Raw genomic sequence first — 72,089 nt, forward strand, 5'->3', positions numbered from 1 at the left:
GGCCGTGGCCGCGGGCGGGCGACCGCCCCACACGCCCCGGCGACAGCGCGCCGCGAGCGCAGGAGGCCCCGGCCGGGCTGCCTGTCGCCATCTTGGCGAGCCACGCTCGCGACGGGGCCTGGAAGGGCGGGTCTCGCCGGAGGCGGCGACGCCCCCGCAAAGGTCACGTGCTGGTGGCCGGCGGCGGGTCCGCGGGGGACGCTCAGCTGCGCGCACAGCGGCCGCGGGTCCCGCGGCGCCCGGCGAGTGCGGGAAGCAGAGTCGGGCTGGCTCGCCGCTCGGCTCCCCTCCTCGCCGCGCCCTGGGGCCGCCCGCCGCCTCGAGGCTGCGCCGGGCCACTGCCCGCCTCGGCTTCGGCCGGCCTGGCGCGTTTCCGTCCCTGCCGCGGACTGTGCCCGCGAGGGGCGTTCTGGGCGGGCGTGTCGGAGGGGCCGGACCGCACCGTCAGGGGCCCGGAGGCCGCGGGGGCGGAGGCACGAGGGATGACGCAACCCTCCCACCAATGCAATGGCGCAGGGACGCCCGCCATTTGGCGAGCCCCGTCCCTCTGAGGGGGAGAGCCCGCGAGGTCTCAGCCACCCGCTCAGGGCGCTCTGACGCGGGTCTGGGCGGCCCTGGGCCCGAGAGCACGCGAGCCTTCCCACCCGCCAACTCGTGGTCGTGGACTCCCGCCTTCTTGGAGCCCCGGGTCCCTGAGATGTCGGGCTCGCGAGACTTCCCACCCCAGCGCTGCCAGGAACGTCCGACAGTGGGCGGTCACGTGGCACCCGCGCGGCACACGCGACCAGTCACGTGGGACCCTCGCCAGTACACGTGACTGTGGTGGTCCTTATCAAAATGTCCAGCCTCCCAAAAGCAATTTATAGATTCAATGCTATTCCACCAAAAATCTCAATGACAGTCTTCAAAGAACTAGAACAAATACTGATGAAATGCATATGTGAAATGTTCCGCAGGGTAAAGAAAGGGAGAGCCAGGCTAAATTTCTGAAAGGAGGGGAAAATAATTGTGCCCCGGGCGGACCTCACGGACCCAAGGTGGGGGTCTGTGAAGCCGAGTCTGTTGTGGGGAGAGATGTCCCTTTTATAGGGTGAGGAGAGGTCAGGCAGGAAAACTGGGTTGGCAGGGAGGAAACAGGTTTAGGCAGAACAAAGTTGTTTTGGGTGGGGCCAATTTGTTTTCTCCTGTTTATGGCTTCAGTTTAGGCTTGGTGGTATCAGTGGTCCTGGTGTCAGGGTCATCTTGTCCTCATTCCTGGCCCCTACATCGACCTTTCAATATGGAGCCACCAAAACCTGCCGTATGAATTTCACCAATATTTTGTTCCATTTCTTTGAAGAATGTCATTGAGATTTTTATGGAAACAGCGTTGAATCTGTAAACTGCTCTGGTAGGGTGGCCATTTTAATCATGTTAATTCTTCATGATCATGTTAATTCCATTTCTTTGTGTCTTCTTCTATTTCTTTTAACAGTGTTTTATAATTTTCTTTGTATAGATCCTTCCCCTCTTTTGCTAGGTTTGTTCCCAAGTATTTTATATATTTTTTGTTTCAATTATAAAAGGATTGTTTTCTTAATTTCTTCTGCAGAGTGATTGTTTGCATTCAGGAAGGCTAGTAATTTTTGTGTGTTGATTTAGTATCCAGCTTTTTACAAAACTGGTCTATAATTTTGATTACTTTTTATGTGCAGTTTTTAGGAGTCTCTATATTATCATATTGTCTGCAACTAGTGATAGTTTTACTTCACTCTTTGGATTCCTTTTATGTCTTTCTCTTGTCTTATTGCTCTGGCTAGGACCTCCAGTATTATATTGAAAAGCAGTAGTGAGAGACAACATCCTTGTCTAGTTCCAGATCTTAAACGGAAGGCCAGGGCCTCCTCGCTGGTGCAGTGGGTTGAGCACAGCGCTGTGAAGCTGTCTGCAGCCTTTGCAGTGCCGGTTTGATCCCCGGCCAGCCAGGGAGAAACCCACATGGCGCTGCACCCCTCAGCAGTGTCTTTGGTCTGTCTGCCTGTTCTGTTCCCTGTTCTGTCTCTGGTGAATTCTCTCACCCTCCCACCTCTCTGGCCTGTACCCCAGTTCTTGTATAAATAAATAAATCTTTAAAATAAAAAAAATTAAAGGAAAGGCCTTCAGCTTTTTGCCACTGAGGATAATATTGGCAGTGGGTTTGTCGTATATGCCTTTTATCATGTTAAGGTATGTTGCTTCTATCCCGAGAATTCCGAGGGCCTTCACCATAGATGGATTTGAACTTTATCAAATGCTTTCTCAGCATCTATTGATATGCTCTTATGGAGTTTTTTTGTTGTTGTTGATGTGTTAGATTACACTAATCGATTTTTGTATGCTGAACCATCCTTGTGCCCCTGGGATAAATCCCACCTAATTGTGGTGTGTTATTCCTTTGATGCATTGTTGGATTCTGTTGGCAAGGATTTTGTTGAGGATTTTTGCATCAATGTTCATTAGGGAGATTGGCCTGTGATTTTTTTATGTGGTTTTTGTTTGGTTTTGGTATTAGTGTAATGTTGGCTTGGTAGAACATATTTAGCAGCATTCCTTCGTTTTCAAATTTTTGAAAGAAATTGTGTAGGATAGGCATTTTTTAAATCCAGCCTGCTATTCTGTGCCTTTTAATTGATGAGTTTAGTCCATTTACATTTAGGGTTAATATTGATACATTAGTGTTTGTACTTGCTCTTTTGTTTGTCTTTTTGTGATTTTATTCTCTGCTTTATTCTGTTCTTCTTAGTCATTCCTCTTTTGGTTTTGGCTTTTGGACTTCTTGTAGAATTATTTGGAGTGGGGGTTTATTTGTAATGAATTTCTGGAGTTTCTGTTTGAGAAGGTCCTCATTTTTTTCTTCGTAGAGGAAGGAGTGCTTTGCAGGGTAAAGTTTATTCTTGGTTGGTATTTGCTGTCTTGAAGTTTGTTAAATATGTTTCTCCATTCTCTTCTCACCCACAGTATTTCTTCAGAGAGGTCTGATGTCAGCCTGATTGGTTTTCCTTTATAGGTTATCTGTTTCTTCGCCCCCCACCCCCCACCACCACACCGCCAGTTTCCTTATTTTTTCCTTGTCTTGGACTCTTGCAAGCTTTACTATTATGTGTCTTGCTGTAGTTTTCCTTTCAGTGTGGTCATTTGGTTTCTTCTTGCTTCTCGTATGTCTGTATTTTTCTCCTTCATGTTTGGGAAGTTCTCTTTGATTATCTCCTTGAATAATTTATTGTTTCCTTTGTCTCTCTCCTCCCCTTCTGGAGTTCCTATTATTCTTATATTTCCTTTCCTCATGGTAACAGCTAATTGTCGAAGAGTTTCCTCATTCTTTTTCCTTTGTACTTCTCTCTCGTTTTCTCTTTCCGGGTCTTTTTATTTCTGTATCTTCATCCATTCTTCCATTTCATTGATTCTGTATTCATTGCTTTCCCAGAGTTCTTTAGTTCCTCCATTGATCTTTTGATCTCCTGCATTTCTTTCATTTCCTTCTCTAGGGACTCAATTTTATTTTTCAGTTCATTATTTTCCTCATTTCATTCTTTTTCTTTTTGTCTTCTTTATGTTTTTAATCATGATCACTTAAATTCTCCATCAGGCAGAGTTCTTCCATGTCATTGTTGTTGAGTTCTGATGGATGAATTTCTTTTTGTGATGTGTCCATCCCCTGAAGGCTTGCTTGGTTATTTATATTTTTCCTTCTCCCTGCTGTTTGCTTTTTAATTAGTTCTATGAATTGGGACTTTGTGCTGCTGGTGCTGGCAAGCATCTCTTTGGGGTGCTCCTTCAGGGGTTAGAAAATGTTTACCAGACCAAGTCCAGTACTGTTAGGCCAGAACTCCACCAGGGTATTGATGCTGTGGCTATGTTGCTGGACTCTGTCCCTTAGAGTTTCCTCCCTCTGTATTTACTCAGTTCCAGAACAGTCTTGGAGTCCCTGTCTTCCAATTGTCAGGTAGTTGGTGATTTTGTTCTGATCACCAGGTGGCACCTGAGATGTCTCCTAGTAGACTTTCATACCTGTGCTTTTTCCCAGTAATTCTCTGGGAAACAAAGGGGGGGAGAGGAGCACCTCAACACAGGGGCTAGTGCTCACACTGGGTGCTGTCTGCCCTGTCCTCACCCGGTGCTGTGCCCGCAATGTGCAGATCCTGTGCCCTGAATTCTGTGCCCTAGCTCTCAGTTCCAGGGGCCTCAGATCCAAAATGCTGCCTGTGAAACTGTGTGATGCCCACTGTTATGGCAGTCCCCACACCCTGGATCCTGTGCCCAGCTCTCAGTTCCAAAATGTGGGCTGTTGTGTGTAGGGTCTTCAGTAGTCTTGCTCTGTGCCTGCTTTCCCTTCTCACCCCATTTGCATGGCTCACCTCCTCTCAGAGCCCGAGGGTGGTTTGAAGTCCCTGACTTCCAACTCTCATGTAGTTGGTGATTTTGTTCTTATCACTAGGTGGTGCAATAGAACTCTCCTAGTATCCTTCCATAGCTGTGCTTTCTCCCCCATAGGTCTCCAGGGAACAGAGGAGGGGTGGAATGGACTGCCTCAACAGTGCCGGGTGCTGTGTCTGCCCCATGCCCCACCATTGTGGGGCATGCACAATGCACCCCAAATTTTGTGCCCTGGTTCTCAGTTCCAAAGCTCTCAGATCTGGGACATGGGCAGTAGCCCAGTTTAGTGCCCACAGATATGGCACCTTCTGTGCCTCAATCCCATGCCTGGGCGCTGGATTTTCGATTACCAAGTGCAGGTCATTCACCTCAGTGGAAGCTCATGCACTTCTCCCCAGTCCTAGGTCTCGGGTGTGGGAACCTGAGCATCAGCGATCTGCACATGCTTTTCACATGTGCACTTAGCACAGAAGCTGACCAGCTGGCCTTTGGTTATTTGCAGGTCTTTCCCTTTCTCTGTTCCAGGTGTCGCCCGCCAGAGTCCCTAACTTCCTCTGATGGCACCAGGTTTGTGATTACCCTGTGCTGGTCGCTCACCTCGGTGTCATTTACCACATGGGTCCCTTCAATTACAGGTCGCAGGACATGGTTCCTGCAGTAGTTCCTTTCTGCATGCTATCCTGCTTGGTCGCTGTGTCAGAGGGCAGGAGCCACAACAAGCTCCCCCATGCTTGGGTCTGGGTCAGGCTGTGTGGCACAGTAGCAGGTCTGGGCTGGGTGGGCTGTCCTTATGTGTTTTAAACCAGTTACTTCAATGAAAAAAAAAAAAAGATTGGCCTCATTAGAGATAATTTAAATAGACTGATTTCCCCAAAAGAAATAGAGAAAATTATCTACAATGAGTAACTTACGCATTTTTTAAAAAATGCAACAAGTCTTTGTGTTTCACAGGGTTATTCTATCAAATCTTCAAAAGACTAGCTAGTCAAGTGCTTCAAAATTTTTTGTTTATATTCTTGGCTCCTTTGTGATACATAGATTAACTGCCCATAGAGGTGTGGGTTTATTTCTGGACTCTCAATTCCATCCCATTGTGTGTTCTGAGTTTGTCCAAGTACCATGCTGTTTAGACTATTATGACTTTATAGTATAGTTTGAATTCTGGAAGTGTGATACTACCATTCATTTTTTTTTTGTCAGGATTGTTTTGGCTATTCGATGTCTTACTTGGTTCCATATGAATTTCAGTAATGTTTGTTTCATTTCTTTGAGCTATTGAAATTTTTATTGGGATTGAATCTGTGTATTGCTTTAGGTAGGATATCCATTTTGACAATGTTGACTCATCCAATCCATGAACAGGAAATATCTTTCCATTTCTTTGTGTCTTCTATTTCTTTTAACAATGTCTTGTAGTTTTCTTTGTATGTGTCCCTCACTCCTTTGTTGGGTTTACTCCTACAGACTTCTTGTTTTGTTTTGTTTTGGTGTGACTGTAACTGGGATCATTTTTGTAGTCTCTTCCCTTCTAGTTCATTGTTTGCATATAGGAAGGCAACTGTTTTCTGTGTATTGCTTTTATAACTGGCTACTCTGCTGAACTGGCTTATTTTTCTATTAGTTTTTTAGTGGAGTCTTTAGGGTTGTCTACACAGATTGTCATGCCATCTGCAAATGATGATTACTTTACTTCTTTCCCAATCTGGATTCCTTTTATATCATATTCTTGCCTATTGCTCTAGCTAAGACTTCCAATACTAAGTTCAGTAGCAGTGGCTAGTGTGGACATCCTTGTCTCATACCAGATCTTAGTGCAAAAACTTTCAGTTTTTCACCATTGGGAATGATGTGAGTTGTGGGTTTGTCATATATGGCTTTTATTATATCAAGACATGTTCCATATATCTCTAATTTTGCTAATGGTTTTAATCATAAATGGATGTTGAATTTTATCAAATTTTTTCATCAACAGTCTTTCTTTTGCTAATATGTGAATTTCATTGATTTATTTTTGAATGTTGAACCAATCATGTGCTGTTGGTATAAATCCCACTTAGTCATGATGTATGATCTTTTTGATGCATTGTTGGATTCAGTTTCTTAAGATGTTGACTGAGGATTTTTGCATCTGTATCTATTAGGGAAATTGGTCTGAGTTTCATCTTTTTGTGTTGTCTTTGTTTGATTTTGGTATTAGCATAATGATGGTCTCATAAAATGGAATTGGTAGTATTCCTTCTCTCATTTTTGTAAAATTTTGAGCAAATTAGGTATGAATTCATCTTTAAAAGTTTGCTAGAACTTACTTGTGAAGCCATCTCTTCCTGGACTTAAGGTTTTTGGGAGAGTTTTCATTGCTATTTCAATTTCCTTGCTTGTGATTGGTCTGTTCAAGTTTTCTACTACTTCCCTATTCAGTCTTAGATGATTGTGTAGTTCTGAAAACTTGTCCATCTCACTTAGTTTGTTGAACTTGCTTGCATAAAATTGCTCATAGAAATCTCTTATCTCTGGATTCTGCAACCTATTATAACTCTTCCTCTTTCATTTTTTATTCTATTTTTCTCCTTTTTTGTACTGTGCCTAGCCAGAGGTTTGCCTATTTTGTCTTTTAAAAGATAAATTGATAAAGGTTTCACTGATTTTTTTGGGTGGCCATTTAAACTTGTTTCATTTATTTCTGCTATAATTTTTATTTCCCTTCTGTCTTTTGGCTTTTTTCTTTTTTTTTCTAGTTTCATGGGATGATAAATAGTGTTATTTATTGTAAGCTCTTCTTTCTTAATGTGAGACTGTATTATTATAAACTTCTCTCAGGACTGCTTTTGCTGTCTTCCGTAAGTTCTGGAAGGTTGTATCCTTGTCATTTGTCAGTATTTTTTAATTTCTTTTTTTTTTTGATGTCCTCATTAACCCAGTAGCCTTTCAGTAGAGTATTGTTCAGGCTCCACATATTAGATGATTTCTGTAGTTAATATCTAGTTTGATACCCCTATGGTCAGAGAATACACAAGGTATGATTTCAATCTTCTGTTGCATCAGCAACACCACACTGTCAAGGAAACAGGAGTTGTGGAGCAAGCTGTACAATGCAGGATGCTGCCCAAAACAAGATCTTCTCTTTTTTATTGATAGAATAATCATACAATGTCAATTACTTGGCAAAGGAAAAGAGTGGGTGAAACTGAAAATGTGCTTATGTCATTTAGGGATTCAGCAGGAAGGTGAAACTGCTGACCAGGTATTTTTTGTATCTTTTATGACCTAATATTGTAATGGAAACTATACCCCAGACTCCCACACATGGTTCCAATCTTATTGATCCCACTGATCAGTGTGTGGGAGGCAGAGTCACAATTCAGCCAATGGCCCTGTGGGCATTGCTGCTCATACCTTGTGATGTCCCAGGGTGATGAAGTGTCCTGCTCTTGTTTTAATTTGAAAGGAACCTTATGAGGTCTGATATATTACATTCTTTTAGATCAGATAACTGATTGACCGAGCTGTTCTGACCTTGTATTGGACTGCAGCACTTCAAATAAACAAAATGTTAAGTCTAGCAGACCCACAGTCTTCATTTTTTTTAAATTTTTTTATTATTTTTATATTCCCCATACAATTGCAACCCCCTGATTTTGACCCCTAACCCTCCTTTCCCCTCCTTTCTTTATTATAGTTATTCTTTTTCCTGGTCCTTATTTAGGTTTTCTAGATTCCTGTTATGAGTGAGACCATGCGGTATTTTTTTTTCTTTCTGGCTTATTTCACAGAGCATGATCCCTTCCAGCTCCATCCATGTTGCTGCAAATTGCATGTGTTTATCTTTTTTGAATGCTGAGTAATATTCCATTGTGTATAAGTACCACATCTTCTTGATCCAGTCATCTATTTTTGGGCATTTGGGTTGTTTCCAAAGCTTAGCTATTGTAAATTGTGCTGCTACAAACATAGGGGTGCAGGTGCTCTTTGGAATTAATGTTTCTGTGTCCTTTGGGTAAATACCTAGGAGTAGAATTGCTGGATCATATGAAGCTCTATGTTTAGTAGGTCAAGAAATCTCCACACAGCTCTCCATAATGTTTGGACCAGTTTGCACTCCCACCAGCAGTGCAGGAGAGTTCCTTTTTCTCCACATCCTCGCCAACATTTCTTGTTGCTGGTTTTTTTAATATGTGCCATCCTCACTGGTGTAAGTTGGTATCTCATTGTAGTTTTTATTTGCATTTCCCTGATTGCAAGTGACATTAACCATTTTTTCATATGCCTGTTGGCCATTTGCATTTCCTCTTTGGAGAAATTTCTTTTTAGCTCTTCTGCCCATTTTTTTGACTGGATTATTTTCTTTGTTTTTGTTGAGTCTCATCAGCTCTTTGCAGATTTTTGTGATCAGTCCTTTATCATTAGTGTTGGGCGGAAAAATGTTCTCTCAGTCGGTGGGGTTTCTCTTTGTTTTTGTTATTGTCTCTTTTGCTGTGCAGAAGCTCTTTAATTTGATGTAGTCCCAGCTGTTTATCTTTGCCTTCACTATCACTGCTTTGGGAGATGGGTCTGTAAAGATGTCTTTCAGGTGCATGTCATGTAGTGTTTCGCCTATATTTCCTTCTATATATTTTATGGTTTCAGGTCTTATGTCTAGTTCTTTAATCCATTTTGAGTTGGTTTTTATGCATGGTGTGAGGTAGTGATAAGCCTCATTATTTTGCATGTAGTGACCCAGTTTTCCCAGCACCATTTATTGAACAAGCTTTCTTTGCTCCAATGCATATTCTTTGTTCCTTTGTCAAAGACTAGTTGACCATGAATTTGTGGGTTTATTTCTGGATTTTCTGTTTGGTTCCACTGGTCTGTGTGTCTGTTCTTGTTCCAATACCATGCAGTTTTGATTATTATGGCTTTGTAGTATAGTTTGAAATCTGGGAGAGTGATGCCTCCATTCCCTTCTTTTTTTTTCAGGAGGGTTTTGGCTATTCGGGGTTTTTGGTGGCTCCATATGAATTTCATCAATTTTTTTTTCTATTTCTTTGAAGAATGACATTGAAATTTTGATTGGAATAGCATTGAATCTGTAAATTGCTTTTGGTAGGATGTCCATTTTGATAATGTTAATTCTTCCAATCCATGAGCAAGGGATGTCTTTCCATTTCTTTGTGTCATCTTCTATTTCATTTAACAGTGTTTTATAGTTTTCTTTGTATAGGTCCTTTACTTCTTTTGCTAGGTTTATTCCCAAGTATTTGATTTTGTTTCAATAATAAAAGGGAGTTTTTCTTGATTTATTCTTCTTCAGATTTATTGTTTGTGTATGGGAAGGCTACTGATTTTTGTACGTTGATTTTGTATCCTGCCACTTTACTGAACTGATTGATTTGTTTAATTAGTTTTTCTGGTGGAGTTTTTGGGGTTCTTTATGTATATTATCATATCGTCACAAATAGTGATAGTTTGACTTCTTCCTTGCCTATTTGGATTCCTTGTATATCTTTCTCTTGTCTTATTGCTCTGGCTAGGACTTCCATATTATGTTGAAAAGCAGTGGTGAGAGTGGACATCCTTGTCTTGTTCCAGATCTTAATGGAAATGCTTTCAGCTTTTCACCATTGAGAATGATACTGGCTGTTGGCTTGTCATAGATGGCCTTTATGATATTGAGGTATGTTCCTTGTATCCTGATAATTTCAAGGGCCTTTATCATAAATGGGTGTTGTACTTTGTCAAATGCTTTCTCAGCATCTATGGATGTTATCATTTGGTTTTTATATATTTTTTGTTGTTGATGTGTTGGATTACATTGATTTTCAGATGTTGAGCCATCCTTGTGTCCCTGAAATAAATCCTACTTGGTCGTGGTGAATTATCTTATGGATGTATTGTTGGATTCTGTTGGCAAGGATTTTGTCGAGGATTTTTGCATCAGTGTTTATTAGGGAGATTGGCCTGTAATTTTCTTTTTTTGTTCTGTCTTTGTTCGGTTTTGGTATTAGTGTAATATTGTCTTCATAGAATGTATTTGGTAGTATTCCTTCTTTTTCAATTTTTTGAAAGAGATTGCGTAGCATAGGCCTAATTCATTGCTGAACGTTTGGTAGAATTCATTTGTGAAGCTCTCTGGGTGTGGGCTTTTGTTTTTGGGGAGTGCTTTGATTACTGCTTCAATTTCGCTGCTTGTAATTGGTCTGTTTAGTTGTTCTATTTCTTCTTTGTCCGGCTTTGGATGATTATATCATTCTAGGAATTTGTCCATCTCTTCTAGGTTGTTAAATTTGTTTGCATATATGTGTTTACAGTAATCTCTTACTATTCTTTTGATTTCTACTGAGTCTGTTGTGATTTTTCTCTTTCGTTTATAATCCTATTTATATGTGTTTTCTCCCATTTTTTCTTTGTGAGCCTTGCTAGAGGTTTGTCTATTTTTTTTTATTTTTTTCAAAGAACCAGCTTTTCGTTTCATTGATCTTTTGGATTGCTTTTTTAATTTCTAATTCTTTTATTTCTCCTTTGATTTTTATTATTTCCTTTCTTTTACTGACTTGAGGGGTTTTTTGTTGTTCTTTTTCTAGTTCTTTGAGATGTGAGGTTAGGTTGTTTCTTTGAGTTCTTTCTTGCTTGTTGATGTGAGCCTGTATTGATATATATTTTCCTCTTATTACTGCTTTTGCTGCATCCCATACATTCTGGAAAGTGGTGTCCTCCTTGTCATTCAACTCAAAGAATTTTTTAATTTCTTCTTTGATCTCCTCATTGGTCCATTGGTCTTCCAGTAGTGTGGATTCCAATCTCAATAAAGAGGGACGGTTCCTTGTTTTCATGATTTATTTCTAGTTTGATACCTTTATGATTGGAGAAGATAGTTGGAATAATTTTGATTTTCATGTATCTGTTGATGTTTGTCTTGTGTCGATTCTGGAGAATGATCCATGCGCGCTTGAGAAAAATGTGTACTCAGATTTTTTTGGGTGCAGTGTCCTATAGATGTCTGTTAAGTCCATGAGTTCTATGTCTTTATTTAGGGCTCTAGTGTCTTCTTTTTGTCTCGTTGATCTGTCCATTGGTGAGAGTGGGGTGTTGAAGTCTCCCACTATATATGTATTTTCTTTAATATCTGTTTTCAGAGATGATAATAATTGTCTAATATATTTTGGTGCCCCTTCATTTGGTGAGTTTATGTTGATGAGTGTTATATCTGCCCGATGTATTGTCCCCTTGATCATAATGTAGTGTCCATCTATGTCTCTTTTTACTTTTTTTAATTTGAAGTCTATTTCATCTGATACAAAGTATGGCTGTTCCTGCCTTTTTTTTTTTTTTTTTTTTTTTTGGTCCATTTGCTTGTAGGATTGTTTTCCACCCTTTTACTTTCAGTCTGTTTATCTTTTGTGGTTAAATATGTTTCCTGGAGACAGCAGAAGGTTGGATTTTGTTTTTTAATCCAGCCTGCTAATCTGTCTTTTTACTGATGACTTTAATTCATTTATATTTAGAGTTAATATCGATATGTTGACATCTGTGATTGCCATTTTGTTTGTCTTTTTTGTGATTTTTATTCCTTGCTTTATTCTGTTCTTGTTCATTCCTCTGTTGGTTTTGGATTTAGGACTTCTCGTAGAATTTTTTTTGGAATGGGGGTTTAGTTGTAATGAATTTCTGGAGTTTCTGTTTGTCTGAGAAGGTCCTATTTTTTCTTTGTAGAGGAAGGAGAGCTTTGAGGGTAAAGTATTCTTGGTTGGCCTTTGCTGTCTTGAAATTTGCTGAATATGTTACTCCATTCTCTTCTTGCCCGTAATGTTTCTTCGCAGAAGTCAGAAGTTAACCTGATTGGTTTTCCTTATAAGTTATCTGTTTCTTCCCCCTTGCCAGTTTCATTATTTTTTCCTTGTCCTGGACTCTTGCAAGCTTTACTATTAGGTGTCTTGCCGTAGTTTTCTTTTCATTATGGTAATTGGGAGTTCTTCTCGCTTCCTGTATGTCTATATTCATCTCCTTTATCATGCTTGGGAAGTTTTCTTCAATTATCTCCTTAAATAATTTCTCAGTTCCTTTGTCTCTCTCCTCACCTTCTGGAATGCCTATAACACTTACATTTCCTCTCTTCATGGAGTCTGATAATTGTCTAAGAGTCTCTTCATACTGCTTCATTTGCGCTTCTCTCTCCTTTTCTCTTTCAGCTCTTTTTATTTCCCTATCTTCTATAGTACTGATCCGTTCTTCTATTTCATCGATACTGTTTTCATTGCTTTTCCCAGAGTTCTTTATCTCTTCTAGTAATCTTATCTCCTGCATTCTTTTCTTAAGGTCTCAATTTCATTCTTCAGTTCAGTGATTATTTGTCTCAAATCATTTTTTTCCTTTTCGTTTTCTTTCTGCTTTTTAATCAGGATTATTATTAATTCTCTGTCTGATAGGCCGAGAAGTTCTTCTATGTCATCGTTGAGCTCTGGTGACTGTGTTTCTTTTTGTGGTGTGTCCTCCTGCTAGCTTGCTTGGTTATATATATTTTTTCTTCCCCTGTTGTTTGCTTTCTAATAAGTTCTATGTGTTGGGACGTTGTGCCACTGGTGTTGGCGGGCATCTCTTTGGAGTGTCCTTTAGGGGTGTTCGAAACTGTTTACCAGACTGAGACCAGCACTGGTAGGCCAATACTCCACCAGGTTGTTGATGCTGGGTTACTGGGCTCTGTCCCTTACAGTTCCCTCCCTCTGTATATACTCAGTTCCAACAGGGAATCAGCTAGTTGGTGGTTTAGTTCTGGTCACGAGGTGGCACCAGAGACCCGTACTTGCTGACCTGTGCTTTTTTCCCAGTGGTTGTCTGAGTAGCGGAGGTGGGGCAGAGGGGAGCACCTCAACACAGGGGTTCTTATTCCAGCCAAGTGCTGTGTCTGCCCTGTGTTCACCAGGTGTTGTGCCTGCAGCTGTGTGGATCCCACGCCCTGAAATCTGTACTCTAGGTCTCAGTTCCAGGGCTATCAAGATCCAAAACGCTGGCTGTTACACTGTGCAGTGCCCGCTGCTAGGGCGGTTCCCACACCCCAGCTCCTGTGTCTAGCTCTCTTCCAGGATGGTGTCTTGCTCCATGCCTTATTTCCCTCCTTACCCCCCTTTGCGTGGCCCACCCTCTCTCAGAGCCTGAGAGTGTTTTTGTGATCCCTGGTTTCCAACTATAGGGTGTTGGTGAATTTTTTTCTGGTTGCTAGGTGACGCCAGAGATCTTTCCTAGTGTCCTTCAGGAACTGTATTAAGCTCGTGTGTCGGGGCAACAGAGTGGGAGTGGCATGGAGAGCCTCAATGGCATGGGGATGCTGTGTCTCTGCTTTGTGCCCCACCGTCGTGGGGATCCCACACCCTAAATTTCATGTCCCATGTCCCAGTTCCCAGAGCCCTCAGGTCCAGGACGCCCCAGTTCAGTGTCCACAGAAATGGCGCCTTTTGCACCCCGCTCCCATGTCCGGGCGCCTGGTTTCTGATTACTCAGTGAGGGACATTCACCTCAATGAGGGCCCCCGCATGTCTCCTCGCAAGCCTAGGTCACAGGTGAGGGGACCTGGGAAGCCCCGATCCGCGTTTGCTTTTCAAGTGAGCTGCTTTTCCCGCACAAGCTTACCAACTGGCCTTGGGTTATTTGTAGGTCTCTTGGGAGTCTTTATTTTTCTCCAATGGTGCCCGGAGCCATTCGCTCACCTCCATGGCGAATCCTGCAGGGTTCTCCACAGTTCCAGTTCACAGGGCGCGGTGGCGGAAATATTTCCTTTCCACTCACAGTCCCGCTTGATGTGTTGTTTGTTCTTGTTGGTTGTTTTAGTTTTTTTTTTTCCTCCTTTCTGTTGGTCAGAGAGTGCCGACTTTGTGGGTGGGGGAGGGTAGCAGGGTCCTGAGCTTTCCTCCCTTCTAGTCCTCTTTCACAGCAACTTTCTTTTTCCGGCAGTTTGCCAGAGTTGCCTGTTTATCTTCCCTGTCCCAGTTCTCTCAGGGACCTGCTGCTTTTCCTCCCTATTAGCTTTTTTTTTTATGGGAGGTCTTACTGGCAGCGTTTCCTCGCCGCCATGTTGATGACGTATCTGCTCTTCATTAATTTTTGATACTTGTCTTGTGACCCCCATGTGTGGTCAATCCTGGAGAATGTTCCATATGCACTTTAAAAAGTGTATTCTGCATCTGAGGGGGGGTAGTGCATTGCCCTACAGATTTATATTAGACCTATGTGGTCTACTTATGTTTTAGACTGTTGTGTTCCTATTCATCTTGTGTCATTGATCTGTTCATTGGTGAGAGTGAGGTACTTTGGTCCCCTACCACAGATGTGTTTCTGTCAATTTTGTTGATAGTAGTTGCCTAATATATTTTGGTATGCTTTGTTTGATGAGTACATATTGATGGTGTATTTTTTCCTTAATCATTACATAGTGTTTATTCCTGTCTCGTTAACCTTTTTTAGCTGGAAGTCTATTTTGTCTGATATAGGTGTCTGGGCCTGCCTTCCTTTGGGTCCTATTCCCTTATAGGTTTGCTTTCCAACCTTAACTTTTAGTGTATGTATCTTTATCTTTGGAGCTCAGGTGTCTCCTGGGGACAGAAGAAGTTGGATTCTGTTTCCTAATCCAACCAGATATACAGTATCTTTTAATTGCTGAGTTCAGTCCACTTACATTTAGAATGATTATTGGTATGTGAAAGTCTATTGTTGCCATTTTGACCTTAATTTTATGGTTATATTTATTTATGCATGTGCTTCTCTTCAGTTTAGAGATGAGACTCTTTTCAATATTTCTTGGGGTAGAGGGAGGATTCTAGATTTTGCAAACACCTTCAGTTTCTGTTTGAGAACAGCAATTTATTTCTCCCACATATCTAAGGAGAGCCTTACAGGTTTTGGCTGGCAGTTTGGTTTCTGTGGTTTTGTTTTTTTTTAACCTTTTCTCATGGAGTTGGATAATTCTGTCATTTTTTTTTTTTTTTTTGACTGCATCTCTCTTTTTCTTCTTCTATCTTGAGTCATTGTGCATTAGCGTCTTCAAGTTCACTGATTATTCTTCCATTTGGTCTATTCTATTTCCATAGATTTTCTCCGAACTTTCATCTTCTCTATTGATTTTATGTCCTGTTTCTTATTTAAGGCTTCAACTTTGCTCTTCTGTTCATTTTATTTCTCAGGACATTCACTTTTCAGAATTTTCTATCTTTCATACACTGTTTTCTTCCATTTATTTGAATTTCTTTATTATGGTAATTTTGAACTATGTATCTGAAGGGATGACAAGTCTTCCATGCCTTTGTGATTGGGTTTTGGAGATTTCTTCCCTTTCTGTAGTGTAGTGTCCCCCTGAGGAATCATGTGGCCATTTGGGGTTTTTCTGTCTCCCCATTCTTTGTTTTCAGGGCCACACCGCTGTGGGTGCAGCTTCAATTGGGGCTTGCTCTGCCCTCCACACTGGTTCAGGGCTCTTACCCAGTAGGTCTGTGGGACAATGGTGCCCTAAATCTTTTACCAATGATGTCTAAAGGGTTAGGCAAGTTTTCCTTCTATAGGGAGGAAGAAGCAAGTGGAAAGAGGGTATCAAGACATGGGACAAAAGGAAGTGACATGGTCAGTGTGGCTATTAGAAAATATTTCTACCCTGAGTCCAGCCTGTTCTCAAGAGGAGTTATGAAATAAGAGAGTAGATCAAAGTTCAGGATTTGGTTAACAATTACTTTGTTCTAACTTATCAGTGAGGAAAAGCAATCCTGCTAATCCTTTCAGGGAAAAATGTGAATTTGGAATGTTTGTGTCTGGCCTTATCAGAGGTAAACAAAGGGCTGTGAGTCTTAGCTCAGCCGTGTGTATAAGGGGGATCACTGCAGTAAGCTGTTTTCCTGAACACAGCAAATAGGGAATTTCTTAAATAGTCCAAGTTTTCCAGGATCACCAGGGTTGGGTAACATTCAACACTGTTCAACAGGTTAGGGAACAAGAAAACAGTGAGCACCAGAGACAGAAATGTGAAAACACAAATAACCTTTGGTATTGTTTGAGAATCTTAAGCGTAAAGTACATGAGATATGAATATGGAAATAATGGTCATAACCAATTTTGAGATATCTGGGTGCTAGCCCATTAGGGTAAGTGTTAGGCAGGTCTGCAGACTTTAGGACATGTGTGTCTAAGCACAGGCCTCGGGTTTGTGTGCTCAGGTACATCTGCAGGGTTTATAGGGACAATGCAGTGAGCTGCCTATCTGTACCAATCACTGTTCAGAAGGTTAGGGAAGGTGGCTCTTGCTTCCAAGCACCCCTAACAAAGGGGACAGTCTTCTCCCCAGGACTTGTTTGTGGTTGTCGCATGGATCAGCCACATAGGTGCAATGATGTTATAATATGGAATACTGATGCTGAGCTGCTGGGGTTGGGGGGGTAGGTGGGAGTCCAAATTTAGAGACTTGAGTTAGCACAGGCTTTTAACACTCCCCAAGTGTGAACACTGCTGCCTTTTAAAATAAAGCCACCTACCCAGAGAGCAAGGTCTTATTCATGACCTCTGCCTGTGTATGCCTTTCTTATATGGAGAAATCCTACCTGCTTAACACTCTTCCTTTCATACCAGCAAGAGAAAAAAAGAAGCCCAAGGGCATTTTTAGAATAAAAGAACTAGTTACAAATGACCCAAGACCTCTATGCTGCTCGTAGAAGGGGAATCTCGTCTATTAGCAATATCTAAAATGTACTTTCAAAGATAAATAAGGGACCATGTTCTCTTAGAGCAGATGAACTATCAAGCAGCTGCATGTACCATGGCTTCCTACGCAGGTGACAGCCTATAGGTGACCTAGAAGACGTCCATGCTGTGGGTGCTGCAATGGAATCCACCTGCACTAAACAGTGACTACGCAGCTCTACAAACTGCACAGGCTCTTCCCCAGAGCTGGGCCTCCCTCCCTAAGCTCCCAGCCATTACCACAACACTGGATTACCACTGGGCACATTTCCTCTAACCTGAGTGTGTGGCCCCATCTTACACTTTTGTGCCTGCTACAAAGTGGGGCCTTGATGAAGGTTTGTCATCTACACCTAACTCATGCCTATGACAAGACCTAAGATCTAAAATGCAGAGCGGTTCAGTGTTCATTTCTATTTATTCAGGAGAACATATACAAATACTACAAATTTTTATATACAGAAATAACCCCTTCTTCAACAAGTGTGAAAAGACCAAAAAAAATAGTCCCTTCCCCCCTCACCTTTTTTAAATCTAGATGACCCATGAAGACAAGACTCAAACTCTGGATGTACTTTCTTCACTACAGACACCAGATACTGAATCTAGACCTGTCTGGGCGGTGCTCAAAGGAAGAACTTGGATGTGGGACGTGAAATTCCCTTTCCCAAGTTGGTGCCCACAACCATGCCTTCACCTGCATGGCCTCATGGGTGTCATTTCCTGAAGCGCTTGAAAAGCGGGTGCACATGCTTAGTGGAAGCCTTGTTCCGTGATGAGTGGTACTCCATGTACACTGTGTCATCAGCCCCCGACATGGAGCTCATGGTGCCAAAGCGCCGAGACACCTGTGGGAGGACCCAGCCCACTGTTAGTTTCCAAGAGGAAAGAAACTCTTTTTATAATATTTGTAAGTTTTATAACATTTACAAGTTTAATAAACTACATTTTAAGAACATTTACTGACCTTTTACTATGTCCCAGGTATCATGTTAAGCAGTATACACATATTAACTCTTCTAATCCTCACAATAATTCTCATCTTAACGAGGAGGAAACTGAGGCACAGAAAGATTAAGTAACTAATACAAGAGCACAAAGCTCTTAAAGAGCTGGGCCTTGAACCCAGGCAGTAGGGCTTCAGATTCCGTTTTTAGCGATAGTACTACCCGGCCTCTCCACAATTTCTGAACAGCATTTTTAATAGTCTCTCAAAATGTCCCTCAACTCCATCATAAGGCTTTGAATCAAATGGAGAGCAAAAAGTCCTGGATGTGGATCTTGACCCTGCCTCTCACTGGGTGACCTTGGTAAATACGGTCTGCCTGTACCTGAATGAACTCATCTGTAAAAGGGTTATCCCCCAACATAGGTGGCCCACAGCGCACACGTCAGGTTCTGACTTGGAGCCAGGCATTAGAGCGCACTGGTCACAAGGAAGGATGGAGCAGGCACTGGGAAAGGACTTTAATAGCTTGGCCCCAGCAGAGGGATTGACCAGAAGTCAGTCAGAGACAGAAAGGTTCCCTGGGATTTCTTTGAAGATTGTCCAGAGGGCGATCGAGCTGCCCACCCACTCGGGGGAAGAAAAGCCTCCAGCTGGAGAGCGAGGACCTGTCCTGGTGATACTCCTTCCTTCTCTCCCCGTTACAGTCATTGCCCCCTTCTTGGCTCGAACATCGATTTAGTTTCAAAAGGACTTGCCTAAACTGTGCTTGTCTCTCTGAATGGACCTGAGATAACTGCCTATGATTTTTAATTATTACATGTTACATGTTGTATTTGCCTGTACGTTGGAAAAGGCAACTGAGAGAATGGACTGTCTTTGACCAGGAGCTGGAAGCAGGCAAGTGGAGTCTCCTTCGTCTCCACTGTCTTTACAATGGGCTTTCCTCTGCCTTCCCCACTCCAAGAAACTCCTCCCAGGACACAGCCTCGAGGTAGTGATGATGAGACCATCCAGGTGGTGCACTTGACTAAACCCAGTTAAAGTCTCTATGTAAGTCTTGAAGATTTGGGAGGTGGGGGTGGAAAACGTGTTTTGCAGCCATCCAAAACACTTAAGTCAGTTTCCTTGGTTATGAAAACTACCACTAACACTCTGGAGAGGCTGGCCCCTTTCATCAGTCTCTCCCTACCCTCCTTGTACAGGGGCTGGTTTCACAACATGCCTGGAATTCTCCCAAGGTTATGACCTAACACCAGCACACAGTAGGCATTCACTAAGTATCTACAGAATACTTAGTGAGAACTCTAAATTTTCCCCCAAAAGTATTGAATCTGCAATATGAGTTGAGCCTCAGATCTCCATTACAAGTTGAAAAATTCAGTTCTATTACTGAGGACAAAATCAAAGTTCAATGAACCAACTTGCCGAAGGCCCCAGTCCCATCATATTCCAACCCAAACCCACCCTTATGAAAGCCTGGGGTCATATTTGCTTCCATTATTTGCTCTTCAAAAGACTGCACAAGCACATACAAGGTAATGTGCCTGTGTGTGTATATCTAAGAATTCTGTCCCTTAGGAGTAAGACACAGGAGCCTCACCCACTCACTCACCTGGCTGGATCTGGAACTAAATTCTCCTGCCACCACCTCTTCCTCAGCATCCAGGTCTGTGGCTGCCAAGACTTTTTGTAAAAGCTGCTGTTGCTCTTCTTTTGTTGAAAATGCCAATTCTTCCTCCTCCATGCCAGCAAGCTTTGTGATCACCTACAAAGTCAAAACCAGCAGGCTGAGTCCACTTTTGTTTGCACTCTTTTGGTTCAGCTTTCTCCTGGGTTGGCATGCTAGGATCACTTCCTTCCTACAGGCAAAGCTGAGCAGGTGGCTAGCAAGGGAGAGCTCTGACTGGGCATTCCAGAGCCCAGCTCCAGCAATTTCCGTTAACAGGAAGCTTAAGCTGTAAGTGCAAAGCAAATTGAGAGAAATTGGCTTCCAACACAGAGCAGCCAAACAATCACTTACAGAAGACAAAGAAAAATATTAGCAATTTTAAAACACCCATCCTGGTAGTTCCCCATCTTGTACTAGGTAATGGAGGGAGCAAATACTCAGGGGCAGTTTCCACTCTCTGAGGACTTTCAACCTCCCGAGTTTGGTGCCCAGAGCTTCAAGCAGCAGGGAGCACTCGCACAGGACAAGCTGTCAAGAATGGAGTCACAAGAGCAAGACACAACACAACCGAGACTTCTCTGGAGACAACTTAGAAGAAAGCCTACCTGTCCCTCAGAAAACTGGAACGGAATGCTTAAGGTGGACTTCTTTTCCCTCTGGTTTTTCCTCAAGATTTTACCACCACCACCACCCCCCGTCCCTTGCGTCCTCCTGTCCCTTTCCCTCCCTCTCAACTGCAGAAGGTTTACTGATGTCTATCATTCTTTCAGTATTTCACAGTTGAACTCTGTTTGGTGAAAGTCTAATACTTTGTTTTCACCCTTCTGATTTACTATGCTGCACAGAACTCTCTCAAATCCCCTCCATCCTTTCTTACGGCAATGCACTACTGTGTGGTGTGTGCACCGCATCTTCTCGGGACAGGGTTTCTATGCCTTTCTCTGTCACTTCCCCTTCCGGGAGCCCTGGCACACAGATACTATTTCTTTTTAAGTTGTCCCAGAAAGCTTAGCCTGTTTTCATTTCCTCACTCTTTTTTCACTCTATCGAGTTCTTGTGTCCTCCAACACTGTGTTTTCAAGCTCATCAATCCTTTCTGTTGCTTCTGTTGGCTGGTGAGGCCCTGCATTGTATTTTTAAAATCAGCTATCGTGTTTCTTAATTCCATTACTTCCGAATGGAGCTGCCTCCTATTTTCATTATCCTTATTCTGGTGTTGTTTTGTATTCTGGGTTTTTGTTTGTTTGTTTGTTTTTAAAGTCCCATCGGCATTGCCAGGACTGTTACCTTGAATTCCCTTTCTGTCATGCTCTGCAACTCCACTGAATCAAGGCTCTTGTCAGGGATCTTTCCTTCTGGCATTTGTACTGTGTTCTTCTGCCTCCTCATTTTTTATTTTGTATGGGTTTCAGTAGGAACAAACTTCCCGCTGCTGTTTTCCAACTGCTGGGGTAGTCAGGGGACTGGCACCAGTGAGGGGCAGTAGGTAGAGAAGGGCAGTGGGGCGACAGGCATCAAAGGATCATCTCCAGGGGTGATGCATTCCTTTGTGGGGGCCGCAGGTGATCTAGATACTCCAGAACGGGCTTCATTAGCCTCTTCATAGGGAATGCAGGTGCTCTGACCTGAGTCAGGCTACAGTGCTCTGTATGAGCCTTAGACTCAAGTCAGGAGTCCTCACTCTGTTCCCTCATCCCCCGCTCTCCTGCAATGCACCATCCATCGTGACTACCACTCACACACCCCCTTGTTCAATGCAGTACCAGACCTTGGGAGCCCTGATGTTGGCAAGATCTGAATCAACTACTGTAGGGTGCTGCACAGGAGCTACTTCCGTCTCTTGGGGACTGTCCCGCCCTGTTATCACTCTAAACAGGGCTCACGTGAGGTTTTTCCTACCCCTTTCCGTTGGGCCGATGCTCTTATTGAGTATGATGCTAGTCAGTTTTTCTCTCAGAGGTCTTCTGGGTTCGTTTTACATCAGTTTTGCTGTCCTCATTTGAAGAAGGCAAGCCCAACACCTTCACTCTGCCACCCTCTTGCCAGACTCCCCTCATAATTTTAATTAAAGAAAGCTCCTAGCAGTAAGGAATTGGGCAGAGTTCTCCAGGTGGCCACATTCAGAAGGACAAATATAGGACACCTCTGTCTTGGCTTGATCACCCCCTGGAATGCCAGGATGATGATTCTGGGAACTCCAATCCTGCCACTTTCTGCAATCAGCACTGGAGGCGTGGAAGGAAAAGGGGAGAACACGCCTGGGTGCCGTTTTTGTCGAGTACACATTTTGGAGAATCCAGAGCTATTCCTAACTCAGTGCTTCTCTTGCACTGACTGTCCCAGGAGTCGGGGGTCAGCATCTGAGCTCCAGTGCCTGCCTGAGCTCTGATGCTGCTGTCAGCACGTGCCTTTGATAAAGAGATAAAAAGGTCACAATGCAAATCTTTCAAAAAGCCATCCTACCACAAAAAGTATGAAAAGTGTTACTGTTTCCGGCTAAAATCAGTTTCCTGCTTCTGGCACCCTCCACCCAGTTTCACAATCAAAAACCCTTTGGGACACTAAATCCTGACACAAACTTACTATATGAGTCAACAGGAAATAAATCATATGCGAAAGAAAATGAAAGTCGGTCGAAAACTTTAGAATCTCCCAAAATATACAAACACCTGACTTGGATATGGAGGATCTGGTGTCATTAGAGGCCCACTAACACCGGCTGACTCTTTAGGCGCCTGGAATGGCCACCCCTAAAAAGTACAGTGACAGCCACAGCTCCTTAGCATTTCAAGTCCTCTGAGGCAAGCATCTTTATTTAAATTTAAATTGAGGTAACATAGGCTTACGTGTATGTTTTACCAGTACAAGTTCATACCTCCTCGTGTGTGTAATCAAACCTCACCCACCACCAAAGTACCAAAAACCCTCCACTGCAGGCCACTTAACTCCCTCCCCCCTTTGCTTTCACCTCCCAGGTCCCCTCTAGAAACCTCGGTTATGAGGTCGGAATCTAAGAATCAATTCTACAATCAGAATCCAAGGGTTTGTTTTGGTTCAGCTTGGCTTGTTCCTTTGCTTTGTTTCTTTCACATATGACTAAAATCATGTGGTGTTTCTATTTCTCCTAAATTATTTTGCTTAAGGCAGGCACGCTTTCCACCAACATCTAACCAATCATCTTCTCACAACAGTAAAAAGTCAATAAGCAGAAATTTCCACGCCTTGTGCTTCTAAGGTCCCATTCTCTGACTGTTCACTCTGAGAAGCTGGGGGCAGGCAGGGGTCCTGCATGATACTGTCCTTCAAACCTCCCTGCTACCGGCACCACCACACATCAGTTTTTGCAAAGTCTCCAGTGCCTGCCTGAGCTCTGTCCCATGCCGGTGGCCCCCACTTCTGGAGGCCTGGGTACAAAATAAGCCTTGGCTCCTCTCTGACAAGAGACCAAAATGGATACATACCTTAAAGCTGTACCCCTGATCTACCAAGAATCTCTGACGCTTAGTTGAGTAAGCCATCTCCTGCGTATCCTGGGACACCAGTGAATAAAAGAAGGCATTGTATTCCTCTGCAACCATCCCTGGAGAAGAGGCAGGAAACAGGGTATCAGCTGTTGTTAAGGTAGAAAGTAAAGGCAAAAGACACATCTTGCAGTTGGAGAGTTTTGTGTCAGGGAGTGATCATCCTAATCCTGCATGAAGACATCATCAAAATTAAGTACTTCAGTGCTTCAAAGGACACCATCAAGAAAATGAAAAGAGGGCCTCCCCAGTGGCGCAGTGGTTGAGCGCGGGGTCGCGAAGCTGCCCGCAGCCTCTGCAACGCCGGTTTGATCCCAGGCCGCTCCCCGGCCACCGGAGGAGGGTCCCACATGGTGCACAGACCTCTCCTGCTGCCCGCTGCTCCCCTCAGCAGTGTACTTTGGTCCTTCTGCCTGCTCTGCTCCCCACTCTGGCGAATTCTCTCACCCTCCCACGCTTCTGACTGTACCCAGTGCTTGTATAAATAAAAATAAATCTTTAAAAAAAAAAAAATGAAAAGACCAGAGACTGGAGAAAAATATACAAAGCATACTTCTGATAAGGGATATGTATTTGTAAAAATATTATTACAGTCCCAGGGAAAATGGAACAAAATGGTCACTAGCTCTGACATCCAGGAAATTTGGGTTTAAATCCTAGCCCTGCAGCTTAATAAACCTGTATATTTCAACTAGTGAAGACTAATAGCACAAACATAAAAAGACCAAAGGATCTGAGCAGATGTTTCTCCAAAGAAAATATAAAAATCAACAATAAGGACAAAGAGTTCAACATCAATAACCAGGGAAATATAAACCAAAATCACAAGAAGACACCACTTGGCACCCACTAGGATGGCTAGAGTAAAGACAGATTACTATAAGTGTCAAGAATATGGAAAAATTGGAAGCCTCATAATACATTCCTGGTGAGCATGTGAAATGGTGCAGCAGCTTTAAAAACAGTCTGCCAGATTCTCTAAATGGAAAATGTAAAGTTACCATGTGAGCTAACAATTCTACTCCTAGACACATACCGAAGAGAACTGAAAGCATATATCCATACAAAATTTTCGTAATAGCATTATCCCAAGAGCCCTAAAAATGGAAACAATTCAATGTCCATCAACAGATGAATGGATAAAGTGTTATGTCCATGCAGTAGAATTAAAAAAGAACAACAATCCTTTTGTATAATCCTTTTGAAAACATGTAAACTAAGAGAAAAAAACCACTCATAAAATACCCAAATTATATAATTCGATACATATGAAATGTCTAGAACAGTCATGTTTATAACAACAAAAGCAGATTTGTGTCTACCTGGAGTTGCAGATTGGGAGGCAACAGAAAAATGAGAGTTACTGTTAATGGGTAAGGATTTCTTTATTGGGGTAATGACAATATTCTAAACACAGATTTAGTTATGATTATACAAATTTGTGAATATACTAAAAACTACTGAATTATATACTTTAAATGGATCAGTTGTGGGCCTCCCCGGTGGCACAGCGGTTGAGCGCTGGGTTGCAAAGCTGCCTGCGGCCTCTGCGGTGACAGTTCAATCCCCGGCTGCTCCCCGGCCACCGGAGGAGGGTCCCGCATGGCGCACAGACCTCTCCTGCCGCCCGGTGCTCCCCTCAGCAGTGTACTTCGGTCCTTCTGCCTGCTCTGCTACCTGCTCTGGCTCTGGTGAATTCTCTCACCCTCCCACGCTTCTGACTGTACCCAGTGCATGTATAAACTAACAAACAAATAATAAATAAAATACTAAAAAATAAATAAATAAATGGATCAGTTGTATGGTATGTGAATTATATCTCAATAAAGGGGCTTAAAGAAAAAAAAAATCCCCAAGAAATTCTAGAATAAGAGAATTCTAGAAGAGCATTATCACAGAAACTAGGACAGGAAATATACCTGTAAAACCTAATCCTTCTGGAAAATCTGAATAGTTCTGTTTCACAGTCCAAATGTTAGTAGGTTAAGTATCTGTGTACTGCCTCTGGATCCAACTGTTTCTTAGTCTTATAGGAGCTCAGAGATGCAAAGAAAACAATAAAATAGCTTATAATAAAGATAAAGCTTTAATTAAATCCCAAGAAGCTTTCAAATTAGGTTTTCTTTTTCTTATGATGAAGAGTAAAAAATAAGTAATGAATATCATCACATATGCTTATCAAATTATATTCTTGTCAGTTTAGAAAAGCTACAATTTCCCCAACAGCCTACTATAGTCTGTTGTGTAAGTCTTTTTCCTGCAAGATAGTACTGCTGTTCCTACTCTGGATGGCAAAGCAAATGTTCAGCAGGGAGATTCAACTGCCCAAGGTGGCATGGCTGATCTGGTGCCCAAGTCCATGCTATTTCTATCATAATGCCTGGTGCTAACAACCAATCAGTTGCCTCTTAAGCATATTTGAATATAGCATAAGTCCAACAGATGTCCACTAACCTTGTCCTCTTCAAACACCCTAGCAATCCACGTGCTAAGGTAAGTGAATTCCTTGAGGACAGGGCCTGTGTCCCTGTTATAGGACCTGAGTGGTCCAAAAGAGCCATGGCCATCTCAGCAGCAATGCCAGTTCCTACCACAGCCCCATGATAGGGGCTCAGGCCCTTTTACCACAGGTGACAAGCAGATGCCTTCCTTATTGTGTTTTCAATCACTGAGCTCATACTGCTGCAGGCTACCATCCAGGGCAGCATTCTGCAAGGTTCCAAGTGAGGTATCAGTCTGCTGCCTCCCTACGCTATGCCTACCAAGACCTTCCCTTACTCCTGAGTCAAGGCCAGGAGACAGTTTTGTCCTCCCTTCTATTTCTAGAACATTAAGCACTGATTCCTGGCTCCTCCTGTCGACCGACACAACTGTTCAGGTTAAAGGACATCTGTGTGAATTCCAAACAGCTGCCAGAATAACCACTCAGAGAGTCACCTGGAGGGCATGAGAAGTAACCAGGGGCAGGAAGAGCTTGCTCCTTGCAGTCCATCTCACCCAGGAACACAAGCTCGCCATAAGAACACAAGCAGCCTGTCTGAAAGGAGACCTCCCAGGCCGAAGGGAGATGACCACCATTACCTTTTTTCGCTCGGAGCACTCGCCCAAGCCTCTGCGCCTCCTGCCGCCGGGAGCCACCATGAGATGATATCTGAATGAGGACATTTGCTTCTGGCAGATCAAACGACGTGTCACCCACCTACAGAAATACAGCATTGTGAGTATGGGAAGGTTTTCATATATGGAAAAAAAAAAAAAAAGAGAAAAAAAAAATCAGCCGGCCTCAAGTTTAAATAAAAAATACAGGAAAACAATGACTAACCTCCTCTCTTGGGTAGTTTGGATGCAGGGAGGCCTGCAGAACCTGTAATGACCTCTCCTGAGAGCTGTCCTAAGGAAGCCCTAGGACCCCAGGTCAGCAACCCATAGCCAGTGATCCTATCAACAGCCTCTTTATGAGAGATTCTCATTTCTTGTTACAGATAGAGGTCTGTACAAAATCACCCATACTCTTAAGTGGTGGCTACTAAAAACAGCGGCACATGAGGGACACATGGTCTGGTGGAGAGACTGCCTGGCACTGGATTCTGCCTCAGAAAAGCCAATTTGGCTGGTGAGTTCCTACCATCAAGGTTCCCAGTGACAGACACCAAATTTAGTGCTTTATGACACTTCATAGGTAAATCTTTTGGACTTTGGGTTTATACAAATATGAATCTTCTAAATTGCTGCGCCATCGCTTTTAAGTGCAGATCAAAATCATCACTGAGTGGGCCTCCCTGGTGGCACAGGCGGTTGAGTACAGTGCTGTGAAGCTGCCCGCAGCTTCTGCAGTACTGGTTGGATCCCCACCAGCCACAGAGCAACCCACATGGTGCGGGAGACCTCTCCTGTGGCACCCGCTGCTCCCCTCCCTATTTCGGTCATTCTGCCTATTCTGTTCCCCACTCTGTCTCTGGTGAATCCTCTCACCCGCCTGCACATCTGGCCTGTACACCAGTTCTTATATAAATAAAATAAAATTTAAAAAAAATCATCACTGAGTGACCTACAGGAGTTTACACTGTGCTCACACCACCCACCACTAAGCAAACCAGGAGAAGAACAAAGGCTGCCTGTGACCAAAGGATTCTTCAAGCCCACAAAGAGCACCTTGCCAGAGTAGGTAATGGATTTTTTTCCACTATATAAAGACTCACAACTTAAAATTCCTAAATTCCAAAAGCAGACTTTATATATTACCCATAAGACATTAAAAACCAGTATCTGCTGATTCTACCGCCCAATAGGCAGCTTCCCTTTGCCCCCAGACATAAGACATGTGGGAATGAAAACTGATGCGTGGCATTCCTACAACAAAATACCAACTCACTGTCCAGAATCATCCAGTGTCCCCCAGGCCATGGGCTTCCGAGGGCCTCACCACACCCTGCATGCCACACATACCTTGGATATGAAGATGGTGTTGATTTTGGGATTGTGCTTGAAATTCTGGAGAATATGCATCCTTTCTCCCTGAGATGTAGGGCCATAGATATAGGGTCTAGAAAGGAACAAAGCAGTGATAGGAAAACCATAGTGTTACTCTGTAAATATCCTGAAATCATGCCAGAGGGGGAGAGAGCTCCTGCAAGATGTTCCTCTGTCAGGCAAGAATATCAGGAGGAGACCTGTAAAAATGAGTGGCTACAGACTCTCCCCTAGCCCCTGCCAAAACACACATGCCAACCCTTTCCCAGGATCAACTTCAGGTGAGTAGTCCCTTTGGGCTTCCTCCTCTACTTCTGTCTTTGTTTCTGAACCTAACTCATTTTTGCCTCAAGATCTCCTGCTCAAAGCTTAGTCCCCACATAAGGAGGACCCCTTCAAGGATTCCTTGAAGCCCCATGGGAGTGGTGAAGCAAACAATGCTATACGCAAACAGAAGTTCAGAAGCAATTATTTCCTAATGACAAAAGCATTCTCCAAGAAAAGGGCAGGAAGGAGAAGAGTCCCTTTCAGTCTTTTTCCACTGACCTACTGCCACACTACACTCCAAAAACTTCTCTTTAACTTCCAGTTCTCTGCCAAGGAGCACCACCCTATCTATCTCACTGACTGTAAGCTGTTGGCATCTGGCCATGTCACTCCTCTACTCCTCTCAAGTGATCTGGTGAGCAGTTTCCATGTCTTCCCAAGGATCAGTAGTATGAGTGACAAGAATAAGAATGAGGACAGCTCCCAGGTACACAGGACCCACCCACATGAAGCACGAAGCTGAATATTACATTGGGGGTTTAAAAAAAAAAACAACAACCCACCCATTCCCGTCAATGTTCCTTAAAAGGGTAAAAGGTAGTTGCATGTTCCCATTTAATGCACAGGGAGCTGTGGGTCAGGAACCCGAGGAGGCTGCCCCTGAGTGTGGCTGTCCCAAGCTGCCCCAAGGCCATGCCCGGGAGAATCAGGAAGCACCACTCTCGACACTCCACACAGCACTTTGCAACACAGCGCTTTCAGCTAGTAACTACGGAATGGTGATGGGTGTGCCAGAGAAAGCAAAGCCCCTGCCTATGGGGGAGCGAAGCCTGGGTCAGTTGGAAACCCCATACTGAAGGCCTATGGTCACACCAACCACCAGCTGCCTAGTCATCTGGCCGTCCAGCGCACAGCATGAGTGTGACCCTTTCTGTGCATCATGCTGTAAAAATGGCCGGGAAGGCCCAGAGCAGCCTCTCTCCCAACACAGAGGTCTTAGGTGGGTCCTTCCCGCCTCCACCATCAACAAGAAAAAGTCCTCATGCAATGGTAAGCTCTCTGTTTCTGAAAGCTCCCCACACACAAAAAACAAAACAGAAGTATAACCTTCCTTCAGAAAGAGAACCTAGCATCTGATGAACACCTACCAGATGCCAGACACAAGAATTCTCTGTGGTAAGAGCTTCAAGTGAAAGAAGAGCAAAATGAGGTCCAGAGACGTAAACAACTTTCCCTGGGCCACACAGCAAAAGAGAGGAGCTGGGACTCAAATACAGTGTGTCTGGCTCCAAGTCTCATGGACTAACAAATTACTCACAGTATCTCCTGCAAAGTGCTTAGCGACACCTACTCTCCTCATGCAGACTCAAAGACTTCCCGCAAGAGTCCCAAGTTACGGAATAGAGCAATGCCAGAGACACATTTTACAGCAAGAAATCAATACAGACAAAAGCATTTTGAGCATTCAGAGGCCAGAGGTACCAATAATTAAAAGTTGTAGCCATAATTCTATCATCCACGAGGAAGCACAGCCTTCCCCCCTCACTGAGCCAGAACATCAAAGTCCAAACCAGGCAGATGCTCAGAAAGCCACAACCACAAGCCCCAGGTGTGTTTGCATGTAGGTGTCAATGAAGCCACTCAAGGCAGGCACCAGGGAGAATCTGGAAGGAGTACTAGAATGGGCAGATGAATAGAGAGGGAAGATGGCTATTAAACTAGCAGAGTAAATAGCATTGTTTTGCTGCCCCTCTCAAGTAGACACTAATGTGATAAAGGACACAAACTCACAACAGTCAAGACAATAGGAGTTGCAAGCTGACCAGGCAGTCTCTCCTCCCTCCTGTCATAAGACTCTAGATTCTGAATGTCCCCTACACTTAGAGACCTCAAGCAGAGCTGAGAGCAAAAGCAAACGCTATAAGTGAAGGGTAAAGGAGATTCACTTTTCCCTCCTGTACTACATACTGGTAGCCAGGAGACCAGAAGGTTCCTCTCTAGAGAAACTGTCAAGCTCAAGAGAAAAGACCTAGAAATAACAGGCATTCAGTAACCTCTAACAAAGTAGGTGGGTCCCCGCCCAATCACGCTGTGGTGAGGTCCAGAGGTCAGCAAACCCACCAAGCTATTCAGAGAAACTAATCAGTTTTTTAGTGACAGACTTTTGAACAAGAAGATACAGCTAATACCGAACATCAGAAGAAGTGCTCTGAATAGAGGAGAAACAATCAAAACAAAAAAACTTGAAAAGAGAAACTCTTCAGGAACCAAAGAAGCGTCAAAAGCTTTATTAGCCTCAGAGAAGACAATGTACTCATGAAATAAGAATAACTATCAACAAAGAACTCTTGGAAATTAGCAAAAGCTTTAACAGACGGATTGGAAGACAAAGGAATAAAAAGGGGGAAGAAAGAAAATCAGAATGCTGCTCAGAAAATCTAACACCTGCCGGGCCTCCCTGGTGGCGCAGCGGTTCAGCGCTGGGTTGCGAAGCTGCCCGCAGCCTCTGCAGCGCAGGTTCGATCCCCGGCTGCTCCCCGGCCACCAGAGGAGGGTCCCACATGGCGCGCAGACCTCTCCTGCCGCCCGCTGCTCCCCTCAGCAGTGTGCTTCGGTCCTTCTGCCTGCTCTGCTCCCCGCTCTGGCTCTGGTGAATTCTCTCACCCTCCCGCGCTTCTGACTGTACCCAGTGCATGTATAAACAAAACACATAAATAAATAAATAAATAAATAAATAACCATGCCTCTATTAAAAAAAAAAAAAAAGAAAATCTAACACCTGCCCAGTAAGGATGCAAAAGAGAACAAGGAAAACAAAAGCTGAATAACAGGAAATACAAAAGTTCTCAAAAATGAAAGACATGAATTTCTAGATGAAAACGGTCTATTAAGTGCCCAACATAAGGAAAGAAAAAAAGATTTCACTAAACATAATGTTTTGAAATTTCAAAAAAAGGATCCTAAAAGCTTCCTGAGAGAAGGAAAACATCACCACCACAACGGATCACAGCAAGAGGACTCAGGAGGGCACTAGACTTCCAACAGCTGCACTGGAAGTCCCGAACTGAGTCAAAGTACTAGTGCAAAGTACTAGTCAAGGGTGAGTCTGTAAAGGGTAAAAGATGTACACGATGTGAAAAGTATCAAGGGTGAGTTTAAAGACATCTGTAAGCAAAGTCTTACAAAATGTTCCTCCTACTTAAGTTCTCTCAGGAAAAGGATATGTTCCACTGAAAGGAGTAACAAAGAAACGGAAACTTGAAATATGGAATGGGCTGTAATTCCGGGGAGAGGCACAGGGAATACACGGGATGATGTCAGAGGGAAGCACAAAGATGACAGCTGGGTGGCTCTCATCCTCAGAGCATGCAGGCCAGAGCAGGAGGATGAGGTACTGGTAGGGATCCCACTAGGGAAAGTAAGAAAAAAGAGAACTGAAAAATTACCTGACAGGGCCAACGCAACTGAGAGGGAGAATACAGCGGTGCGACTGTGGAGAGGAGTAAGTAAGTGTACTGAAAACTCAGCAAAAGCAGCGAGAAGGCAATGATTAACACCAGCAAAAAAAAAAACTGTTTACAAAAAAAAAATAAAAACCTAAGCATACATTACGTGAACACTACATGGTTTGAATCTACATATACATATATATAGATTCAAAATAAGATGGGGAAGGGGGTGGGGGCAGCATACACAAGAGACCTAAATCCTCAATTCCCATAGTAGAAAGTTAATAGGCAATTTCTCCAATTATTAACCAAGAAACTATTATATAAGTTACTACTTAGAAATATGAAAGTAAATAGAGAAAAGAATCAAAAGTGTCTGCCTTTAGGGCCTCCCTGATGGTGCAAGGGGTTAAGCACTGCACTATGAAGCAGTCCGCAGCCTCTGCAGCACGAGTTCAATCCCCGGCTGGCTAGGGAACAACCCACATAGCGCAGTAGACCTTTCCTGTCTCGCCCGCTGCTCCCCTCAGCAGTGTATTTCGGTCAGTCTGCCTGTTCTGTTCCCCACTCTGTCTCTGGTGGATCCTCTCACCCTCCGCATCTCTGCCCTGTACCCCAGCTCTTATATGCATAAATAAATAAATCTTAAAAAAAGACAATAACAAAAGTGTCTGCCTTTACGAAACAAGAATTGTGAGTGGGAAGACAGGTATAAGGAACTGCCATTTTTCAAAATGGTAACTTGGCAATATTTTCTAAATTAAAAAAGGCACAACTAGAAATTTGAGAAAGTTAGGCTTTCTGTCTCATACAATGACCTCACATGGCTGAGGTAAGGATTAAATCATAGCTTGCTAAAAAAAGCTTGCTAAAGAATCACAGCTTGCTAAAGAAAGCTGGTCAGTATCCATTCCATGGATTCTTCCCTGTGCATGCCAAAGCACACAGAACTTACAGCATATCTCCAAAAAGGCCCTTACCATCTGGACCTCCCTGGTGGTGCAAAGGGTTAAGACGCAACCTATGAAGCTAGCCACAGCCACTGCAGCACGAGTTCGATTCCCGGCCAGCCAGGGAGCAACCCACATGGCACAGCAGACCTCTCCTGACTCGCCCGCTGCTCCCCTTAGCAGTGTACTTTGGTCAATCAGCCTGTTCTGTTCCCCACTCTGTCTCTGGTGAATCCTCTCACCCCCCTCAGACCTCTGGCCTGTATCCCAGCTCTTGTATGCATAAATAAATAAATCATTAAAAAAAAAAAAGGCCCTTACCATTTGCTAACTGACAGTACCTACAGCCCTGCATCACTAGAAGGAAACAGGCCTCTTATTTGGCAGAGAATTTACAATAGCCAGGTCTTAAACAACAGGTACTGGGTGGAACAATGAGCTGCTGAGGATTCAGATGGGTGTTCCTGAAAGCTTTCTAGATGCTGGACGATATGTGAGATGCTGGCCTAGTCTCCCCTGCCTTTCCTGGTCCTTGACCCATACAGTCTAACCCCAACTTCACCAGGAGCATTGACTCGGCCGAAACTCCAAACACCCTCTCATATCCACCTTGGCTCCCGTAGGGTACGGTAAAAAGTATCAGGCTTATCTGTCCTCCCACTATTAGGATAGATGATGGAACCCTGCTGTCCTGAATGCATGCCTGATGGCAGCACCTGGAGTAGGGTGTGGGCATATGTAGATGGGATTCACCTGGGCTAAGACTGGGCTTTTAGGGGCGGCGTCATGGGGACGCGAGAAGAAGCCAGGAACGAACAGAAGCTGAGAGAAGAAGAGGAGACGCAGAGAGAACACCAGAGAGCCCAGATAGAGTGAGGATTTGCTGGGGACTGGGAGGACTGCCAGCCTCCCGGCCCCCCAGCACCCCTGCCTGCCATATGCCTGGTAAATCCCAACAAAAGCCTGCAAAGCCACTGAGGGTTCCAGGACTCCTCCTTTACCTGGCCTGCTGGATCATAGAAAACCTGCCCTGTGTCCATTCCTGCCTCTACAGCTCCCCATCAGAACAGCACAACTCCAGCCCCTGCTCCCCAGGATTTGAATGACCAGGCTCCCTTTTCTGCATGCGCTAACTTCTGAATCCAACCACCTATTCCTGTTTTGCCTGGTTCCTGCGAGTGAGGACACAAAATCAGGCCTTTAGATCCTAAGAAGGTCCTGAGAGGTTTGAGAAACAAAGAGGCACCCTTTGCACTCATGTGGGATAAATAAATCAGCTGGAAAACAGGTGCAACTTGTCAATTACTTACTTGTTCAGCCGAACAGCGTATTCCTTCAGGGCAAACACATTATCAGCAAAGACAATAATCTTGTCATTCCTTCTTTCATGAAACTTGATCAGGAACTGGCAAGCTCTAAATTTGTTGGGGTTCATGGTGTACAGCAAGATTCGCTTCTTAGTTTTGATTGCTACATACTCCCGGTAAAATTCAGGAGACATAGGACACCAAACCTGTGATCAATAAAAGTCAGGAGTCAGCCTGCAAGTTTAAACATCACACTATTAGAAACTTCTGAAGACCATTATTTAGCAGAATTAGCCTTAAACAAATCCAAACAAATGCATGTGAACTATATCTCAATAAAACTGTAGACACAAACACCACAACCCTAATGTTGAACTCAGACACTCTTACATATTATTCACTTAGCAAAGATTTAATCCACTAATGTTCAGGGAATTATTTTCACATAAGTTCCAAGTGAAGAAAATCAGATTCTCAACCAGTCACATAAGTAATCCCATGCATGTAGATCACATCTGCACACCTAAGTCCATACACAGCACCGCTGCAGAGAACTTCCATGCACATGCGCGTGCACACACTGCCCAGGTGCCTGTTGAGTCAGTCTTGCAATGCCATCTTAGTTGTGATGAACACACCTAATACCCAGGTGTTGGTTTTTAAATTCCATTCTCAATTAAAAGGGCTCTGTGGAGCAACGGCTAATTCCAGGGCCAGAAAAAGTACCAGGTGAGCCAGAAATATCTTGCTGTGCCAGAAAACAAGGAAGTACTCAAGAAATGATGGGGAAATGCCAAATGAACAGAGAAGCCAGCTTGAGGTGATCCCACTGGTCACATCTGAGACTATCTGAGCATACAAAAAAGAGTGACAGTAACACTCCATAGGGCTTTCTCTGGGCTAGGGTTGCTGAGAAGTTGAAGAATGTTTGGGTAAATATATTAAAGTGCCATGAGTTGTAAAAGTCTCAATGCTGTGGACAAACAAAAAGGATCCAGAAAGGACTGAAACAGGCCATAAAAATCTATTCTGACAGGCTCTGTGTTTTGATTGTGACCAGTGCAACTTCTGTGTGATCATCCCAGACCATTTCTTCAATGTGGAATTAGCTTAAGTTATTAGTGATACCTAATATCATAAAGTAAGGTAAGGAAAGTCAGGCTTTTCTGCCCTCCCGCCATCAGGATAGATGATGGATCCTTGCAGTCCTGAATGCATGCCTGATGGCGGGCACCTGGAATAGGGTGTGGGCATAGGTAGATGGGATTCACCTGGGCTAAGACTGGGCTTTTAAGGGCGGTGTCACAGGGACGCCAGTAGAAGCTGAGAATGAACAGAAGCCGAGAGAGAAGCCGAGAACGCTGGAGAGCCCAGATAGAGTGAAGACTTGCTGGGGGGCTGGGAGGCTGGCAGGCCTCCCAGCCCCCCATCATCCCTGCCTGCCATGTGCCTGATAAATCTAAATAAAAGCCTGCAAAAGCCACTGAGAACTCTGAATCCTCCTTTACCCGGTCTGCTGGGTCAGAAAACCTGCTCCGTAGCCGTTCCTGACCCTACACATAACCTATTCTGAGCTCAAATCCACAGGTTTTGCTGTTGCTATATTTTCTGGTTTCCTATAAACCATATGACTATAGTTTTTAATTCTTTATAGCAAAAGCAATTTTTTCACAATATTTAAAATCTTGTATCTCATAGATCTGAAACATAAATGGCCCAAATACAGGAAAAAATACTTAACATTAGTAAACAAAAAGATACCAATTAAGACAAAAGGAATACCACGTCACACGTACCAGTTTTTCTGAAACACTATTCCCTTAATACATATTTTGCATGCTGGCAGATTCTCTATCCTGTTCATGACACACTACTATGGGGTCACAGTTCACAGTGAACAATATGACTTTACAAAAACTCTAACACAAAAAAAAGATACAAAAATATTTGTAGCAACATTATCATGATAGTAAAAGCAAAAAAGATCTAAGTTTAAGGACAGAGTCAGTGACTGCCAAAGGCTGGGAGTCAGAAATTTGATTCATTGTAAATAAGCATAAGGAAAAGGGTGGGAATGTTCTAAAATTTGATTGCAGAGCAGCTGCACAACTGTTTCTATTGACTGAAAGCAGAGAATTCACTTACAACAGGGAAATATTATGAAATTTAAACCAAATCTTGATAAAGGTGTTAACAGAACAACACTGCAACCCAAATGTCTACCATTAGAAATGGTGTTTTTTTAAACTGTTGTATAATATTCCATTGTAATTTAAACTGTGGTGTATTTGTACAATGGGACACTGCAGAGCAAATCAAAGGAATGGACTACAGCTACATGCATTGGTAAAAAAACAACATACATTATGCAAAAAATAAAAATATTGCACAAAAGACAGAAGTCATACAAGAACATATAAAACCTGATTCTATTTACATATATGTAAAGATTCAAAAAAAAACAGCTAAAGCAAAACAATGTTAGGTCAGGAAATACACACAGGAGGCAAAATAACAAAAAGGCAATAGAATGACAAACTAAGTTTTAAGACAGTGGTTGGAGGGGTGGGAGGGAAGGTGCTCTAGATGGAACAAGGAGGCTCAATGATTCTGAAAGACTCTTTCATAAGATGGGCACTGCTTACAAAGCTGTAACTGAAGGCTAAGAAATTTTTTCAACAAAGAAAGTTTATATTTCACCAACAAGCTCCTTTCCATTCTTTCAAAACAGAGGCCAACCCACTTCAGCCTCTAGAAATGGTTTTAATTGTTCCTTCGGAGAAGACTTACCTTTGAACATATATTTTTAACATATACCTGTACAGGCAATCATTACAGAGCAAAATTGGGAAAATGTGTTCTTAGACATAACCTATTCTCGACACCCACAAGTAATCACTGAGGGGCATCAAAACCAACAGGCTTTGACACTAGAGATAGCTTGAACGGCCACCCACACAAGACCAACCAAGAACCTCACAGCAGAGAGCGTGCGCAAGAACACCCTGAGACACTCACTCCTGGAGAAGAGGATAAGGAGACAAATGCACTTTGCAGTTGGGCCAGCCTGGATTAGCATACTGACTTGCACTCACTGACTGATGCCACTGGACAAGCAACTCTGGCTCACAAGTCTTTGAGGTGGGGAGGCCCCTGGGAACTGTGTGAAGGGGCAGCAGTCTGCTCTGGCCCTGATCAGTGTACCTGTGCCAGAGGAAGTGACCTGGTCCATTTCCCCTTAACCCTTAGAGACTGTGCCGGGAAGGGACAGTTACCTCAGCACACTGGACTTTGGCGATGTAGCCGTTGTTTTGTAGTTCCATCCAGTTGGCCTCATAGAGCTTGGGCCCAATCAGAAAATTTAAATCCACAATTTTGTCATCTTCCCGGACGAGGGTTGCAGTCAAACCCAGCTTGCAGTGGGCCTGCACAATGGTGAGCACTCGCCGGAACATCTTGGCTGGGCAAATAATCACATTATTACATTTCAAATGCTCAAGTAACACATACAGTCTTGGAACTTCACTCTCGCTTCACACCATATCGACTAAGCCCCAAGTTTCTGGCCCACAGAAGCCTGGCTCTAGATAAGGATGCCTAGATGACAATGCTTAACTATCACTTTAGACCCATACAGAAGGATGAAAAGAACAAGAGGTAGAAATGATTTGTATTTCAAAGACTTCAGTGCTCCTAGCCCAGTTTTCACAGGGTCATCAAAAATTGGACTAAGGGTTAGTTTGACCTGTAATAAGAAGCAAGCTGGAGAAAAGAATTAAATATCATTTCCTAAATGACTATCAGTCAGTGGTTAAGGAAGCTGTGAATATGGACATCCTTCTACCAGTCACCCTCACTCCACAGGTACTAATGATCTAAAAGCTCCACCCAACATGCCTTTCTAGCAAGATGGATAGACCACACAGTAATTCCTCCCTCAGCACAACAGCTGGAAGACAATTCTGTGTGTACAATGAGTGAGCAGCTCAGTTCTCAGTCTGTTTACCTGGGATGGTGTGAACTTCATCTAGAATCATGAGGCCCCATTCCTGAGTTTTGAGCCACTCCATGACTCGCTCAGCCTCCCAGGACCTTCTGGTGGTATGGCCCAACATGGAGTAGGTGCTAATGGCAATGGAGCAGCCAATGGGCTTGTCCTTGGCGTCAGAGGTAAAGCGGCAGATCTGGCTGTCATCTATGGTAGACCACATCTTGAACTGGGCTTTCCACTGCTCCACAGACACCGCTGAGTTGCCCAGTACCAGACAGCGTTTTCTGACTGTGCATGCCGCCGTCACACCAACCAGGGACTTCCCAGCACCTACAAGAAACCAAAGGGAGATATTATCCAAGGCCAGGTTGAAATAAAGGACAAGGATTGACAGAAATGACTCATTAGCACACGAGTCTAGGCAGATTAATTTTACTAATTCTCCCAAATGACGTTTGAGGCACTCGCTACTCTGAGGTTCTTTTACTTATAAAAAGGAGACATGCCCACTTTACATGCCAGCCTCTCCTATCCATGCTGAGACCGCAAAACAAACCAGAGACCAGAGACACTCCTTTCAGCACGATTTTAAAGATGGGAAAACCAAAGCCCACACGTAATTTGCCGAAGGCCAGCGGAAAGTGGAGTTGCTGGGGCAGAGGACTGGTGGCACAGCCTGCAGAGAGGGGCTCGGTGCAAGACGCCTGTTATTATCACACCCACAAAGCAGCCTGAGAACTGGGGCGCACATGCGCATGTACACCCCTGGCAAAGACAGAAGTGAAACTCCCAGAGCATCTGTTTACTACCATCCACTATCTAAAGATCAAGATTAAAAATCAAGTTATTCCTTTCAAGAGCACCTCTTCCTCAACCAGAGATGTGCCTCAATATAATAACAAGAACCTGAGGTTACAGGCCATTCCCCTGGAGACTGGCTCCTGAAGTATGGAGCAGGGTCTCGGTGAGTTTGCTGTGACCTCTGGTCTGTCCTAGACCAAAACCTGACAGGATTTAGAGACAAATCTATCAGACAGGTATCAATGGGGCATTCTTGGACATGCTCTCTATAATAAGCCTTCCAGAAACAAGCTGTTTCTGCACTGGGGAGCCCCCCAAAATACCTAACTCACAAGACTGCAAAGAACAAGAACCTAACCTTAGCATATAAAACAGACCCCTCCCTACATCACTGCCTAACTTCCCATCCTATTATTTTTCTTCACTGCCCAATTTTAATGATTTGTTTACTGTCTCTCCCTACCCCACCAAAACATGCCCACGAGGTTGCTCAGTTCACCGCAGATCCCCAGTGCCTATGCCAGGGCCCTGCCAACAGCAAGCACACAAATATTTGTCAAATTATGAATCAGGAGTCATCTGACTGGCAGTCCCTCAGCAAGGTGTGAGTTAGAGAAGGGTGCACAGGACAAGTGGCAAGCAGCTGGCAGACCCAGACAGAAGAGCCTGGCTATCTCCATCAAGTGGCACTTACCACAAGGAAGAACAATGACTCCAGAGCGTGCACGCCCATTCCCAAACATCTTTCGCAAGCTCTTCTCCTGATAAGGTCTAAGCACAGCTGTGGGTTTCAGGTCAATGTTGATATCAGGATTAACAGAATCATTCCGGAAGTCATACTCTGCCAACAGAGGGTACTCCAGGTGGATGCAACGTTTCTGGAGCTCCTCAATCATTTCCTGAGAAGTGAGCATGAGGATTTCAGAACCTCATTATCTCCATATTGTGCTCAAAAAAACCAGCATATATTCTAAGGGGCCTAATGCCCCCCCCCCAAAAAAATAGTCATTTATCTAGATGTTTGCAATTTCAGATCTTGCTTGTTAATAGCTAGGTTAAAGGATAGAAAAGTAACCCAAGAGGCAGAGACAAAATTAAGTTCAGTCAGCCACCAAAAATGCCCTTCAGGTTCCATTTCCTGTTTTCCCAGGGACTTGTGAATCTGGGGAATAGGACACTCAGATTAACTCTATTAAGAGAACTGATGTTCCCACCTCCCCATCCCCCAACCAGAAAAAGGATTCTATCTTCTCACACAGATGATAGTTAACTGATGAAAGGCTGGAATAGTTTTGATACCAACTCAGAGAAGAAACCAGGAGGGGGTACATTCACTAACCTGCTTGACTTCAAAAGATACTGTCTGTGTCTCTTCCTCCTCTTCCTCATCCTTGTCCATTTGCTCATAAAAGTCAAAAAGGTCAGTGGGGATGTCAGATTTACCCTGTGCGTCTGGTACCCTGGAAGTGGAGGGGCCACCACTGCCTTCAGCAGTCTTAGCGATCTATAAGAGAAAGGCAGGGTCTGGGCCTACAGGCAACATGTTACCCTACTATTACCAAGCAGTCGCCAAAGTAAAAGGGGGAATTTAGTGTTGTAAGATAGGTACAGGGCCACTAGGTTGCAAATGCTGGACTAACAGTATCTGAGAGAACTGAAAGTCTAAATTCTCCTACCCCCCAGAATGACCAGGAGCCCACATACAGCAGATTTGCTCGTGAAGGTCTCTGTGATAAGCTCAGTTGCCTCCCCTTCAGAGTTCCTCAGGCGGCACTCCCGGATCACAGGATCCTGGAGAAGGTGCTGGATGACATCAGGATGGGAGCTTTCAACGAAGTACCTACAAGCAGGGGAGGAAGGAGGTGCATACAGAGCAGTACATCATTTCCAAAACATTCCATCACTCATTCAATTAGAGGTCTGGAAATTGTGGCTTCATGCCTATCTTCATTCTCTCTTCACAACCCTTTGCAAAATCTGAGTATTGAGCTACTAGCTGTGACATAACACAAGAGGATTATGGGCAAAGTCCCACTTTTAAGTCACATAATCAGGGCACTGAACCCCAGCTCCACCACCAGCGGAACATTGGCCAGTGAAGGAATTTCCAGTTTTAGTTATCTCCCTTCACTTCTTCTTTCATCCCCTCAGGAGGTTGTGTTGCAGAGCATAATCCTTGCTAACCTGGTATGCAGAGGAGGCAAAGTGCCTTGGATGGACCTGTCACAGAATCCCTTACCTGTTATGCTTCAAGACCAGCTTGACTTTTCCATAGCTGACAGTACACAACTGCAAGAAGTGACAACAAAAAGGCAAAATCAGCAATACACAGCTCACTCGGGACACACCTGTTAGCAGGGACACCTACTACTCACCCACCCAGTTAGGTGTTCATTTTACTTTAGGAAAACCCAGTGTGCAATCCTAAAAGGGTTAGAGCTGCCTAAATTGAGTTGTCGCTATCAGCTTCTATCCTTTGAGGGCAAAACCTACCTTCTGCCTGGTTAATTCTGATGTATTATTACCACTTAATTCCTAAAATGCTGCTTTTAAAAATTTTGTTATTTTTCCTTTCCCTTTCTCTGCCATTCCCATAGGCCCCTTCCTAATCCAGAGGTTCATCCTGCCACATCAGCATTACTACAGATCCCAGCACAAAGATGGCAGAGTTTTCAGTAACTGTTTGCTGCATATTAAAATGCACAGCTTCCTAGCATCCTCACCAATGTTCCTTACTCCCCTTTGATATAAGCTTCTTGATTTGCAAAACCTGAATGTTGAGCATATGATGTAACACATGAGGATTGTTGACAAAGCCCCACTTTTAAGTCACATAAGCAAGGCTCTGAGCTCAGCTCCATTGCCAGAAGTACAGTTTAAATCCTGCCAGGTTCCCAAGAATCTTGAGAGTAGAAGGCAACACAGGTTGTATGGTGGCCACAAAAATGTGCTACTCAACTCTTGGTTGTTGTCTGCTCCCAGTGCTGCCCTTCAGATCCATCACTGTGCTATGCAACTGCCTTCATCCCTGCAGGCAGCTCCCAGACAAGGAGGAGCTGCAGGTATGATGCAGGGTCATTTCAGTGAGGTCCAGGTTGTTCTCTACAGGCCACCTTCCATATCACGAGAAAACTCTCCCCAGAGCTCTTACCAGCTTCTCTGAGACTGGATGCATTACTGTATTAGATGCCTGTGGCACTCATCTTCTGCCACTCCAAATTTGGGGGTATGAATCTAACTCCCTTTTGATCACCTAAGGCCAATGAAAGCCATTGCCATCTCTTTGGGATGGCATTCACCTACCTCAGAACAATCACAAGCATATCCAACTGCTCTTCACATGGAACCCCATCCACTTCAACACTTGAAGTTCTTTTTGATTCTTCCTAATGCAAATCGTTGACTAATGGTCTCACTTAAGTATTCTTAGTCTACATTAATCTGCTGAAGCAGCCATAAAACACACCAGAAACTGGGTGGTTTACTAGAAACATTTCTAGAAGTCCATAAAGGGTAGTTTTTTGTTTTTTTTTAAGGATTTATTTATTTATACAAGCACTGGATATAGTCAGAAGCGCCGGAGGGTGAGAGAATTCACCTGAGCCAGAGCGGGGAACGGAACAGGCAGACCGACGAAATATACTCCTGAGCGGAGCAGCAGGCGGCAGGAAAGGTCTGCGCACCATGTGGGACCCTCGCCCGGCGGCCAGGGATCAAACCGGTGCTGCAGAGGCTGCGGGCAGCTTTGCAGCCCAGTGCTCAACCGCTGCGCCACCGAGGAAGGCCCCATAAAGGTAGTTTTTTTAAGCTACCTTCCCTTCTTGTTGTAGCTTCACAGGACCTCTTCCTTGTGCATGTGCTAAGAAAAAGTGCATGCATGAGCTTTCTGGTATCTCTTCTTAGAAGAAAACCAATCCCACATGATCAGGGTCCCACTCTTAACTGCCTTAATAACTTCCTTATGCCAAATACAATCACAAAAGGGGCAAGGGCTTCAACACACGGATTTTTAAAGGAACGCAATTCAGTCCACAGCACCATTCACTTTGGGCTACATTCCCAAATAACCCTGACCAGAGAAGGCCTGAATTAGGAACTCCCACTGTGTTAGCAACCACTGGCTAAGAGAAGCTGACAGAAGTATGTGCTCAGCAAGAACACAATGCTGGAATACAGAGGAGCTGCAGTTGGAGTAATCAGTTATGCTCCCTATACTAGATCCAAATGGTACTTTTAGAACTGCCACAGGTTAACAAAACATAACACCTGTTCCCCTCTATTTCCGCATTAACAAGGAGGGTAAAAGAGCTGGGTTTAATCCCTCTTACCTTAATAAACTGCATAATTCCATCAGGGACTCCTGTCTTGCTGAGCTTCCTGAGGTAGTCAGTGATGTCACTAGTTTGCAGCCCAACGCTCACAGCTGCGTACAGGGAGTAGGCAGTTAGTTTGTACTCATGCACATGGGTTGGTCGGCACACTGGCTCAGCAATAGCCACGAGGAAGTCTTGAGCATATTTGTAAACTGGAGAGAAGGCTTCTAAGAAAATATGGCCATCAGGAGCCTGCAAAACATCAAGTAAACACAACAGACAAGGAAACTACTGAGTTGCACAAATGATTGGGCTGTGTGCCATATTATTACTAAGAAAGGGAAACTGGGGCTCTCTGGTGGTCTAGATTTTAAGTCTCAGTACTATCAACGCTATAGCCTGAGTTCAATGCCCCGCCAGGGAGCTAACCCACATATGGCACAGACCTCTCCTGTTTGGCATGCTGCTCTCCCTTGGCACTGTATGTCAGCAATCTGCCTATCTTGCTCCCCACTCTTGTCTTTGGTGAACCCTCTCACCCCACACCTCTGGCCTACACTCTACATTTTCTACAAAAAAATTAAAACAAACCAAAAAAAAGGACAAGTTGCCCCAAAAGTGATCTTTAAGCTACCAATACCAGAGATATTGGTGTAAGCACTCCTTCAACAAACTCTGGGCTGTTATTTTAATCAGACACAAGAATAATGAGAACAGAAAACAGGTTTCCAAAGTAAGTTGATGCTTTCCACCATACTTCACCAGCGTACTGTCTCTCCCCCAGTTACCTGTGGCTAGATTTCTAAAGCATGTGGCATAATGATTACTTTGAGCTGAGCAAAAGACCTGCCTGGCTTGTCTTTTTTTTTTTTTTAAGTGGAGAATTAAACTGTTACATGATAAATGCTATTTCTCAGGTAAAGTGTTTCCAAGCGTGCACTAGAACTGGAGAGGAATGGGAGTAAAAATGTGGGGTTTGAGACGAGGCAGGCCAGGAGCGCCGGCACATCTGCACCTGCCGGCCAGAGCCCCTCGCGAGCGTCTGCTGCGTCTGGGGCGCTCTCCGCGCCCAGTGCCCGCTCCGCGCCCGGCGACGGGCGTGCTCACCACCCAGAGGGGCCTGGAGGCGTGGTCGTCCTTCAGCGGCATCTGCAGCCGGTAGTCCTTGGCCCCGTACTCGTCCACCTTGGTCCCTGCCTCGTCCACCTGCTTGCCGGCCGCCGAGGGCACGGCCTCCTGGGGCTCGCTCCCCGGGGCGTCGTCCTCCTCGTCGTCCTCATCCTCGTAGTGCCGCCTCCTGGACTTCTTCTTATCTGAAACGCGGGCGCGGGGGACGGCACGTCAGGAATTTGGGGTTCCCTGCGCCCCGCCAGGCGACTCGGCGGGGGCATCCAACGGGGCGCGTCTCGGCAGCGGCGCGCCCCCGCGAGCGCCCCCGCCCGCGGCAGAGCCCCCGCGGGGCGGGCCGGTCAGCCGGGGCGCGGGGCGAGGGGCTGCGGCGCCGCCGAGCCGACGGGAGGGAGGAGCAGGCCCACGACGGGGCAACGCCGGCGCGCCAGGGGCTCACCGCGCTCCGCCCGGTCTCTCTTGCCCATCGTGAGCACCGCAGCGATGGACGGGACCCGCAGCCCGCGGGACCTCGGCGCAGGCCGGAGGGGACCGCTGATCTCGGAGGACTTCCGGCGCAGGCCGGAAGGGAGCCACTGCTCGCAGGGAATTCCGGCGCAGACCGGAAGGGGCCCCTGCTCGCGGGGACTTCCGGCGCAGGCAGGACGTCCCTGCGGCGACTCCCAGAAGTCCCGTCTCCGGCCCGGGGGACGGGCACGGGAGGACCGAGGCCGGTGGCCCGCCGCGGAGCGCGGCCGGTCCGTCGGCAGGTGTCGGGGAGCGCCACCGATGGTGGGGGGCTCGCCATTTCGGCCGCCGGGACACAGCACTGGACAAGGGCCAGGCCGCGGCGTTCCGGGGGATCAATTCTAGCAGGTCCGGGGGGCTCGCTGCGCTCGGGGAAGTGGGACAGGCCGCGCGCCCGCCGGGGCCGGGCCGCAGGGGAGGCCCAGACCCAGAGCTGGCGCCAGCGTCCCGCGCAGACAGCGGGTGTGGGGCGCCAGATTCGGCCTGTGCCCCGAAATACCTGACGGAGAAATAGAAAGGCTGGCACACTGTAAGAGGTGCCCGTTAGTCGGCCTAAGAGAAGGGATTGCAGAAAAAAGTTTTGGTAAGATTCTGGAGCATCAATGAGGATCCTCTGGAGTCTTGACAGGATTATGCAAATGGCACCCACTGAGCAGATGTCAGGGGAGCCCATGAAACTAGTATGAGATTGAAAATGGACCAACTTCATGGGAACTCTACCAGCACCCATCAAACATCTGAGATTAGAGCCCCCACCCCCACCCCCTGCTCCTGGTATAAGATTTTAACACCAACCTCAGTACAGGTCAAGTTGAACAGCCCCTTCTGCTTGATGGAGGCTTCACAGGGGCAGAAACTAGAGGCTGGGGTAGAAATGATTAACAAGTCCTTATATAGTGTATAGGAAATTTTAAGGTGCAATCTGATATGGGAAATCTTTAGGTGCAGACAGCTATAGAAATGAGGTGGTCAGTCCACAAAGGAATTGTTATAGGGCAGACCTGATATTGAACTGGTTGCCTGGCTGTGGGTCCTCACCCGCGCGCTTAAAAGGGACTTATTAATACTCCACTACAGGCACACACAAAAGGTTAATAAAAGGTTTATTTACAAGGGAAAATGAAATAAGGAAAATGTACAACTCAGGGAGAAAATAGGGAAATAAAGTCTTTAATGCGTCCTACCCGATCCTCCGACCTGGAAACCCAAATGCACTCTCAGAGCTGGCCGGACATTGCGAGCTGGCAGAGAGCCAAAATGGGGGAACCCCTCCAAAGCCCACGTGTCTGGCTTTATACCAACCTGGCTGCTTAACCCCACCCTCAGGTCCCAGCCGCCTTCCCTTTGGTGGTGATGGGATTTGGGGTTCCCAGTGGCTTTGGCTTTGGCCTGGGGTGGGGGTGGAGTTCACAAAGCCTGTATGGCATTAGCTTTAGGACATCATTTTCCCCCTAACAGAATGAGCTCCCCAAAAGAACACTATACAAAAACTGCCTGCCCTGGCAAAATACAGTTCTTTTCCTAAGACTGCCCACCTGTGTCTATGCGGGTGACTCTTTTAACAAATTTGTTCCTTTCAAAAACCGCAGCAGCAGCTCTCTGCCTACCTGTGTCTATGCAAGGCTTGTTTGTCCTTTTTTCTAATAAACATGTATTTTGCTTGAGTCTATGCAAATGTCTTTTCCTTAGTAAACTCACCACGTGCCACTGAAAGGGAATCTGTGGAAAATTATCAAGGAGGTAATTCAAGGACCCCACTCTCTGAACCCCAATATCACATCTGAACATCAATGTTCTTATCTCAAGCTCATTGCCTTCACTACTCCTCCTGTTTAGTTTTGAAGCCCACCCTCAGTCTAGTCAGATTCGACACTGGTGCAGTTTCAGGCAATTACGGAACCAGCATGGGACTGAAAATGAACGGCACCAAAAAGCTGGGATTGTAAACAGACCAATCTAATGGAGTTCCCATGGGTGCTAATCAATATGGACCAATCAGCTTGGGAAGGTGTGCACCCTGATGGGGTGTATAAGTCAGGCTCCAGCCAGCTTCAACAGTCATTCTGATTCATCTGGCCTCTCTTGGAAAGACCTTCCTAGAGCTATAACACTGGCCGCTGTCCCTAGCAGCATTCCTTTGAAGATATGACCTCCTACTCTGCCTCCAACACAGCCTACTGAATGACACCATTGGCCATGTGTTTGGTGACTCTAAAGAACTGTTTGCTATTGGCTTATGCCCAGCCTCTCTAAGAGCTGAAACATTGGTCCCTGTCTCTGATATGTCTGGCACCACCCATTTGGTACTCTTGCCTCTGGCACTGACCAGTCCAGCATCCAGTGCTGCCCAGCCTGGCTTTGCATTCCTGTTACTGACTGCTGTGGTGCCACCTATTATAGACCACTGTAGACTTTTCTCAGAGACCTTTGCAGAACTTTGATCTTTAAGACTTTTGTGTCTGATCTCTGCTTCAAATTGCTGCCTGACTATTGCTGCTGCCTCTAACTCTTTCTCCAAATATTTTTTAAAGATTTATTTATGCATATAAGAACTGGGGTGCAGGCCAGAGGAGTGGGGGGTGAGAGGATTCACCAGAGACAGAGTGGGGAGCAGAAGGGGCGGATTGACTGAAATACACTACTGAGGGGAGCAGCGGGTGAGTCAGGAGAGGTCTGCTGCACCATATGTGTAGCTCCCTGGCCGGGGATCAAACTCGTGCTGCAGTGGCTGTGGATAGTTTCATAGTTTGCATCTTAACCCCTTGTGCCTCCAGGGAGGCCCTCCTTTTTCCAAATTTCTTTTACTCTCCCTTTGTAAGTAAACCCTGTTGTTGTACCTAAGCCTGAGTCGTATCCTGCAATTGCCATTGTAAGCACACAGGTGAGGACCCAAAACCCATGACATATTACCTCCCCAGCTTTGCAGTTTCACAGAGACTAAGGTCCAAACTGAAGCTGTATGTGGCAAGCTGGAAGTTTCTCCACAGATAGACCACCTCACCTGTGGTTCAACTGTCAGAAGACCAGCAGCTCAACTGCCAAAGCCCCAGTAGCCTTAACTACCTTAAATCAGCTCCACCCTGGTTTCCCGTCAGCCCCCAATGGGGAGTGCGGTCTAGAATGCTCTACCTTCCTTCAAGTCAAGAAATTGCTGACTCCACCTACTAGCTCAGAGTTTGCTACTCGCTGTTCCTTTTACATGGAGAGGTGTGATTCTCCAAATGGGGTTCCCTGTGCATCCATATCATATGGAAACTGGTTAAAACTGATTAGAAAGGCACAAAGTATCCAGCCCCACCTCAGACCTACCGAATCATAAAACTCAACATGGGCCCAGTAATCTTGCCCTCCAGAGGATGCCCAAGTTTGAGAACCAATGATGTACTCATATAAGGAACTTTGGATTTTATTACAAAATGAAAAACTATTGGAGAGTTTTGAGCAGATGTAGGGTAAATGGAAGCGTTCAGGCTAGTTTTCACTTCACATGGCTAGCCGCTACAGCCACCAACTGCAGCCTATGCAAAAAGTGATTGGGAGCATGAGGATGGGACCCACACAACTGTAATTATGGACACCTGGACCGAAAGAGCACGTGCACATGTGTAAATGCATGTGTAAATGTCTGTGTCTACAGGAAGGGGATAAAGTAACGGCAGCAGCCTGGCAGGAGGACCACTCTGAGGGGAAACCATGAGACAGCTCAAAATTAGAACATCAGAGAGGGCCAGAGAAAGAGCTGGGGAACTGGGGAAACTCAGTTACCTGCCTCCCAGGCCCCCTGCCCGGCCCGTGCTTGTCTCCTTCCATGCTAGCCTCCCTGCCTGGTGTGCCTGTGTACCTGAGCGCATTAAAGGCCTGCAAAGTCTATCGAGGGCTCCAGGGCTCTCCTTTCCATCTGTCCGAATTGACAGTGACGCTGCCCTGTGCATGCTTGCATTATAGCAGAGAAATGACAGCTGACTTCATATTAAAGAACCAGCCAAGTTCTACACCAAGTTGAAGACAGATTTTGCAAAGGCAAAGCAGCTATGCAGCACTCATTGAAAGCAATCACTGGTAGGGGTAAAGCAATGGAGAGTGTTTCCATACTGAATATAGTGTGGAAGAGCAGGGTTTGCTGGCTGACTGGATATGGAAAGTGAGAAAGAATAATGAAGGCTAACTCCAATATTTTCCTGAGCAACTGCCAAAATGATGTACTATGGAGAAGATACAGTTTTGTAGGTGTTACAGATACAGGGCAGCAGGGGGCACTGAAATTGGCCAAGGATGGTGCCCAAATACCTTACTGGTCACTGTCTTGAGTTCTTCACCCTCATGTGCACAATTCCAAAATTTATCTAACAATCCAGGAAAAAAGAGTTATTAAGGCCAAAAATGCCCGCTTACCTCACCTGAAGCGTGTCCAGAGTTTTAAAGTCCTAAATACAAATGCTTACAATATTGCGTTGTCCCGCCACTGGAGACAGCACATGGCATCCAGACTACAGGCCGGGACCCAACTCATGAAGATGTAACAGGCTGGGCCCCAGGAAAGGGGGAGCTTCCAAGTTTCCTGCCCCATCCAAGGGAGGGTGGAGCTGAGCAGGGAGAGAAGAAGCTGCAGAGGAGACTGAGAAGGAAGGAGCAGGAGACAGAAGGAGACCTGGAGGAGGCACATGGAGTCGAGAGACACGTGAAGAAACGGCGCTTGCCTTTTGGTCATGGACGGGGTCACACAGATGTGGGGGAGAGACCCATGGGGAGGGGACAATGGCAGCTTTTACCTTGATTTTGATTTTGCTCTTTTCCTTCCGTACTTGTCTGGTTGTTTCTGACCCTTTTCTGTGGGTCCCCACTGGAAGGTGCTTTGGATGTGGGGCAGCTTTGGGGCCTTGCTCTGGGCCAATCCTGCTTGGGTGGACTTTTACCCACGAGGGGACGGGTAACTTTGGGAGCTTGATTTAGAAACTAGATTCTTTGCCTTTCCTGTATTGTTTCCTAGTTTTATTAAAGTTCCTTCCCATTAAAGTCTCATATGTTTTGTGTTGACGCGGCGGATGGCAGAACCCATTTAGAGCAGGCAGGTTTGCGGGGTCTGGGGTGCCCCTCTCCCTGCCCTGTAACAAAGACAGCATATACGGGCAGGAGGCCATGGGGCAGGTTTTCTGTGACTCGAGCAGATGGGGTAAAGGAAGAGTCCTGGAGCCCTCGGTGGCTTTTGCAGGCTGTTATTGGGATTTACCAGGAATTTGACAGGCAGGGGTACTGGAAAGAGAACCAGAGAGAAGTAGAGGCCAGAAGAGAATGTCAGAGAGCAGCCCCCAGGAATTCTTCACTCTTTCTGGGCTCTCCGGTGTTCTCTCATAGCTCTGCTTCCTCTGGTTCTCTTTCACTCTGCTGGCGCCCCCGTGACGCCGCCCTTATAAGCCCAGTCTCTCAGCCCAAGTGTACCACCTATGCATGCCCACACCCTACTCCAGGTGCCGCCATCAGGCATGCATTCAGGACCGCAGGGATCCATCATCTATCCTGATGGCAGGGGGGCAGAAAAGCCTGATACTTGACTTGCCCTACATAGCAGAAGACGCAAAAGGAGATGCTCACTGGAGTTGCCGAGATGCCCCAGCATAGAACCAGACAAGCAGCACTCCACACAGCGACTGCAGCAGCTGAAAGACCCAACAAATGGCCACACTCACGCAGCTCAGCTAGGCATCCAGCTCCAGGTCTTCTCCTTCCCCAAGAGGCTGTAACAGCAGCAAAACAGGGAGCAGTTTCAGTGGCTCAGCTCTTTGCAAAGCCTCTGAACTTTTCCTCTCAGAGGTTGGCTGCTGGAAGCCTCTCCACATCCATCAGAGGCCCGCAATAGGCTTCCGGAAGGTCAGCATGGTGGGGGCAGAAATCACTGACTCCAGAATCACTGAGTTACGAAAACACCAAAATCCCGAACACTGACTCCCGGGCTGCTTCTGCAGTCCCATATATTTCCTATCAGGGTCTCCACCTCATCCCTGCTTTGTTTCCATTGCCCCTGGGGTTATTCATCCTCACCAGCAGCCCCCTCCAGGGTCTTTGGCTTCAGCCACCAGTTGCTCTTGCTATTCCAAAGGGTCTTTGTTTGGTTTCCATCAATTAATTCCATACAAAAGTGACAAAGCAATTATAGGTTTCAAGTGGTGTGTTCACTATGGCGGGGTGTAGCGGCAGGAGGCATAGGGCAGGTTCTATGATTGCAGCAGACGGGTGAAGGAGTCCTGGAGCCCTCAGGATTTTATTGATCTTTTACCAGGTGTAAGAGCAGGACTTGGACACAGTGCAGGTTTTCTGATCCCATGCAGACCGGGTAAAGGAGGAGTCAGAGTCCTCAGTGGTTTTGCAGGTCTTTTATTGGGGTTCACCAGGCATATGGCAGGCAGGGATGCTGGGGGGCCAGGAGGCTGGCAGTCCTCCCAGCCCCCAGCAAGTCTTCACTCTATCTGGGTTCTCCAGCATTCGTTCTGCTGCTTCTCGGCTTCTCTTTCACTTTTACTGCTTCTACTGCTGCTGCTGCTGCTCCCGTCCCCCCGTGACGCCGCCCTTAAAAGCACAGTCTTAACTCAGCTGAATCCCATCTACCTATGCCCACACCCTATTCCAGGTGCCCGCCATCAGGCATGCATTCAGGACAAGGATCCATCATCTATCCTGATGGCGGAAGGGCAGAAAAGCCTGATATTTTCTTTACCCTACACCAGGTACGTGGCAGACCGGGGGGCCGGGAGGCTGGCGGCCGACCAGCCCCCAGCAAGTCTTCACCCTTTCTGGGCTCTCTGGCTTTCTCTTGTGGCCCCTGCTTCTCGGCTAGTTCTCTTTTGCTCTCTCATTCTTCCGCTGGTGTCCCGGTAATGCCGCCCTTACAAACCCAATCTCAGCCCAGGTGAATCCCATCTACCTATGCCCACGCCCCACTCCAGGTGCCCACCATCAGGCAGCATTTGGGACCACAGGGTTCCATTATCAATTCTAATGGCGGAAGGGCAGAAAGGCCAATACTTTCCATACCCTACACCAGGTAAAACACCTTTTGGGACTTAAGGTCCTGATACCCTGCTTACAAAACCCGAGCCATCTGTACCCATCCCCCTGTACCCCATGTAGGGGAAGCTAAAAAAGTAGCAGGCTTTTCTGCCCTCCCACTGAATCCTAGGGCAAGTTAGGGAGAATTAGGCAGCCTCAAGGACAGTGCCGGTGGGGACCTCTGGAGAGTTAAGGAAGACTCCAGAGATAAGGACAAGAGGAATGTAACTAATTCTGCTGGGAATAATAAACATCCCAGGACTAAGGTCAACATTGTTACCAAAGCCAGCCTCAGTTTCCCTCAGCCAATAATGGGAGGCAGAGTTTGGGGAAAAGGAGAGTGGTTTAATTTGTTGACAAATGAGGAGGGCAGCAGACTCATGACTGGAAGACCACCGTCCTGCCCTTTGACAGGGTGCAGAGATATTTATGCAAGGGGGAGATGAGAAGGGGTCAGCACTGAGACTGGTGGGCGCCAGCCTGTTTTTCTTCAATAGCTGATGTTTGACTTTCTCTTCCTTAGAATGCAGGGGTGCTCATCTGGGAGACTGGGCCATAAAGATAAATCTATCAAACAAGGGGGAAGCTGCAACAAATGGGGAAAGACAAACCTGTTAACTGTATCAACAAGATATTCGGTAAGAAGGACCAAAGATAAGGAATGTGAAGTTCCCCCGCTCAGTAGCAGATTGAGTGAGACCACCGAGAACTAACCAATCACAGAGAGACTGGAGGAGCTTTAGAATAATGAGGGAAAGAAGGTCTATATTCCCTGAGACATGACTCCACTTTGGCATCCTTGCCCCTCCCTGGCCTGGTTTCATGGTATAGGGGAAGGAAAAAACGGCAGGCTTTTCCGCCCTCCCGCCATCAGGATAGATGATGGATCCTTGCGGTCCTGAATGCATGCCTGATGGCGGGCATCTGGAGTAGGGTGTGGGCATAGGTAGATGGGATTCACTTGGGCTGAGACTCGGCTTTTAAGGGCGGCGTCACGGGGACGCCAGCAGAAACCAAGAGAGAAGCAGAAAGAGAAGCCGAGAGAGCCCAGATAGAGTGAGGATTTGCTGGGGACTGGGAGAACTGCCAGCCTCCGGGCCCCCCAGCACCCCTGCCTGCCGTGTGCCAGGTAAATCCCAATAAAAGACCTGTAAAAACCAGAGGACTCTGACTCCTCCTTTACTCGGTCTGCTGGTTCAGAAACCCTGCACTGTGTGTGTCCTGCCTCTACACATAGCCACACAGTCCCACTTTATTTCTGTTCCTTTTCTCCTCAACAAACTTCTTTCTCTAAACAAAGTTGCCTCTTCTCACTTGCTTGCCTGAGCGTCTGTGAAGTTCCTGCTGTGGCTTCGTGAGACACTGGCCCGTGGTAGTCTAAGTGGCTGGGACTCAGTGCTGCCCCTGCACCTGGAATAATTCCTGGCTAGGAGACTGGGCCCGAAAACCTGCAATTCCGGTATCACCACCATTAGGATTGATGATGGATCCCTGCGGTCCTCAAAGCATGCCTGATGGCAAGCGCCTGGAATAGGGTGTGGCCATATGTACATGGGATACACCCTGGGCTAAGACTGGACTTTTAAGGGCAGCGTCACGGGGACGCCAGCAGAAGCAGAGAGAGCGAAAAGAGCGAAAGAGAGAGCGAAAGAGAAGCACAGACCCCCAGAGAACGCCAGAGAGCCCAGAAAGAGTAAAGACTTGCTGGGGGACTGGGAGGCCTGCCAGCCTCCCGCCAACCCTGCTCCACCCACACTCCTGCCAGCATGTGTACCTGGAAAGCTCAATAAAACCTTGAAAAGGCCACCGAGGGCTCCAGGACTCTCTTTTACCTGTCTGCTTGAATCATAAAGAACCTGCTATGGGCCCTTCCTTTCTCAAAAGAACACCCGTACTCCTGTGCTTACTGAGGCACTATTTACAATAGGCAAAACCTGGAAACAACCCAAATGCCCAAAAATAGATGACTGGATCAGGAAGATGTGATATACACACAATGGAATATTATTTAGCAATCAAGAAACATAAACTCATGCCATTCGCAGCAACATGGATGGAGCTCAAAGGAATTATGCTCAGTAAAATAAGCCAGAAAGGGGAACCCGATAAGACATCAGTGTAAAAAAATAATCACAGTACAAAACACAACAAAGCAAAAACAGACAATTATAAACCAGAGACATCCTGCAGGGGAGGAGGAGGGAGAGGGATCAGAGGGAGGGAGGGAGGAGCACAGGGGACTGAGGTGAGGGTGCACGGGTGCCTTGGGGAAGGAAATTCTGTGAGGGGAGGAAGCAAATATTGTTCAAAAATGAACAATAATGTAAAAAATTAAAAAAAAAATTTAAATTTTAAAAAGGGGTCAGTTATCCTTTTGAATCAATGTTTTTGTGTCCTTTGGGTAGGTCCCTAGTAGTGGAATTGCTGGGTCATATGGTTGCTCCATTTTTAGTAGTTTGAGAAACTACCATACAGCATTCCATGGTGGCTGGACCAGTTTGCACTCCCACCAGCAGTGTAGGAAAGTTCCTTTTTTTCTACAACCTCGCCAACATTTGTTGTTGCCTGTTTTTTTAATATGAGCCATTCTTACTGGTGTCAGGTGGAATCTCATTGTAGCTTTGATTTGCATTTCCCTGATTACAAGTGATGTTGAACATTTTTTCATATGCCTGTTGGCCATTTGCATTTCCTCTGAATAAAGTCTTTTTAGCTCTTCTGCACATTTTTGACTGCATTGTTTACTTTGTTTTTGTTGAGTCAAGTCAGCTCTTTGTCAATCTTTGTGATTAATCTCTTATCAGTAGTATTGTGTGCAAAAATTTTCTCCCAAGTCAGTAGGGTGTCTCTTTGTTTTGGTTAATGTTGCTTTTGCCATACAGAAGCTTTTTAATTTGATGTAGACCCAGCTGTTCATCTTTTCCTTCACTTTCTTTGCATTGGGGATGTGTCTTTAAAGACCTTACTGAAACCAAAACAGACACCCCACCGACTGGGAGAAAATTTTTGCACACAACACTAATGATAAAGGATTGATCACAAAAATCTACAAAGAGCTGATGAGACTCAACAAAAACAAAGAAAATAATCCAGTCAAAAAATGGGCAGAAGAGCTAAAAAGGAACTTCTCCAAACAGGAAATAAAAATGGCCAACAGGCATATGAAAAAAATGTTCAACATCACTTCTAATCAGCAAAATGTAAATCAAAACTACAATGAGATACCATCTCACACCAGTGAGGATGGCACATGTGGAAAAAAAAAAAAAAACTAGAAACAACAAATGTTGGCGAGGATGTGGAGAAAAAGGAACTCTCCTGCACTGCTGGTGGGAGTGCAAACTGGTCCAACCACTATAGAAAGCTGTGTGGAGATTCCCCAGCCTGCTAAAGATGGAGCTTCCATATGATCCAGCAATTCTACTCCTAGGTATTTACCCAATGGACACAGAAACATTAATTCAAAAGGGTACCTGCACCCCTATGTTTATAGCAGCACTATTTACAATAGGTAAGCTATGGAAACAACCCAAATGCCCAAAAACAGATGACTGGATCAAGAAGATGTGGTACATGTACACAGTGGAATACTACTCAGCAATCAAAAAAGATAAACTCATGCACTTTGCAGCAACATGGATGAAGCTGGAAGGGATCATGCTCAGCGAAATAAGCCAGAAAGAAAAAGAAAAATACTGGATGGTCTCACTCATAGCAGGAATTTACAAAACCTAAATAAGGGACCAGGAAAAAGACTAATTATAATAAAGTAAAAATCAAAATCAACAAGCAACTATAAACCAGAGACACACTATGGGGGAAGGGGTAGGAGGATTACGGTCAAAATAAAGGGGGTGGGAATAGTATGGGGACTATAACCAAAATGAAAATGCATACATTGTGGAAAATGAAAAATGATATAAAAATATATAAAATTAAAAAATTAATTAAAAAATAAAGATGTTACTGAGATGTATGTCATGTAGTGTTTTACCTGTATTTTGCTCTATATATTTTACAGTTTCAGGTCTTATGTCCAATTATTTTATCCACTTTGAGTTGGTTTTTGTGCATAGTGTGAGGTAGTAATCTAGCTTTATTATTTTGCATGTAGTAGTCCAGTTTTCCCAGCACCATTTATTGAAAAAACTGCCTCTTTTCCATTGCATATTCTTTGCTCCTTTGTTAAAGATTAGTTGTCCATAAATATGTGGGTTTATTCCTGGGTTTTCTATTCAATTCCATTGGTCTGTGTATCACTTTGTCTGTTTTTGTTCCAGTACCATACTGTTTTAATTATGATGGCTTTGTAGTATAGTTTGAGGTCTGTCCATATGTTACCTCCATTCTCCTTTTTTTTTGTCAGGAGTGCTTTGGCTATTTGAGGTTTTTTGTGATTCCATATGAATTTCACCAATATTTGTTCTATTTCTCTGAAGAATGTCATTGACATTTTTATTGGAATAGCATTGAATCTGTATATTGCTTTTGGTAGGATGGACATTTATATAATGTCAATTCTTCCAATCCATGAGTAGAGAATGTCTTTCCATTTCTTTCTGTCTTATTCCATTTCCTTTAACAATGTTTTAAATTTACTTTATATAAGTCTTTCACCTCTTTTGTTAGGTTTATTCCCAGGTATTTGCTTTTTTTGGTTTCAATTATAAAAGGGACAGTTTTCTTGATTTCTTCTTCAGATTGATTGTAGGATATAGGAAGGCTACTGATTATTGTGTGTTAATTTTGCATGCTGCTACTTTACTAAACTGGTTGATTATTTTGCATTTTCTGTGGAGTTTTTTAGCATTCTATAAGTGTATTATCATATCATCTGCAAATAGTGATAGTTTTAAAAACCTCTTCTTTCCTTATTTTGACTCCTTGTATGTCTTTCACTTGTTTTATTGCTCTGGCTAGGACTTCCAGTATTATACTGAAAAGCAGTGGTGAGAGCGGACATCCTTGTCTTAGTCCAGATCTTAAGGGAAAGGCCTTCAGCTCTTCACCATTGAGAACGATATCAGCTATGGGTTTGTCATATATGATTTTCTTCATGTTAAGGTATGTTCCTTGTATCCCGAGAATTTCGAGGGCCTTCATCATAAATGGGTGTTAAACTTTGTTGAATGTTTTCTCAGTATCTATTGATAAGATCATATGGTTTTATTGTTCTTTTTGTTGATGTGCTGGATTGCATTAATTGAATTTCCAATGTTGAACCATCCTTGTGCCCCTGCAATAACTCCCAGATGGTCATGGTCAATCATCTTTTTGATGCATTATTGGAAATGTTGGCTAGGATTTTTGCATCAGTGTTCATTAGAAAGATTGGCCTGTAGTTTTCTTTTTTGGTGTTGTTCCTGCTCAGTTTTGGTATTAGTGTTATACTGGCTTCTAAAATGTACTTGGTAGAATGCCTTCCTTCTCAATTCTTTGAAACAATTTGTGTAGGATAGGCACTAGTTCATTTCTGAATGTTTGGTAAAATTCATTTATGAAGCCGTCTTGTTCTGGGCTATTTTTGGGGGGACGGTTTTGTTTTGTTTTATAATTAACTTATTTATGGTGCCCCATGTGAGGAGCCCAGTGTGGCGACAGGGATGACCTCTCCATGCTCGACCCCAACAACAGGGAAGCCTGTCCAAAGGGAAGAACATCCGACTTCATTCTGGTAAGGAACACAGGTGGCAAAGGACTAGCCTTGCACGCCTGCGAAGAGGCCAAGTTATGTACTTTCACCTAGAGATTTCTTTTTTCTTTTCTGTATTTGTTTAATTGAGTTTTGCTTTTGCTTTTAAACTATGGGAAATATACTGACACGTAAAGAGAACAGTATAAATTACAATTACAAAATCTTTTAAAAGCGGGAGGATGCAAAGTAACTGAGCGACAACTCAATAAATTACTTCTAATCATTAGACAACACTGTCCTCAGTACCCAAAAGAAGGGAGTTTAGTTCTGGAAGACTGGGAAAAGGTAGGGCATTGGTTAAGATGATCAGCTGGACCTGTAAAAGTATCTCATCTTACCACATGGACTCTCTGTCGATTAGCACCGAGACCCATTCAGGAAGAAAGATAGCACATCCAATGGCCCAGGGCTTTCTGCCCCAACTCATCCTCCTCCTCCTTGCCCTCCTCAGCCATCTCCAGAAAATTTTGAGCCCCTCATAAAAATAAGATGACAATAAGAGGGGAAAATATTATTCAAGGAGGAGGCCAGCGTCCCCAACATAAATATTTGCCACTTGCTGTTTTTAAAAAATTTAGAAAAACGAATTTCTGACAATGGTATTCAAAGTTCATTTACAAAAAAAAAAAAAAAAAAAAGGTCAAAGCTATAACAAATGGGTATGAAATGACTGCATGGGATTAAAAAGTCCTTATCAAAACAGTACTGACCCCTGCTCAGTATAGTGTCTGGTTCAGGATATTTCACCACAATTAAAAAAAATACCCACTACAGTTGGCTGGTGAGGGAGCTGCCTCTGGTCTCTACAAACACTGGGCCTTTCTTTTGTCCACCTTGAAATACTGTTCTGGTCTGTTCTGTGGGTAAAATATTCTATTTTCTTGTGTTTTCCTAATCTTATAATCTGACTGTTTAAGGTAAAAATTGCTAAGTTACTTTGAACTTGCTAATATACTATACTGAACACTTAATTGTTGGAAGAAAATAAACTTCTAAATTTATTGGGTCTGTAAAATGTTAAAACTAATTAACCTGTTAAAAACTATAGAGTAAAGGACCTCCCTGGTGGCACAAGGGGTTGAGCACTGTACTGTGAGGCGGTCCGTGGCCTCTAAAGCATGAGTTCAATCCAAGGCCAGCCAGGGAGCAGCACACATGGCACAGCAGACCTCTCCTGTCTCGCCCGCTGCTCCCCTCAGCAGTGTCCTTCGTCAGTCTGCCTGTTCTGTTCCCCACTCTGTCTCTGGTGAATCCTCTCACCCCCCACATCTCTGGCCTGTACCCCAGCTCTTGCATGCATAAACAATAAATCTTTTTTTAAAAAAAATGTATAGAGTAAAAATGCAGCTTTCATCAGCTAAATTCCAAACCTCAGATTTCTAATGAATTTCAAAAAAAAAAATTTCTGTGTCTATCATTGTCTTATGTCTCCAGATGGTTAATTATAAATGGTGCCTATATAAATTCTAACTAAAAAATCCCAAATTTTGAGATCATGATCTAAAATTTTGTTAATCAAAACTTAATGGTTAAGGGGCCTCCCCTGGTGGCGCAGCGGGTGAGCACTGGGTTGCAAAGCTGCCCGCAGCCTCTGCAGTGCCGGTTCTATCACTGGCCACCGGATGAGGGTCCCACATGGCGCGCAGACCTCTCCTGCTGCCCGCTGCTCCCCTCAGCAGTGTACTTCGTCGGTCTGCCTGTTCTGCTCCCCGCTCTGGCTCTGGTGAATTCTCTCACCCTCCCGTGCTTCTGACTGTACCCAGTGCTTGTATAAATAAATAAAAAAAATCTTAAAAAAAAAAACTTAATGGTTAAATTTGAAGTATGCATGCCTTAGGTTATAATGTTGGGTATCAATATTTTATTCTATGTTCAAATGCCTTTATTTTAAAAAGGAAATGTACAATATTCAGGAAAAAAAAAAAGAGGATTGACCTGGTCTATGTAAAAACAATAAATTTACATTTTGGTGATTATACCTAAACTTCTCCTAATACAATTAAGAGAAGTTTTTCCTTTTCCAGGAAAAGCCCTAATTAAATTCTTTCTTCCTCCTTGTCCTAGTAAAATTTCAAGACGACGTCTTGCCTCATGGGCAAGTTACTTAGCAGTACTGAGTTTCTCACGTGTATGTAAAAAATGTATATATTAAGTCTCTCTGATTTTTCCTGTTTTTTTTAAAAATCAATCTATCCAGTGCTTGCCTAAGTAAAACACCTTGGTTTATAAAATTGTTACATTTTGCAATTCTGCAATTAATTTAAAATTCCAGTCTTAAATATATATATATATATATGATTTTGTACCAACACCCATTACCAGGACCAAATTGGCTGGGACAGGGAAGAGGGTATGCTTCTGTTCTTCCCCTACAGGAACTCTTTGGATACCAGCAAAGGCTATATACCCTTACCATGATTTGGCATCAAACAGGAAAAAACTGTCTGGAGATTAAAAAGCTTGCCATACACCCACCTCCCAGTAGGGGACAGAAAAGGAAGAAGATGGATCATTTGGACTCGACAAAGCAGTGATCTAAAAAAGTTAACAAATGAAGTAGAAAATACTTTAAAGGTCACAGGGACTCCTGAGACCCCAGAAAATTTGTTCTTATCAATGTTAGCTCACATCACATAAATTCTAAAGGCCTTAAGGTGACATGGCTGCTCTTGTTCTTAGGACTATTTTGTTTCATTCCACCTATTGAAACACCACCTAAGTAATGCCACCTATTGGACACAAATATTAAATCCACCAGTGTTTAGTTAATCACATGGTGGGGACCCAGAAACTCCTTTATCCTCTTCTATTCTGCTTTTCCCAAGGAAATTGGCTTCCTCCTTTGGTCCACTAAGAAATTGTGGTACTAAATGTTACCCATAGTTCTGATAATTATAGCATCCCTTTACAACCTCAGTGGTACATGAATCACATTTATCTAGGTATGGATGGTGAAAATCGCAGTAAAATAATTAACCATCAAATTTTCATTCCAACAGCAGGCGTAGGAGGTACATCAATTTTGGGGAAAAAACTTTCCGAAACCTAATGTCCCCATTTGCTCTCATCCCTGGGTACTACTTGGAGAAGGTCTGGACCTAAATTGGGTCATCTGTAGATCAACTAATCTTACAGAAAATTCTCTGTTTGCTAACTGGTCTTTCGAAAACTGGGGACCTCAATATTTACTGGTCCAAAAAACTAACACAGTCTAAAATTGGGCCCTTCCATTTAATTAGTATGGCTATCCTGGACATTAGAATCCAGGTTTAGCTGGGCCTTTATTAAGAATCAGACATCAGTGTTGTGTGCAAAATTTTTCCTCCAGCTGGTGGGGTGTCTCTTTGTTTTGGTTACTTTCTCTTTTGCTGTACAGAAGCTCTTTAATTTGATGTAGTCCCAGCTGTTTTTCTTTGCCTTTGCTATCACTGCTCTAGGTGATGAGTCTTTAAAGATGTTACTGAGGTGTATGCCATGTCGTGTTTCTCCTATAATGCCTTCTATATATTTTATGGTTTCAGGTCTTATAGGGCTGATCACAAAAATGTACAAAGAGCTGATGAGACTCCACAAAAACAAAGTAAATAATCTAGTCAAAAAATGGGCAGAAGAGCTAAAAAGGTACTTCTCCAAAGAGGAAATGCAAATGGCCAACAGGTATATGAAAAAATGTTCAGCATCACTTGCAATCAGGGAAATCCAAATCAAAACTACAATGAGATACAACCTTACACCAGTGAGAATGGCACACATGAAAAAAAAAAAAACAAAGCTAGCAACAACAAATGTTGGCGAGGATGTAGAAAAAGGACCTCTCCTGCACTGCTGGTGGGAGTGCAAACTGGTCCAACCATTATGGAAAGCTGTGTGGAGATTCCCCAACCTGCTTTTAAAGATGGAGCTTCCATATGATCCAGCAATTCCACTCCTAGGTATTTACCCTAAGGACACGGAAACATCAATTCCAAAGGGCACCTGCACCCCTATGTTTATAGCAGCACTATCCACAATAGCTAAGCTATGGAAACAACGCAAATGCCCAAAAACAGATGACTGGATCAAGAAGATGTGGTACATATACACCATGGAATATTACTCATCAATCAAAAAAAATAAACTCATGCACTTTGCAGCAACATGGATGAAGCTGGAAGGGATCATGCTCAGCGAAATAAGCCAGAAAGAAAAAGAAAAATACCGGATGGTCTCACTCATAGCAGGAATTTAGAAAACCTAAATAAGGAACCAGGAAAAAGACTAATTACAATAAAGTAAAATCAAAATCAACAAGCAACTATAAACCAGACACACTACGGGGAGTGGGAGGGAGGAGCGGGGAGAGGAAAAATTAGGGTCAAAATAAGGGGGGGTGAATTGTATGGGGAATATAACCAAAATGAAAATGCATACATTGTGCAAAAATGAAAAATGATGTAAAAAATATATAAAAGAAAGGAAGAAAGGAAGAAAGAAAGAAAAGAATGAATCAGACATCCCTCTCAAATGTCTCCCTTAAAAAAGCATTTTGGCACATCACCTTAAACTTTTTCCCCCAAGTGATCTGTAAAGGATCTTATCAAAAACAGGCTGGACGCCTTGAATGGACCAGTAATGACGTCATAGCACAGGCCATGATCTGTACTTCTAGACCCTGTATTTTTATTATGACCTCCAGAACCCCTAATATTACAGTGACTATTGATTCTGATTCTAGCCAACAAAAGGTTAAAGGTTTTAATACCACCTTTCATGCCAATGCCACATGGTTAACCCCTTGCACTCACCATAACATCACTAGTCTTAACATTATGCATGTGTTCATTCTAAAACAAAGAGCTGAGGCCTGGCTGCCAGTTAATCTTACCCGTGAGTGGACTGGAGAATCTGCTCTTGAACAAATTACCCATGATTGAGAACATACTCGACCAAAAAGATTTTGGGTGTCCTCAGAGCTGCCATTATTGCTGCCACTACTGTGGCCGCGACTGCTGCTCCTGCTGTAGTGGCCCTATCACATTCCATCAAACTGCACAGCAGATGAATCAGTATTTTCAAAATGTTACTTCTGAACTCCTGACTCAAACTGCCATTGATCAGGAAACTTACCGCGATTAGATGCCCTCAAGGCATAGTGCCCTGGCTTGGAGAACATCAACAAGCCCTCTGCACCCACACCAAACTTAGTTGTGATGCTGAGTACGGCTCTATGTGTGTTACTTCTGTTCCTTTTAACACCACTTCCTCTTGGGAAGACATTCAACAGCACCTTCATGTTGTCTTCCATGACCATCTAGGACAAAGATATGCTAGATCTCAGAAACAACAAAAAATGTCACCTTAAGCCATCTAAATGATCCAGCCCAATGATCTAGGCTAAATCCAACAAATTGGTTTTCAGGTCCCAATATCAGAATATGGGTTATGACAGGATTGGGTTTATTATGTCTTCTGTGGTTTTTTTAGTGCTAAAGGCCCTCTGTCTCACGCTCTGTAGGACTGTGAACGTCAAAGACATGCTCACCCTTCTACAACCATCATAATATCAACCCCTTCCTGTGCCTTCTCTGGACTCTCCTGATTTTGACCTGTCATAAAACAAAAAAGGGGGAAATGTGGGAGCTTGGATTATTGTGTGCCTCAAATATTCTGTGTCATTGCCTTGATTATTCTTTGCTTTGATTATTCTGTGCTTCTCAGTGCGCGGAAACAGTGAAAGTTGATAAGAAACCTCCTAGGGCAAAAGTCCTGGTGTGAGGATCTATACGTGCTGAAAACAGCATGTGCAGAAACAGCAAGTGTTATGGCTGCATTTTTTTGGTGCAGTCCCCCTAGGCTTCTCCTTGTTCTGCACATGGACTCTGAGTAGTCCTTTTCATCCCACTGTCACACGTCCTAACAAGACATATTTAAATATATCTTTCATCATTGTTCATTTGTTTACAATGCTTGCTTTCTTTTCTCAGGTGTAGTTCCCATAGAATTTCCACCACCAATTCACCTGTGCACCATCACCACAGTCCCTTGTGCTCTTCCCGCCCTCATTTTGATCCTTCTCCCTCTCCGTACCCCTCCCCTGCAGAATGACTCTGATTTATAGTTGTCTCTGTATTGTTGTCTGGTTTTGTTGGTTTTTTTTTTTATTGTTACTGCTTTTTACCCTGATCCCTTATTTGGTTCCCCTATATCCTCCAATAAGTGAAACCATTCAATATTTTTCTTTTTCCTTCTGGCTTATTTTACTGAGCATAATTCCTTTGAGCTCCATAAACTCATGTGAATGACATGAGTTTATCTTTCTTGATTGCTGAATAATATTCCATTGTGTATATGTACCACATCTTCCTGATCCAGTCATCTATTTTTGGGCATCTGGGTTGTTTCCAGGTTTTACCTGTTTTAAATAGTGCTGTAATAAACATAGGTGTACAGGTGTTCTTTTGAATCAATGATTTTGTGTCCTTTGGGTAGATCTCTAGGAGTGGAATTGCCAGGTTGTATGGTAGCTCTATTTTTAGTAGACTGAGGAGCCTCCAGACAGCTTTCCATAGTGATTGGACCAGTTGCACTCCCACCAGCAGTGCAGAAGAGTTCCTTTTTCTCCACATCCTCGCCAACATTTGTTGTTGCTAGTTTTTTTAATATGTGCCATTCTCGCTAGTGTAAGATGGTATCTCATGGTAGTTTTGATTTGCATTTCCCTAATTACAAGTGATGTTGAACATTTTTTCATATGCCTGTTGGCCATTTGCATTTCCTCTTTGGAGAAGTTTCTTTTTAGCTCTTCTGCCCATTTTTTGACTGGGTTATTTACTTTGCTTTTGTTAAATCTCGTCAGCTCTTTGTAGACTTTTGTGATCAGTCCTTTATCATTAGTGTTGGATGCCAAAATTTTCTCCGAATCGGGGGGGTTTTCTTTGTTTTGGTTATTGTTTCTCTTGCTGTGCAGAAGCTCTTTAATTTGATGTAGTCCCAGCTGTTTATCTTGGCCTTCACTATCACTGCTTTGGGCGATGCGTCTGTAAAGATGTCTTTGAGGTTCATGTCATGTAGTGTTTCGCCTATATTTCCTTCTATGTATTTTATGGTTTCAGGTCTTATGTCTTGTTCTTTAATCCATTTTGAATTGGTTTTTGTGCATGGTGTGAGGTAGTGGTCAAGCTTCATTCTTTTGCATGTAGCGACCCAGTTTTCCCAGCACCATTTATTGAACAAGCTTTCTTTGCTCCAGTGCATATTCTTTGCTCCTTTGTCAAAGATTAGTTGACCATAAATTTGTGGGTTTATTTCTGGAATTTCTCTTTAGTTCCACTGGTGTGTCTGTTCTTGTTCCAATACCATGCAGTTTTGATTATTATGGCTTTGTAATATAGTTTGAAATATAGATTATTATGGCTTTGTAATATAGTTTGTAATATGTGTGATACCTCCATTTCCTTCTTTTTTTTTCAGGAGAGCTTTGGCTATTTGGGATTTTTGGTGGCTCCATATGAATTGCATCAATATTTGCTCTATTTCTTTGAAAAATATCATTGAAATTTTTATTGGAATAGTATTGAATCTGTAAATTGCTTTTGGGAGGATGGCCATTTTGATAATGTTAATTATTCCAATCCATGCACAAGGGATGTCTTTCTATTTCTTTGTGTCATCTTCTATATCTTTTAACATTGTTTTATAGTTTTCTTTGTATAGGTCCTTTACCTCTTTTGTTAGGTTTATTCCCAAGTATTTTTTTTTCAATAATGAAAGTGATGGTTTTCTTGATTTCTTCTTCAGATTTATTATTTGTGCATAGGAAGGCTACAAACTTTTGCATGTTGATTTTGTATCCTGCCACTTTACTAAACTGATTGATTAGTTTGATTTGTTTTTCTGTGGAGTTTTTGGGGTTCTCTATGTATGTTACAATATCATCTGCAAATTGTGATAGTTTTAATTCTTCCTTCCCCTTTTGCATTCCTCGTATGTCTTTCTCTTGTCTTATTGCTAGGACTTCCAGTATTATATTGAAAAGCAGGGGTGAAAGTGGATATCCTTGTCTTGTTCCAGATCTTAATGGAAATGCTTTCAGCTTTTCACCATTAAGAATGATATTGTCAGGAGGGGCGGAGCAACATGGCGGCGAGGAGACGCTGCGAGTAAGATCTCCCATTAAAAAAAGTTAATAGGGAGGAAAAGCGGCAGGTCCCAGTGAGAACTGGGACACGGAAGATAAACGGGTGACTCCAGCAAACTACCCGAAGAAGAAAGTGGCCATAAAAGAGGACTAGAAGGGAGGGAAGCGCAGAACCCTGCTCCCCTCCCCCGCCCACAGAGGCGGCAGAGGAGGAAAACAACAAACCAAAACGGCCACCAAGAACAAACGACGCCGCAAGCGGGACTGTGAGTGGAAAGGAACTATTGCAGCCACCACACCCCTTGAACGGGAGCTGAGGCGAACCCTGCAGGATTCGCCGCAGCGGTGAGCGAACGGCTCCAGGCGCCATTAGAGAAGAACAAAGACCCCGGGAGCACACACAGCCCGGGCTGCCGGTAAGCTTGCGCGGATAGCGGCACCCTCGGCGCGCTTGAAAAGCAAGTGCAGACCAGGATCGCGGCTGCCCAGGTCCCCGCGCCTGCGACCTAGGCTTGGGAGACGACCTAGGCTTGCGGGGAGACATGCGGAGGTCCTCACTGAGGTGAAGGTCCCTCCCTGATTAAGCAGGAACCAGGCGCCCAGGCACGGAAGCGGTGCAAAAGGCGCCATTCCCGCGCCACTGAACTGGGCTACAGCCCGCGTCCTGGAACTGAGGGCTTTGGAACTGAGACCCGGGGCACGAAATTAGGGGCGTGGGTTCCCCACGACGGTGGGGCACAAGGCAGACAGAGCACCCCAAAGCCGTTGAGGTGTACCCTACCATCCCCGCTTTGCTCCCTGTCCCACGGGGTGGAAAATCAGCTCCCCAAGGGCTCTAGGAGAGATCTTTGGCGCCACCTAGGGACTTGTAGCCAGCACAGGCTCCTGAAGGAGCTAGTGGCCAGCTGGGGAGTTAGCCCACACCCGGACCCTTCCGAAAAGTAGTCTGAGCCCACAGGGAGAGCAAGCACCCACAGCCAGGGCAGACCAGGCACGCAGAAGAGTGTGCCTGACACCGGGCGCACAGGGTGTGTGTCCCACATCACCATTTTAGAACAGGGACATTTCTTCAGTAAAGACTACCTGCAGAAGGCTTCCTCAGGAGCCAGAGGTGAGCGGGGGAAGTTCGCCCACGCCAGACCCCCTCTGGCCTGCAGTCCAAGCCCAGAGGGGGAGCAGGAACCCACCGCCGGGGCAGACCAGGCGCACAGGGGAGTGTGTCCCCACATCGACATTTTAGGACAGGGACCTTTCTCCAATAAAGACTGCTTGAAACTGACAGATGACTCCTGGAGGAACCAGAGGGGAGAAGAGAAGCCCACCCAAGATGCCGGCCAGTCCCAACAACACAGTGTCCCAACGCATACAGCAAATTAGAAAACAGACAGTAGGGAGGAGAAGAACCACACGCAACCTAGCAACTCTCCAGAGAAAAATCACACCACAAAAAGAAAACCAGCCCCCAGATTGCAACGACAGTAACTTGGAAGAACTTCTGAGCCTTCCAGAAAGAGAATTTAAAATTGCCGTGATTAAAAAACTGACAGAAGTCATAAAGGAAAACAATGATAAGGGAAAAATAATCAACGATCAGAAGAATGAAATTGAGTCCCTAAAGAGGGAAGTAAAAGAAATGCAGGAGATCAAAGAATTAGTGGAAGAACTAAAGAATTCTGGGAAAAGCAATGAAAGCAGAATTGATGAAATGGAAGAACGAATAAGTGCTCTTGAAGACACAGAAATAAAAAGAACTAAAACAGAAAAGGAAAGAGAAGTACGAAGGAAAAAGAATGAAGAAAGACTTCGGGAACTATCTGACTCCATGAGGAAAGGAAATATAAGAGTTATAGGAATACCAGAAGGAGAGGAGAGAGAAGTAGGAACAGAGAAAATATTCAAAGAGATAATTGAAGAGAACTTCCCAAATGTGAAGAAGGAGCTGAAAATTGATATACAAGAAGCAAGAAGAACACCAAACTTCCACGACGAAAGAAAAAATACAGTAAGACACATACTAGTAAAGCTCCCAAGAATCCAGGAAAAGGAAAAAATAATGAAGCTGGCAAGGGGGAAGAAACAGATAACATTAAAAGGAAAGCCAATCAGGCTGACATCAGACTTCTCCGAAGAAACACTACGGGCAAGGAGAGAGTGGAGGGACATAGTCAACAGACTCCAAGAAAACAGATGCCAACCAAGAATACTCTATCCCGCAAAGCTCTCCTTCCTCTTTGAAAAAAGAATATGGACCTTCCCAGACAAACAGAAACTCCGGAATTTCATTGCAACTAAACCCCCACTCCAAAAAATACTACAAGGAGTCCTAAAGCCAGAACCTCAGAGGGACAAATAACAATGAAAGAAGGCCAAAAAAAAAAAGTTATTAAAAGAATAAATAAATAAAATCAAAGGAAAGATAAACACAATGGCAAATGCAGATGTTAACATATCAATATTAACTCTAAATGTAAATGGACTAAACTCTTCAATAAAAAGACACAGAGTTCCAGCCTGGATTAAGAAACAAAACCCAACCTTTTGCTGTCTCCAGGAAACACATTTAGCTACAAAAGATAAAAATAGGCTCAAAGTTAAAGGATGGAAAACAATCCTACAAGCAAATGGACCAAAAAAGAAAGCAGGAACAGCTATACTTATATCAGATAAAACAGATTTCAAACTCAAAAAGATAAAAAGAGACCCCAATGGTCACTACATTATGATCAAGGGGACAATACTTCAAGAAGAAATAACACTCATTAACATATACTCACCAAACGAAGGAGCACCAAAATATATCAGACAACTGTTGTCCTCTCTGAAAACAGACATCAGAGAAAACACATACGTAGTGGGAGACTTCAACACACCACTATCAACAATGGATAGATCAACAAGACAAAAAATAAGTAAAGAAACCAAAGCTCTAAATAAGGACCTAGAGCAATTGGGCTTAACAGACATCTATAGAACACTAAACCCCAAAAAAACGGAGTACACATTTTTCTCAAGCGCACACGGATCATTCTCCAGGATCGATCACATACTGGGGCACAAGACAAACATCAACAGATACACCAAGATTGAAATCATATCAACCATCTTTTCTGACCATGAAGGCATCAAACTAGAAATAAACCATAAAAAGAAGGCAAGGAACTTTCCTACCACATGGAGATTAAAAAACACACTACTGGAAGACCACTGGACTAATGAGGAGATCAAAGAAGAAATTAAAAAATTTTTTGAATTGAACGACAAGGAGGACACCAATATCCTAAATGTATGGGATGCAGCAAAAGCAGTAATAAGAGGAAAATATATAGCAATAGAAGCTCACATCAAGAAACAAGAAAGAACTCAAAGAAACAACCTAATCTCGAAGCTCAAAGATCTAGAAAAAGAACAACAAAAAAACCCCAAAACCAGTAGAAGAAAAGAAATAATAAAAACCAAAGCAGAAATAAATGAAATTGAAACTAAAAAAACAATCCAAAAGATCAATGAAACGAAGAGCTGGTTCTTTGAAAAAATCAATAAAATAGACAAACCCCTAGCCAGGCTCACAAAGGAAAAAAGGGAGAAAGCACAAATAAACAGGATCATCAATGAAAGAGGAGAAATCACAACGGACACAGCAGAAATCAAAAGAATAATCAGTAACTACTATGAACAGTTATATGGAAACAAGTTTAATAATCTAGAGGAGATGGACAAATTCCTACAACTCTACAATCACCCAAAGCTAGATAAAGAAGAAATAGAACACCTAAACAGACCAATTACAATTAGCGAAATTGAAATGATAATCAAAAACCTCCCCAAAAACAAAAGCCCAGGACCTGATGGATTTACAAATGAATTCTACCAAACATTCAGAGACGAATTAGTGCCTATCCTTCACAAACTCTTCCAAAAAATTGAGAAGGAAGGGACAATATCAAACACGTTCTATGAAGCCAACATCACACTAATACCAAAACCGAACAAGGACAACACAAAAAAGGAAAACTACAGGCCAATCTCCCTAATGAACACTGATGCAAAAATCCTCAATAAAATTTTAGCCATCAGAATCCAACAATGTATCCATAAGATAATTCACCACGACCAAGCAGGATTCATTCCAGGGGCACAAGGATGGTTTAACATCTGAAAATCAATCAACGTTATCCAACACATCAACAAAAAGAAATATAAAAACCATATGATAATATCAATAGATGCTGAGAAAGCTTTCGACAAAGTGCAACACCCATTCATGATAAAAGCCCTTGAAATTCTTGGGATACAAGGAACATAAGTCAACATCATAAAGGCCATCTATGACAAGCCAACAGCCAGTATCATTCTCAATGGTGAAAAGCTGAAAGCAATTCCATTAAGATCTGGAACAAGACAAGGATGTCCACTCTCACCACTGCTTTTCAATATAATACTGGAAGTCCTAGCCAGGGCAATAAGACAAGAGAAAGACATCCAAGGAATCCAAATAGGAAAAGAAGAAGTCAAACTATCACTATTTGCAGATGATATGATATTATACATAGAGAACCCCAAAAACTCCACAGAAAAGCTAATTCAACTCATCAATCAGTTCAGTAAAGTGGCAGGATACAAAATCAACATGCAAAAGTCAGTAGCCTTCCTATACACAAACAATAAATCTGAAGAAGAAGAAATCAAAAAAACCATCCCTTTTGTTATTGAAACAAAAAAAATCAAATATTTGGGAATAAATCTAACAAAAGAGGTAAAGGACCTATACAAAGAAAACTATAAAACACTGTTAAAAGAAATAGAAGACACAAAGAAATGGAGAGACATCCCCTGCTCGTGGATTGGAAGAATAAACATTATTAAAATGGCCATCCTTCCAAAAGCAATATACAGATTCAATGCTATTCCAATCAAAATTTCAATGTCATTCTTCAAAGAAATAGAACAATTATTCATGAAATTCATATGGAATCACAAAAAACCCCGAATAGCCAAAGCTCTCCTGAAAAAAAAAGAAGGGAATGGAGGCATCACACTCCCAGACTTCAAACTATACTACAAAGCCATAATCATCAAAACTGCATGGTATTGGAACAAGAACAGACATACAGACCAATGGAATCAAATAGAAAATCCAGAAATAAACCCACAGATTTATGGTCAACTAATCTTTGACAAAGGAGCAAAGAATATGCATTGGAGCAAAGAAAGTTTGTTCAATAAATGGTGCTGGGAAAACTGGGTCGCTACATGCAAAAGAATGAAGCTTGACCACTACCTCACACCATACACAAAAGTCAACTCAAAATGGATTAAAGAACTAGACATAAGACCTGAAACCATAAAATATATAGAAGGAAATATAGGTGAAACACTACGTGATCTGCACATCAAAGACATCTTTACAGACACATCACCCAAAGCAGTGATAGTGAAGGCAAAGATAAACAGCTGGGACTACATCAAATTAAAGAGCTTCTGCACAGCAAAAGAGACAATAACAAAAACAAAGAGAAACCCCACCAACTGGGAGAACATTTTTGCACCCAACACTAATGATAAAGGACTGATCACAAAAATCTGCAAAGAGCTGATGAGACTCAACAACAACAAAGAAAATAATCCAGTCAAAAAATGGGCAGAAGAGCTAAAAAGAAACTTCTCTGAAGAGGAAATGCAAATCGCCAACAGGCATATGAAAAAATGTTCAACATCACTTGCCATCAGGGAAATGCAAATCAAAACTACCATGAGATACCATCTTACACCAGTGAGAATGGCACATATTAAAAAAACTAGCAACAACAAATGCTGGCGAGGGTGTGGAGAAAAAGGAACTCTTCTGCACTGTTGGTGGGAGTGCAAACTGGTCCAACCACTGTGGAGAGCTGTGTGGAGATTTCTGGACCTACTAAACATAGAGCTTCCATATGATCCAGCAATTCCACTCCTAGGTATTTACCCAAAGGACACAGAAACATCAATTCCAAAGAACACCTGCACCCCTATGTTTATAGCAGCACTGTTTACAATAGCTAAGCTTTGGAAACAACCCAAATGCCCAAAAATAGATGACTGGATCAAGAAGATGTGGTACATATATACCATGGAATATTACTCAGCATTCAAAAAAGATAAACACATGCAATTTGCAGCAACATGGATGGCGCTGGAAGGGATCATGCTCAGCGAAATAAGCCAAAAAGAAAAAGAAAAATACCGGATGGTCTCACTCATAGCAGGAATCTAGAAAACTTAAATAAGGGACCAGGAAAATGAATAACTATAAGAAAGTGAAAATCAAAATCAACAAAAAACTATGAACCAGAGACACTTTTAGGGGGGCGGGGGCTGGAGGGGAGGGATTGGGGTCAGAATGGGGGGGCTGCAATTGTATGGGGAATATAACAATAAAATTTATTAAAAAAAATAAAAGAATGATATTGTCTATGGGCTTGCAAATATGGCCTTTATGATGTTGAGGTATGTTCCTTGTATCCCGAGAATTTCCAAGGCCTTCATATAAATGGGTGTTGTACTTTGTCGAAAGTTTCTCTGCATCTATGGATATTATCATATGATTTTTATATTTCTTTCTGTTGATGTGTTGGATAACATTGATTGATTTTCAGATGTTGAACCATCCTTGTGTCCCTGGAATAAATCCTACTTGGTCATGGTGAATTATCTTATGGATACATTGTTGGATTCTGATAGCTAAAATTTTATTGAGGATTTTTGCATCAATGTTCATTAGAGAGATTGGCCTGTAGTTTCCTTTTTTTGCATTGTCCTTGTTTGATTTTGGTATTACTGTAATGTTGGCCTCACAGAATGTG

General features: G+C 43.8%; 1 protein-coding gene across 2 annotated transcripts; it reads right to left on the bottom strand.

Moving 5' to 3' along the window:
- Window positions 1-17,690: 17,690 nt before the first annotated feature.
- Window positions 17,691-44,358, bottom strand: ERCC3 (ERCC excision repair 3, TFIIH core complex helicase subunit; the record flags this gene model as incomplete). 2 transcript variants are annotated; one of them, XM_084239571.1, is made up of 15 exons in its annotated part: window positions 17,691-17,924; window positions 19,638-19,790; window positions 23,156-23,274; window positions 26,297-26,414; window positions 27,662-27,758; window positions 33,662-33,864; window positions 36,934-37,118; window positions 37,665-37,979; window positions 39,145-39,349; window positions 39,790-39,954; window positions 40,155-40,290; window positions 40,690-40,739; window positions 42,779-43,015; window positions 43,871-44,076; window positions 44,331-44,358. In XM_084239571.1, 15 exons carry the CDS (start codon window positions 44,356-44,358, stop codon window positions 17,793-17,795), a joined length of 2,349 nt encoding a protein of 782 aa, XP_084095697.1. In that variant the 3' UTR covers window positions 17,691-17,792. The 2 variants fall into 2 exon arrangements, with proteins under 2 accessions (XP_084095697.1, XP_084095696.1); XM_084239570.1 differs by having other exon boundaries at window positions 44,310-44,358.
- Window positions 44,359-72,089: the final 27,731 nt, after the last annotated feature.

Source organism: Talpa europaea (genome assembly GCF_964194135.1).
Source record: "Talpa europaea genome assembly, chromosome: 1".
NCBI classification, from domain to species: Eukaryota; Metazoa; Chordata; class Mammalia; order Eulipotyphla; family Talpidae; genus Talpa; species Talpa europaea.